At 49.1% G+C, this 69,820-nt stretch overlaps 6 protein-coding genes and 2 pseudogenes across 6 annotated transcripts in view; 6 read left to right on the plus strand and 2 right to left on the minus strand.

Annotated features, from left to right (window-relative positions):
- The first annotated feature begins 12,535 nt into the window (after positions 1–12,535).
- Positions 12,536–13,612, plus strand: LOC133282154 (olfactory receptor 14C36-like). The gene has a single exon (XM_061478229.1). It carries the CDS (start codon positions 12,556–12,558, stop codon positions 13,531–13,533), a length of 978 nt encoding a protein of 325 aa, XP_061334213.1. The 5' UTR covers positions 12,536–12,555; the 3' UTR covers positions 13,534–13,612.
- Positions 13,613–23,760: 10,148 nt separating this feature from the next.
- Positions 23,761–24,777, plus strand: LOC133282278 (olfactory receptor 14A16-like). The gene has a single exon (XM_061478317.1). It carries the CDS (start codon positions 23,761–23,763, stop codon positions 24,775–24,777), a length of 1,017 nt encoding a protein of 338 aa, XP_061334301.1.
- Positions 24,778–36,880: 12,103 nt separating this feature from the next.
- On the minus strand, positions 36,881–37,840 carry LOC133282279 (olfactory receptor 8U3-like). The gene has a single exon (XM_061478318.1). It carries the CDS (start codon positions 37,838–37,840, stop codon positions 36,881–36,883), a length of 960 nt encoding a protein of 319 aa, XP_061334302.1.
- Positions 37,841–41,448: 3,608 nt separating this feature from the next.
- LOC133282280 (olfactory receptor 5F1-like) lies at positions 41,449–42,420 on the plus strand. The gene has a single exon (XM_061478320.1). It carries the CDS (start codon positions 41,449–41,451, stop codon positions 42,418–42,420), a length of 972 nt encoding a protein of 323 aa, XP_061334304.1.
- A 4,317-nt stretch (positions 42,421–46,737) lies between these two features.
- LOC133282140 (olfactory receptor 5J3-like) lies at positions 46,738–47,679 on the plus strand (annotated as a pseudogene).
- Positions 47,680–53,801: 6,122 nt separating this feature from the next.
- Positions 53,802–54,404, plus strand: LOC133282281 (olfactory receptor 9G4-like). The gene has a single exon (XM_061478321.1). The coding sequence runs from the start codon at positions 53,802–53,804 to the stop codon at positions 54,402–54,404; it is 603 nt and encodes a 200-aa protein (XP_061334305.1).
- Positions 54,405–61,330: 6,926 nt separating this feature from the next.
- On the minus strand, positions 61,331–62,321 carry LOC133282282 (olfactory receptor 5J3-like; annotated as a pseudogene).
- A 6,939-nt stretch (positions 62,322–69,260) lies between these two features.
- Positions 69,261–69,820, plus strand: part of LOC133282283 (olfactory receptor 5AP2-like) — a 936-nt gene continuing 376 nt past the window's right edge. The window contains exon 1 of the mRNA XM_061478322.1: positions 69,261–69,820. This exon is cut by the window's right edge and continues 376 nt beyond it. Within this exon, the coding sequence (XP_061334306.1) occupies positions 69,261–69,820 (560 nt within the window).

Below are 69,820 nucleotides of genomic sequence, written 5' to 3' on the forward strand. Positions count from 1 at the left end.
GGGAGGCTCTGTCTCCAAACTAACTGATAAGGATGGTGTGAAATAACTCATTCATGTTTAGTGGGGCCACTAAAGCCTGTTATCTCACCACAGACTTACAACACAAACATTGCTCTTTAAAACTGCTTTAGAAGACTAGTGTGAAACAATTAACTCGTGTTTAGTGGGGCCACTACATTCCACAGACTTACAACATAAACACTGTTCTCTTTCCGCAACCTAAGTTAAGCTAAAAAGTACTTTACATTTTCCAGGCACCACCTTTCCTTATATCAAGATTCACACACACACCACCCCTTTCTTTTACCTTTACAAATTCTTTTGCTATGTGACTCCGTTTTGATCAAGAGATCTGAACCTTTTTAACTTGTTGTCTAGTCTTGGGTCTTTAGCGTGTTTTGTTTCTGTTATTGTAAACTCGTACAGCTATATCCACATAACCACACCTATGATTTGCAAAAGCCAATACATTTATGTGTTTATCGCACTATTTAATCCATAGGAAATCAGCTACACGTGACTTTAACAAACCAGTGGTAACTGGGGCCGAGGAATTATTGCGGTCAGGCTTCAATTCACTGGACTTAAAGTGTTTCTTTATCCAAAGTTCAGGACAAGTTTCCTTCCCTTTGGCTGCAGCAGCTTCATTCCAGATGCCCCAACAGCCCTTATTGAGTGAACATTCATTCCAAGAAAGAAGGTAGGTTCCCTTCTCGACCCTGTTCCATTTCTAACCCTACAACATGGAAGCACTTAAGGAAGCTTCCTCAGAGCAGCCAGGGCCATGGGCAAAGGGGAATAAACCATGTTAGGGCAGGCAAAAGCCCTTCAGGAAACAGGCCAAGTTGATTGTGGCAGACACAGTGTGGAGGTAGGGGAAAATGACATCAAGCCCCCCCGATTGTCCTTTTATACCTTTAGGATTCAGCGTTTCCTCCCTGCCACCATCTATCTCTGTGGATGCCAAGGACATCACAAATCACACCTCCAAACATGTTTTGGGATGGAGTAGAAGATTGGGACAGCGTCATTCCCAGTTTTCATAATGCTCAAAGGCATTTTCAATTCCTAAAGGCTATGGTTTTAGCAATGTCGATGTCAGTACAACCTGCTTTCCTGAGACAGTTATGAGGTGACAGCCCATAGCAGTCCTTAGGGTGAAGGAGTTTTGGACGGGATGTTGGTGAACAAGTCAAGGATCAGGTCTGAAGGAGGCTGGAAAATAGCCAATATCTGCATTTTAATGTCAAAAGAGAACTGATTTCCTCTTTTACTGCATGGGTGTGCTTCTGGGAACAGCGCAGGGAAGAGCACTGCTGAGATGATGATGAGGGAGGGAGCTGTGTGCCATTTAGCCATGAGACTGGTTGGGACCAATATGATCTGAGGACATGAGGAACACAGTTCTTTTTGATAATGGCCTTTATGTCCATTTAATGATGTCATTATTTTATCGAGACAGAGGAGGTGTATAGTGTTCAGTATTTTCTTCCGATGTATCTGCTATTATGGTTCTTACATCTGATAGTAAAGATCTCGCCTATCGAAAAGCAGCCTTCAAAACAGGTGGTCCGCTTGGGTTGCACAGGCACGCTCTACTTGCACTGTTGAACATGCATCCATAAACCCTGTTGTTCCCTATTCCAGGAGGGTTCCAGCTCTCCCAGTCATTACTCTTAATGCAACATAAAGTCCAGGAGCGCTTTCTCTCCAGAGCTGGGCAATCACAGCTATTTGGTAACACAGTGACAACAACTTACTGTGGTATTGACACGGTTGGTGAGGTTTTGGTGAAGTGCAGAACAGGAGATCAGTGAGGAGTTGAATATCCTTCCCCCTTGGGGGTTTGGGTTCTTTTTAGTACAACTTAGAATCATAGGATGGTTTGGGTTGGAAAGGACCTTAAACTCATCCAGTTCCAGCCCCTTGCCTTAGGCAGGGACACCTCACACTACACTGTGTCACCCAAGGCTCTGTCCACCCTGGCTTTGAACACTGCTGGGGATGGAGCATTCACAACTTCCCTGGGTAACCGATTCCTGTGGGTTCCTTCGACCTGCTGGTCACCCTTCCTCTTGATGTCCATGTCAGCGACAAAGCTGTTAAACAAGACCGGTCCCAACCCCAATCCCTGAGGAACACCACTCGTTACTGGTCTCCAAGTGGACATGGACCACAGCTTTTTTGCCTGCGGCCATCCAGCCAGCTCTTTATCCACCAAGTGGTCCACCTATCAAATTGATGTCTCTCCAGTTTAGAGACAGCAATAAGAGGAATAGAGGAGCAATAAGGAATTCCTGCTTCTCAACTTCAACCTTGTTGGCGAGGCCTTACCCACCACCCTCACAGAAAGAACTTCTTCCTATATCCCTGTTCCAGTTTGAACACATCAGCCCTTGTCCTATAGCTCTGGTCCCTGATGAAGGTCCCATCTCCAGCATCCTCATGGAACCTGGAAGGAATCCTTCTTGGGATGCTCCCAGCAGCTCCCTGTCACTTTGCAATGGCTGTGGATGCTGAGCACAGCTCTCTTCCGTCAGGAGATGCCAGCTGGTCCTCCCACCACATTCCCAAAGGGAGCACCTTTCCCTTGTGTCCTGGGTTCAGCAGTAGCAGTCATGTTTCTCCTTTGTGGTAGCTGGTGCAGTGCAGTGTTTGACTTCCAGCCTGGGAACAGTGTTGGTGAAGTCGATGTTTTCAGTTGTTGCTAAGTGATGTTTACCCTGACCAAAGACTTTGTGAGGCTCATGCTCTGCCAGGGAGGAGGGGAAGCCGTGAGGAAGCAGAGACAGGGCGCCTGACCCAGGCTAGCCAAGGAGGTATTCCATAACACAGCACGTCATGCCCGGGGTGGGGGGTAACTGGGAGTTACCCAGAAGGACACTGGCTTCCGGGTGGGACTCATTTCTTGGCCGGTGGTATCGTATTCTCTTCCCTTGTTATTTTCCCTTATCATTGTTGTCGTTGGTAGTATCGGTGGTGATTTGTGTTGTTCATTGGTTGCTGGACTGTTCTTGTCTCAACCCGTAGGAGTTGCACTCTTTCGATCCTCTTCGCCGCTCGTCCGGGAGCGGGGAAAGGGAGAGCCCTGGTGGGGGGGGGTGGCCCTCAATTGCTGTCAGCCCGGCACCACTCACTGGGAGTGAGTGAACAAGCTGTCTGGCTAGGGTTTAAACCATGACAGTTCCTTTCGGCGCCCAACGTGGGGCACGAGGGGTTGAGATAAGAACAGATCTGACTGGATTGATAGTCACTCGTCACAAGGCTGATTTATTGGCTCTCAAGGTTGTTCCTCTTGATCTCACAGTTTCAGTATATCATATCTTACTTCCATCCAGTATTTGCTGTGTTAGTGTTTTTCAAGTGTGGGGCTTGGGCTAAGGTTTTTGTCTCATTGTACTTTATGGTAATGACTTGTAATACAATAGAATCATTGATCATGAAACTGATCTGGCTTATGTTCCCAGTGTGGTCACCACCTTTATACTTTGGGAGGTATATGATGGAGGTGCTTAGCAATTACACATCTTTTTTCTCCTTCGCAGGTGCTCAAACTGTGAAGGAGACATCCTTTTACCCTCCCAGTCCTCCCCCCAGACCATTTACATTTGAGAGTTTTGAAGTTTTTGAATGGCCTTTTAATGCTGTTGAGACTTGTTTGCTGATGGTGATGGGAATCACCATGCTAGCACGCATACAGAGTGTGTTTTGCCCACTGCTGATATCAAGAGTTAAGCAGATTCAGGTTTGGGTCTTGTCTGGGGTCAAACGACGATGTAGGAGGACCGAGAGATTTTCCCTGAGGCTGGACAGCCATGAGTGGCAGGGTGTGTGGGATAGTATGGGCAAGTATCTAGGTCAGTGGGCCCCTCCAGTACTTTGGAATTTCACTACCGAACAACTGCAAAATCCAGAAGAATTAGTAAAACACTTAAATGAGGTGTGTGGTCATTCTGGCCATACCAGAGATGGACAAATCACGGCAACGTGCTGGGGCTTGGCCTATGCTTACAGGGCCTTGTTCAACACTATCACTATCCAGCACCTTCATAAGGAAATCCCAGTCGTCCAGGCATTCTAGAAGTCATCATGGACTGGCCAGAGGGCAAAGATTTCGGAAAGTCACCAGAGGAGGAGGTGGTGCGTGCTGAAGAAGCCCCACCATATAATAAACTGTCAGAAAGTGAAAAGCAGTATGCCTTGTTTACTGATGGCTCTTGCCGTATTGTGGGAAAGCATCGGAGATGGAAGGCAGCTGTATGGAGTCCTGGACGACAAGTTGCAGAAACTGCTGTAGGAGAGGGTGAATCGAGTCAATTTGCTGAGGTGAAAGCCATCCAAGATTGGGAAGTCCGATGTATACCTCAAGGGGATTTGATTTTAGGGGAAAACAGCCAGTGAACTCAATTGTATGCCGTTGCCTGCTGTGTAATGCTTTTATAGCCCATCAACTAGATGTCTCCAGGTCACCAGCGACTGGCCCTGACTTCCCTCCAGCCATCATCCCAACAGAGAATGAACTTTGAACATCATGGACCGAATGGACTCGGCAGCATTATAGGGATTGGTCCATGCACTAAGAAAATGATTTTTTCCTCTTGGTCTGTATGTATATGGATGCATATATGTGGGAGAGTGATGGTGTATTGAAAATGTGGGATCTGAGCACGACGTGAATGGTATGGAATAAGGGGTGGATAATGTCCTGGGTTCAGCAGTAGCAGTCATGTTTTTCCTTTGTGTTAACTGGTGCAGTGCTGTGTTTTGACTTCTAGTTTGAGAACAGTGTTGGTGAAACCGATGTTTTCGGTTGTTGCTAGGTGGTGTTTACCCTGACCAAGGACTCTGTGAGGCTCATGCTCTGCCAGGGAGGAGGGGAAGCTGTGAGGAAGCAGAGACGGGGCGCCTGACCCGGGCTAGCCGGGGAGGTATTCCATACCACAGCACGTCATGCCCGGGGTGGGGGGTAACTGGGAGTTACCCGGAAGGACAGGAGCTTCCGGGTGGAACTCGCTTTCTTGGCCGGTGGTATCGTATTCTCTTCCCTTGTTATTTTCTCTTATCATTGTTTTAGCTGATAGTAGCGGTGGTGATTTGTTGCTGGACTGTTCTTGTCTCAACCCGTAGGAGTTGCACTCTCTCGATCCTCCTCCCCGTTCCTCCGGGAGTGGGGAAGGGGAGAGCCCCGGTGCGGGGGGGGGGGGGGGGGGGGCGGGGGGAGATGGACACACTGGTTTAAACCACAACACCATACCACCACATGTCATTCCCAGGATGTAACTGAGCGTTACCTGGAAGGGCTAGGACTCCAGGTTAGAGGAGGTATTGGTCGGTGCTTGGTCAGGCTGCGGGGCGAGTTATCCGTCGGCTGGTGCTGAGGTGCTATATTCTCTTCCCTTGTTACTTCCTTTATCATTATTATTCTTGGTGTTAGCAGTAGTGATCTGTGTTATACCTTAGTTACTAAACTGTTCTTATCGCAACCCATGGGAGTTGCATTCTTTTAAATTCTTTTCTCTGTCCCTCTGGGAGTAGGGGGAGGGCAAGAACTGGGGGAGTCAGTGAACGAGCTGCCTGACTAGTTTTAAACCACGACACTTGCCTTGCCTAGCCTTGCCTGACTTGGTCTGGCCTGGCCTTGCTTTGACGTGCCTTCCTTCTATTGCCTTGCCTTGTAATGTCTTGCCTTGTATTGCCTTGCCTTGCATTGCCTGGACTTGCCTGGCCTTGCCTGGCTTGGCCTTGCCTGGCATTTCCTTGTTTGTCTTTGTCTTGCCTTGCCTGTCCTTTCCTTGCCTTGCCTGCCTGGCCTTGTCTTGCCTTGCCTTGCATTGCTGGCATTGCCTTGCCTTGTCTGGCCTTGCCTGGCCTTGCCTTGCCTTGCCTTGCCTTGCCTGGCCTGGCCTTGCTTTGCCTTGCCTGGCCTGGCCTTCCTTTGCCTTGCCTTGCATTTTCTTGCCTTGCCTGGCCTGGACTGGCCTAGCCTGGCCTTGCCTGCCCTTGACTGGCCTAGCCTGGCCTGGACTGGCTTTGACTGGCCTTGCCTTACTTTGCCTTGCCTTGCATTGCCTGGTCTTGCCTGGCCTGGACTGGCCTAGCCTGGCCTTGCCTGCCCTGGACTGGCCTAGCCTGGCCTTGCCTGCCCTTGACTGGCCTTGCCTTGCTTTGCCTTGCCTTGCATTGCCTGGCCTTGCCTGGCGTGGCCTGGCCTTGCCTGGCCTGGACTGGCCTAGCCTGGCCTTGCCTGGCCTTGCCTTGCTTTGCCTTGCCTTGCATTGCCTGGTCTTGCCTGCCTTGGACTGACCTAGCCTGGCCTTGCCTGCCGTGGACTGGCCTAGCCTGGCCTTACCTGGCCTTGCATGGCCTTGCCTTGTCTTTCCTTGCCTTGCATTGCCTGGTCTTGCCTTGCATTGACTTATCTTGCCTGGCCTTTCCTGGCATGGCTTGGCCTGGCCTTGCTTTGCCTTGCATTGAATTTCCGTACCTTTCATTGCCTTGACTGTCCTGGCCTTGCCCTTCTTGCCGTGGCCTTTCCTAGCCTTGCAGGGCTTTCCTTGCCTTGCTTTGCCTTGTCCTTCCTGGGCTGGCCTGGCCTTGACTTGCCTTGCTTTGTCTTGCCTTGCCTTACCTTGCCTTACCTTGCCTTACCATGCATGGCCTTGCCTGGCATTGCCTTGCCTTGCCTTGCCTTGCCTGGCATTACCTTGCCTTGCCTTGCCTTGCCTTGCCTTGCCTTGCATTGCCCTGCCTTGCATTGCCTTGCCTTCCCTTGCCTTGCTTTGCCTTGCCTTGCCTGCCCTTTCTTTTCCTTACCTTGCCTGGCCTTGCCTTGCCTTCCCTTGCCTTGCATTGCCTTGCCATGCCTAGCCTGGCATTGCCTGTCCTGGTCTGGCCTTGCCTGTCCTTGCCTTGCCTTCTCTGTTCTTGCCTTGCCTTGCCTGTCCTTGCCTTGCATTGCCTTGCCTTGCCTGCCCTTTCTTTTCCTTACCTTGCCTGGCCTTGCCTTGCCTTCCCTTGCCTTGCATTGCCTTGCCATGCCTAGCCTGGCATTGCCTGTCCTGGTCTGGCCTTGCCTGTCCTTGCCTTGCCTTCTCTGTTCTTGCCTTGCCTTGCCTGTCCTTGCCTTGCATTGCCTTGCCTTCCCTTGCCTTGCCTCGCATCGACTTGCATAGCCTCTCATTGCCTTGCCTAGCCTGGAATGGCCTTGCCTTTCCTTGCCCTGCCTCACCTTGCCTTGCATTGCCTCACCTTGCATTCCCCTGCCTTGCCCTGCCTTGCCATGCCTTTCTTTCCCTTGCCATGCCTTGCCTTGCCTTGCCCTGTCTTGCCTCGCCTCGCCATGCCTTGCCCTGTCTTGCCTCGCCTCGCCTTGCCTTGCATCTCCTTGCCATGCCTTGCCTTGCCTTTTCTTGCCTTCCCTTGAATTGACTTCCCTTGTCTTACCTTCCCTTGTCTTGCCATGCCTTGCTATGATTTTCCTTCCCTTGCCATTCCTTGTCTTGCATTGGCTTGCCTGGCCTTCACTTGCCTTGCCTTGCCTGGCCTTCCCTTGCCTTGCCTTCCCTTCTCTGCCATGCCTTTAATTCCCTTGCCATGCCATGCCTGGCCTTCCCTTGACTTGCCTTTCCTCGCCTTCCCTTGCCTTGCCATGTCTTACAATGACTTTCCTTCCCTTGCCATGCCATGCCTTGCCTTCACTTGCCTTGCCTCACCTCGCCTCGCCTGGCCTTAAATGGTCTTGCCTTGCTTTTCATTGCTTGACCTTGCCTTGCGTTGATTCGCCTCGCCTCGCCAGGTCTTTCCTACCCTTGCCTTCCCTGGCTTTGCCTCATCTCACTTTGCCTTCCCTTGCCTTGCCTTGCTTTCCCTTGCCTTGCTATGCCTTGCCGTGTCGTGCCATGCCTTGCCATGCCTTTCCTTCCTTTGCCTTGCCTTGCCTCGTCTTGCCTTGCTTTGCCTGGAATCGCCTCACACCGCCTCACCTTGCCTCGACTAGCCTCGCCCTGCCTATCCAGGAATGGCCTTTCCTTGCCTCGCCTTGCCTCACCTTGCTTCGCCTCACCTTGCCTCGCCTTGCCTTGCATTGCCTTGCCTTGCCTCACCTTGTGTTGCCTCGCCTTGCCATGCCTTTCCTTCCCTTGCCATGCCTTGCCTTTCCTTGCCTTGTCTTGCATTGCTTTGCCTCGTCTCGCCTCACATCGCCAGGTCTTTCTTTCCCTTGCCCTGCCTTGCCTTATCTTCCCTTGACTTCCCTTGCCTTGCCTTGCATTCCCTTGCTTTGTCTTGCCTTTCCTTGCCTTGCCATTCTTTGCAACGCGTTGCCTTCCCTGGTCTTGCTTTGCCCTGCCTTGCCTCGCCTCTAATCACCTCGCCTCACCTCTCATCGCCTCACCTCTCCTCACCTCATTTTGCCTCGCGAGGGTTTTCCTTCCTTTGCCTGGCCTTGCCTCACCTCGCCATTACTTTCCTTACATTGCCATTGCTTGCCTTGCCTTGCCTCTCCTCACCTCTCCTCGCCTTGCCTGGACTTCCCTTGCCTTGCCTCACCTCGCCATTACTTTCCTTTCTTTGCCTTGCCTTGCCTTGCCTTGCACTGCCTTGCCTTGCATTGCCTTGCCTTGCCTTGCCTCGCCTTGCCTCGCCTTACCTTGCCTTTTCTTGCCTTGCCTTGCCTTCCATTGCCATGCCTTGCCTTGACTTTTCTTTCCTTCCCTTCCCTTGCCTCGCCTCGCCTTACCTCTCCTCTCCTTTCCTGGACTTTAATGGCCTTGCCTTACCTTACCTTGCCTTGCCTTGCCTTACCTTGCCTTGCCTTACCTTACATTGCCTTGCCTCACCACGCCTTGCCTTGCCTTGCCTCCCCTCGCCTCACCATGCCTTTCCTTGCCTCCCCTCGCCTCACCATGCCTTTCCTTGCCTTGCCTTGCCTCGCCTCGCCTTGCCTCACCTCACCTCACTCTGTCTTTATTTCTGTTGCCTGCCTTGCCTCGCCTCACCTTGACTCACCATGAATTTCCTGCCCTTGCCTTGCCATGCCTTGCCTTGCATTGCCTCGCCTCGCGTTGCCTCGCCTTTCCTCACCTCGCCATGACTTCCCTTCCCTTGCCATGTTTTGCCTTGCCTTGCCTTCCAGTGCCTTGCATCGCATTGCCTTGCCATGCCATTCCTTCCTTTGCCACGTCTTGCCTTTCCTTGCCTTGACTTGTCTTGCCGTGTCTTCCCTTGCCTTGCCATGCCTTGCCTTGCCTTGCCTTGCCTTGCCTGGCCTTGCCTTGCCTTGCCTTGCCTGGCATGGCCTGGCCGGTCCTTCTCTTGCCTTGCCATGACTTGCCTGGCCTTTCCTGGCCTAGCCAGGCCTGGACATGCCTTGCCTTGCCTAGCATTGCCTTGCCTGGCCTTGCATTGCCTTGCCTGGCCTTGCATTGCCTTGCCTGGCCTGGCCTGTCATGGCCTTGCCTGGCCTTGCCTTGCCTTGCCTTGCCTTACCTTGAGTTGCCTTGCCTGGCCTTGTCTTGCCATTTCTTCCCTTGCCCTGTCTTGCCTTGCCACTTCTTGCCTTGCCTTGCCTTGCCTTCCCTAGCCTTGCATTGCCTTCCCTTGCTTTGCCTTCCTTTGTCTTGCATTGCCTTGCCTTGCCTGGCCTTGCTTGACACAGATCTCTTGCTGTGTCATGTGCACTTGCCAGTTACTGAGGAAAGTATCCATGGGCTGGGAAAGGAAACAGCACAGGAGGGAATTTTTAGCTAATTGTAGCTCTTCCTGGTAAATCCTGTAGGGCTCTAGCATCTTGTTCCATATTTTCCGTGGTCACTGGAATGGGTTTCACTATTAAAAAAAGTATTTCATTTTCTACTTCCCTGTGTTCCAGGAGAAACAGCAACAAGGGCCTCCCCTTGTGCCACAGCTTGTGACACTGTGCAAGACGTGACAAGAAAAACAGATGGGCTGGTACTTGTGGAGAAGCCTGTGGGCTGTAGAGCTTCATCAGGGACAAGGACAGGTTTCTGTGTAAGCACTGACTCAGTTCAGCCCAGCTGTGCTGTAGTGAAGAGCAGCACCCCTCGCTGCCCTGTGCGGAGTCGGGGCTGGGGTGCGTGCTCCCCACCCCTTCTCTCCTGCCTCCTTTGTCTGCAGTGAAACAGAAACCATGTTCTCTGAAGAAATTCTTTCTGGTGAGGGTGGTGAGACACTGGAACGTGTTTCCCAGAGAAATCCCCCATGCCTCTTGTGAAACTGTTTAGGATTGCTGAAAAAATCACTTCCACACATACCAGCAAAAGTGATTTTAATGTGAATTTCTAAAAGCAGGATTCCTCAGGATTTGGTGGCGAGGCCCCACTCCACCATCTACAAAAAGAGATTGTGTCAGACCTGGCAAGGATTTATCCAGGACTGGATTCAAGTGATTTATACAGCATTGAACTGAAATCATGTGTATAGAAACTGCAAACAGAAAGGAATAAGGGAGACCCTCTTGTTGAGTCACGAGGTTCAGATTGGATCTCTTTGCTTTCTAAGATCCCTCTCTGAGAGCAGTCTGCGTGCAGCTGGATTCCATCTTAGTCTCAGGCCTGGTATTCATCTAAAGGATCACAAATGCCAGCTAGCAGCAGTTTGCATTTGTAAACTCAATCACAGGATTTCTAACAGCACTTGATCACTGAAGCTAATATACACGCATCTGCAATTAAATATCCAACCTAACACAACCCGCTGAGATGGAGCTAGATGGCTGTGCACAGATCTAGATGCATCCCTATGCTAAAGCTGCCCTTGGTGCAGTGAAAAGTATATATGGACAGGTTTCTGCATCAACATAACTTGTCCAGCTGATTTCTATGCTCTAATGTATAGCAGAATGTTTAACAACAAACAGAATAGGATATAAATTAGAGAAATTAAGGTGGGATGTAAAATTCAACTTTAAAGCCCCAGTTGCTGTTGCTGACCATCCAAACAGGGTATCCTACCAGAGATGTTCTCATGCTCAGTGTGTGGACTTCCCAGAGATAGGTTAATGGTTGGATTCAATGTTCTCAAAGGGCCATTTTCAAATTAATTGATTGATTGTAGGAAACAAAGATTTTTAGCCTTAAATCTTTGTATCATCAGGCTGTTTCCCATGGTGTTTCCCTGGAGCCCCAGGGAGCCCTGGAAGGAGCCCAGTGGGGCAGAGGCAGAGCCACCTTGAGCTGGGCCTCTGCTGCTGAGCTGAGACCGAGGGGAGACCTGTGAGACACAGGGAGCTTAAAGGCACTTGGCAGTGGAGGATGCTGAGGAGGAGGAGGAGGAACCTTCTGAAGGAGAAACCTTCCCAGCCCTGTTTGTGGTAAGGCACTGGGTGCAGGGCAATGCAGCTGCAGTTTCTCTCTGTGTAGATAAGGAGGAGGATGTGCTGCAGAGCAGGGCTTCCCCCTGCACCATGCAGGGACAGGACAAGGCAGGTCCCTTGTCCCGGGGCTGGCTGCAGGGTGTGAATGTGGGTGTGCAGCCAGGGGTGCCCAGCACTGTCCTTGCAGCAGGGTCCCTGCAGCCCAAAGGCTGTGTGCAGGGGAAGGGACTCTGCTGCCTGCCAGGTTCAGCACTCGGCCTGCCCGGGAGCTCCCCATGGAGCTCAGGGGGAGCTGAGGGGAAGGGAACAGCCCCTGGCAGGGAAGGGAAGTGCTGGGTGGGTGACGCTGCTCCAATCTGCCGTCACTCTGAGCACTTCTTCAGAGGGTCCCTCTGAAAGACACTGAGGCATCATTTACCTGATAGGGAAGGATGCTGAGCTTTGATGTTTTTCCCTCTTGGTGGGCAGGTTGGGCAGTGGGAGCTGGGAATTTACTTCTCTGCTTTGAGGGAGGCACCGAGAGTCTTGCGAGGGTTTGTATGAGCTGCTCCTGAGCCCCTGCACAGGCAGGGGTGTGCAGGGCAGAGCTGAGCACACAGCCCATGGCATGGGCTCTGGGAGCACTGAGAGGGAGCAGAGGTGGGCACAGAGCAGCAGCTCCTGGCAGGGACAGCTCCAGGCAGCAGAGACATGGGCAGGGAGTGGGTTGAAAGTGCAGCCCAGCCCTGGGGAGGGTGCGTTCAGGCAGCTCTCTTGGGGTCTGGCACTGGAAGTGGCTGCTGGCCGTGCTCTGCTGCCCACAGCCCTTTGCTTCTCAGCGTGAGATCTCTGTGGTCTGCCCTTTGAAATCGGGCGCCCCTGGTCTCAGCTCAGGACAGATGTTTGTGGGAGTTCTTAAGATCAATTTGTGTGTGAAGGCACCTTACAGGCAGTGCAAGTTTGAGCACAGAGCAAGTGGGAGAGGACTGATGGACACTGCAGCTCTCTTGGTTCTGCAAAGAACTGAGACTTTTGGACTGATGCAATGCTCTTCTGATTGTACCTAGGAAGAAGCCTCAGCAGTGTAATGACATGACTGGCGACGACGCTGAACCTCTTCTCTCCTGCTAAAATGTGCTCAGTTGTGAATGTGTAAACTGAACTTCTGTATCTGACATCCCTCCTGTCCTGACCTGTCACTGCCTTTTTCTCCGCGGACACTGCCCCATGCCCAGAGGCAGCAGATGTCCAACAGCAGCTCCATCACCCACTTCCTCCTCCTGCCATTCGCACACACGCGGGAGCTGCAGCTCTGCCACTTCTGGCTCTTCCTGGGCATCTCCCTGGCTGCGCTCCTGGGCAACGGCCTCATCATCACCAGCACAGCCTGCGACCAGCGCCTCCACACCCCCATGTACTTCTTCCTCCTCAACCTCTCCCTGCTGGACCTGGGCTGCATCTCCACCACTGTCCCCAAATCCATGGCCAATTCCCTCTGGGACACCAGGGCCATCTCCTACACAGGCTGTGCTGCACAGCTCTTTTTCTTTGCCTTTTTCATTTCAGCAGAGTATTTTCTCCTCACTGTCATGTCCTACGACCGCTACGTGGCCATCTGCAAGCCCCTGCACTATGGGACCCTCCTGGGCAGCAGAGCTTGTGTCCACCTGGCAGCAGCTGCCTGGGGCAGTGGCTTTCTCAGTGCTCTGCTGCACACAGCCAATACATTTTCACTGCCCCTCTGCCGAGGCAATGCTGTGGAGCAGTTCTTCTGTGAAATCCCCCAGATCCTCAAGCTCTCCTGCTCACACTCCTACCTCAGGGAAGTCGGGCTTCTTGTGGTTGGTGTCCTGATTGCTGTTGGCTGTTTTGTTTTCATTGTGGGGTCCTATGTGCAGATCTTCAGGGCCGTGCTGAGGATGCCCTCTGAGCAGGGACGCCACAAAGCCTTTTCCACGTGCCTCCCTCACCTGGCTGTGCTTTCCCTGCTTCTCAGCACTGGCACATTTGCCGACCTGAAGCCCCCCTCCATCTCCTCCCCATCCCTGGATCTGGTGGTGTCAGTGCTGTACTCGGTGGTGCCTCCAGCAGTGAATCCCCTCATCTACAGCCTGAGGAACCAGGAGCTGAAGAATGCTGTGAGGAAGCTGGTGACCAGATGTGTTTCAGCAGGTATACGCTGCTTGCTTTACCCTGGAAAGGGTTTCCAGTGTGGGTCATGACAGGCCATGTCTGTCTTTCCTGCTTTACATTTGTTTTCCTATTTCAATCTGTGATGATGTTGTCTTCATAGAAACGTCAGTTTTCATCTCCTCCTAATTAAGTTACCACTCATGTTATGTGACCCACAGACTTTGTGTCACTCTGGTCTCTGACTGTATTTAAGGGAAATAAATGATCCTGCAGCAACTTCTTCTCTGTGATACGTCCTCACATGTCAGGAATGAAGGGGAATGAAAGCAGCTTTCTGGCTGCACCAGCTCTGGAATGGCTGCTCTGTGCCTGCAGCAGGAAGAGCTCTGGGGGAGCCCAAGGGCCTGGGGCTGTTGTGCTGGTGTGGGGAGATGGGATGGCATGGGGGGGGGTGCAGAGCTCTCAGGGTGTCCTGGGCAGGGGAGCAGGGAACACAGGGGGCCCTGCAGGGAGCTCCCCAGCAATGGCACAGGCTACGGCTGCCTGGCTGAGAACAGCCCAGGGGAAAGGTCTGGGTGGGCAGGAGCAGGACAGGAGGCAGCAAGGGAGGACAGCAGCATCGTGGGCCGTATGAGCAGGAGCACGGCTGGAGAACAAGGGAAGGGATGATCTGGAATCCTCCATCCAGGTTTCACATCCCCACTTCAGGAACATTATTGGCAAGCAGGAGTGGGTTCAGCAACGGGCCCTCAGGACAGGCAGGGATAGGAACACGGTGCCTGTGGGGAGAGGCTGGGGAAGCTGGGCTTGTCCATCCTGGAGAAGGGAAGGCTGATGGGGACCTGAGATCTTGGGAAGGGAATGCTGTTGGGGACTGGCTGCCTGTAGCGGCACGGAGGACATGGAGAATACAGAGCCAGGCTCCTTATCGTGGTGTCTGGTGGGAGGACAAAAGGCAGTGGGGGATAGTGACAGAGGAGAGGTTCAGTCAGGACAGAAGGAAACCTTGTTCCCATCGGCTCAGGCAAGTGCTGCATCAGGTTCCCCCACTCCCTGCCCATGTCTCTGCTGCCTGGAGCTGTCCCTGCCAGGAGCTGCTGCTCTGTGCCCAGCTCTGCTCCTTCTCAGTGCCCCCAGAGCCCATGCCAGGGGCTGTGTGCTGAGCTCTGCCCTGCACACCCCTCCCTGCAGCAGGGCTCTGCCCAGGGACATCTCTGCCTCTGCAGGAACCTCACACCTGGCACTCAATGGATCCATCAATGGTGAATGGAGAAACATGGTCACCCCCTGAGGAAAGCCTTGAGAGCTTCTTAGCTCTTCAGTTAGTTACTGGTGGCAATGAGCAGTGTGTAGGGAGGTGAGAGAGGGTGGAGGAAAGTCAGCAAGAAGCAAGGTGGTGGTTCAGGGCTTTAACAAATCCTTACAAGCAGGACGGAGCCCAGCAATGGAGAGCAGTTGGTGTCTGTAGGTGGAGGAGGAGTAGGTGTTCCTGGAGTGTGGCTGCAGGCTCTGGACAGACAAGAGGCTGAGAACTTTCCCTCATGGGAACATGCCTCAGTGTGGCACATGGGGAACCCACTGCTGGGGGTGCCTGAACGCTGCTCATCATGCCCCATGAGCCCACCTTCCTGTCTCCCTCTCCTGCACTACCCAAACTTGCCTGGAATGCAGGATCCATCCCTGAGCCTGGGGAATGCAGGAACCTCCTGCAGTGAGGAGTCGCTGCTGCAGGGGAAGTGCAAAGCTTCTGTGAGACACTTGTGAGTGCAGGCAGAGAGCGGGGTGTGCGCAGCAGAGAGGGTGCTACAGGCAGGAAGCTGTCCCAGATGAGGTGCCCTGTCCCCAGAGCATGGGGTACCTTGCACCCAAGGACACCACCTTTCCTTTTGGCTCTTGCCAAGAAGTTCTCAATCCAGACCATTGTGTTTTCCCACTGCTCTCCCATGGTGCTTAGTTCTCTAGACTGATGGCATCACCCATTCCTCTAGAAGCCTCCTTTAGATCAGCTCTTTGAGGGATGTTCAATGCATCTCTTGAATTGACACTATAGTAGCAGCCGACAACTACTTGAAATGTGGCTGCAGAGATGATGGAGGTTTTCTTGCTAGCAGGAAGAGAAGAAAACCTCTACAAAGTTGTCCTGGGTTCAGCAGTAGCAGTCATTTTTTCTCCTTCTTGGTAGCTACTGTAGTGCAGTGTTTTGACTTTCAGCTCAGGAACAGAGCTGATAACAAGGATGTTTTGGTTTGGCCAAGGACTTTGTGAGCCTCATGCTCTGCCAGGGAGGAGGGGAAGCCAGGAGGAAGCAGAGACAGGACACCTGACCCAAACTGACCAAAGAGGTATTCCATACCACAGCACGTCATGCCCAGGATGTAACTGGGAGTTAGCCGGAAGGGCTGGGAGACTGCAGGGTTGGAGGAGGTATCGGTCGGAGCTTGGTCGGGCTTGGGGGGCGAGTTATCGGTCGGCTGGTGCTGAGGTGTTGTATTCCCTTGTTATTTCCTTTATCATTATTATCATTGGTGGTAGCAGTAGTGATCTGTGTTATACCTTAGTTACTAAACTGTTCTTATCTCAACCCGTGGGAGTTGCATTCTTTTCGATTCTCCTCTCCGTCCCTCCGGGAGTAGGGGGAGGGAAAGAAGGGGGGGGTTGAGTGAACGAGTTACCTGACTGGGTTTAAACCACGACAGTTCTTTTTGGCGCCCAGCGTGGGGCACGAAGGGTTGAGATAACGACAGATTTGACTGGATTAATGGTCATTCGTCACAATGCTGATTTATTGGGTATCAGAGTTGTTCTTCTTGATCTCACAGCTTCAGACCGTTGTAACTTACGTAGAGCCGGTATTTGCTGTGATAGTGTTTATCAAGTGTGGGGCCTGGGCTAAGGTTCTTGTCTCACTGTGCTTTATGGCAATGGCTTGTAATACGGGCGGGCTCCAGCAGCAGGGCGGGACGGACGTGGCCGTGGACTTGTACCTGCCCGTCCGGCTGCTCTTCACCGTCCTGGCCCTCGCCCTACTCTCCATCTTCGTGAGGCTGCGGGGAACTGAGGGGGAGCGGTCCCGGGAGCCGGCGGCTGCTGAAGCGGCCCGGGAGAGCGGCCCCGGGGACCAAGCGGCGGCGGGAGCGGGACCAGAGGCCGCCAGGGGACGGCTGCCGGTGGAGGAGGCCGGGGCGGGCGAGGAGCAGAAGGAAGCGGCTGCCGAGCAGCGGGATAAGGTGGCGGAGGAGCCGAGCCCCGCGGAGGAGCCGAGCCCTGCGGAGGAGCCGAGCCCCGCGGAGGAGCCCAGCCCCGCGGCCGAGCCCAGCCCCGCGACGGCCGAGAGCATTCCCCGGCAGCCGCCCGCCGAGCCCCAGGAGGATGCAGGAGACCACGCAGCATTTCCCAGCAAGGCAGAGGAGGAAGAGCTGGACTCAGGAAAAGAGAAGCCGGTGGTGGGAGAGCCGGCAAGCACAGCAGCTACACCAGCCCCAGTGACAAGCACAGCAGCATCGTTTGAGAGTTCTGAAGTCTCTGAATGGCCTTTGGGTATCCCTGGGACCTGCCTGCTGATTGTGATGGGGATCAGCATGTTGGCAAACACACAGGCTGTGTTCTACCCACAACCATTTTGTCTGATCTCAAAAGTTAAGCAGAGTCAGGTTTGGGTCTTGTCTGGGGTTAGACAACAATATAGGGGGACCAAGAGATTTTCCCCAAGGCTGGACAGTCATGAGTGTCAGGGTGTGTGTGACAGTATGGGCAAGTATCTAGTCCACTGGGCCCCTCCAGTGCTTTGGAAGCGTCGGAGATGGAAGGCAGCTGTATGGAGTCCCTGGCAACAAGCTGCAGAAACTGCTTAAGGGGACAGTGAATTATTTTAAGCCTGGTGGGCCCATGGCACTTCAGGCCATCAGAGCAGAGATGCAACACAGAGATGGACTCATGATCGAGGGGTGGACTTAACAATGGACACTATTGCCCAGGTTATTCACGAGTGTGAACACTGCACACAGTCTCTCCTGCTCTGGAAGACTGTTACAAGAGATGGAGCCTGACATGGACCAGATGGACGCAGCAGCTTTATAGGGACTGGTCCATGCACTAAGATAAGAGTGCACCGAGATAAGAGTGATGGTATATTGAAAATGTGGGATCTGAGCATGACGTGAATGGTATGGAATAAGGGGTGGATAATGTCCTGGGTTCAGCAGTAGCAGTCATGTTTCTCCTCCTTGGTAGCTGGTGCAGTGCAGTGTTTTGACTTTCGGCTCGGGAACAGAGCTGATAGAGATGTTTTGGTTTGGCCAAGGACTTTGTGAGCCTCATGCTCTGCCAGGGAGGAGGGGAAGCCAGGAGGAAGCAGAGACAGGACACCTGACCCAAACTGACCAAAGAGGTATTCCATACCACAGCACGTCATGCCCAGGATGTAACTGGGAGTTAGCCGGAAGGGCTGGGAGACTGCAGGGTTGGAGGAGGTATCGGTCGGAGCTTGGTCGGGCTTGGGGCGCGAGTTATTGGTCAGCGTGTGGTGAGGTGTTGTATTCTGTTCCCTTGTTATTTCCTTTATCATTATTATCATTGGTGGTAGCAGTAGTGATTTGTGTTATACCTTATTTACTAAACTGTTCTTATCTCAACCTGTGGGAGTTGCATTCTTTTGATTCTCCTCTCCGTCCCTCCGAGAGCAGGGGGAGGGCAAGAAAGGGGGGGAAGTGAGCGAACGAATTACCTGACTGGGTTTAAACCACGACACCTTGCCATTCCTTGTCTTGCTTTGCCTTGCCTTGACTTGCCTTGTTTTGCCTTGCCTGGCCTTCCCTTGAATTGACTTCCCTTGCCTTCCCTTCCCTTGTCTTGCCATGCCTTACTATGATTTTCCTTCCCTTGCCATTCCTTGTCTTGCTTTGCCTTGCCTTGCCTTGCCTTGTTTTACCTTGCCTGGCCTTCCCTTGCCTTGCCTTCCCTTGCCTTGCCATGCCTTGCTGTGCCTTTGATTCCCTTGCCTTGCCATGCCTGGCCTTCCCTTGCCTTGCCTTGCCTGGCCTTCCCTTGCCTTGCATTTGATTCCCTTGCCATGCCATGCCTGGCCTTCCCTTGCCTTGCCTCTCCTGGCCTTCCCTTGCCTTGCCTTCCCTCGCCTTGCCATGTCTTGCAATGACTTTCCTTCCCTTCCCTTGCCATGCCATGCCTTGCCTTCCCTTGCCTTGCCTCGCCTCACCTCGCCTCGCCTGGCTTCGCCAGGACTTTCCTTCCATTGCCATGCCTTGCCTTGCCTTGCCTTGCCTTCACATTGCCTTGCCTCTCCTAGCCTAGCCATGCCTTTCCTTCCCTTGCTTTTTCTTGCCTTGCCTTGCCTTGCCAGGACTTGCCTCACCTTGCCTTGCCTTGCCTTGCCTCATCTCACCTCGCCTTGCCTGGCCTTAAATGGCCTTGCCTTGCTTTTCCTTGGTTGACTTTGCCTTGCGTTGCCTCGCCTCACCATTTCTTTCCTTCCATTGCCTTGCCTTGCTTTCCCTTCCCTTGCCTTGCCTTGCTTTCCCTTGCGTTGCCATGCCTTTCCTTCACTTGCCTTGCCTTGCTTTCCCTTCCATTGCCTTGCCTTGCTTTCCCTTGCGTTGCCATGCCTTTCCTTCACTTGCCTTGCCTTGCCTTGCTTTCCCTTGCCTTGCCTTGCTTTGCCTGGAATTGCCTCACATCGCCTCACCTTGCCTCGACTAGCCTCGCCCTGCCTGGCCTGGAATGGACTTTCCTTGCCTCGCCTCGCCTTGCTTCCCCTTGCCTTGCATTGCCTTGCCTTGCCTTGCCTCGCCTCACATTGCCAAGTCTTTCTTTCCCTTGCCATGCCTTGCCTTATCTTCCCTTGCCTTCCCTTGCCTTGCCTTGCATTCCCTTGCTTTGCCTTGCCTTTCCTTGCCATTCCTTGCCATGCCTTGCCTTGATTTGCCTTGCATTGATTTGCCTTGCCTTCCCTGGTCTTGCTTTGCCTTGCCTTGCCTCACCTCTCATTGCCTCACCTCTCCTCACGTCGTTTCGCCTCACGAGGATTTGCCTTGCCTTGCCTCAGCTCAACTCGCCTCTCCTTGCCTTGCCTGGCCTTTAATGGCCTTGCCTTGCCTTGCCTCTCCTTGCCTTGCCTCGCCGTTACTTTCCTTCCATTGCCATTCCTTGCCTTGCCTTGCATCTCCTTGCCTCTCCTTGCCTTTCCTGGCCTTGCCTTGCCTTGCCTTGCCTCACCTCACCATTACTTTCCCTTCTTTGCCTTGCACTGCCTTGCCTTGTCTTGACTTGCCTAGCCTCACCTTACCTTGCCTTTCCTTTCCTTGCCTTGCCTTCCCTTCCCTTGACTTGCCTTCCATTGCATGCCTTGCCTTGCCCTTCCCTTGCCTTGCCTCGCCTTACCTCTCCTCACCTTTCCTGGACTTTAACGGCCTTGCCTTGCCTTACCTTGCCTTGCTTTGCATTGCCTTGCCTCGCCTTGCCTCACCTCGTCTTTCCTTGCCTTCCCTCCACTCGCATCACCATGCCTTGCCTTCCCTTTCCTTTCCTTCCCTTCCCTTACCTTGCCTCTCCTCGCCTCACTATGTCTTTATTTCTGTTGCCCTGCCTTGCCTCGCCTCGCCTCACCTCGCCTCGCCAAAACTTTCCTTCCCTTGCCATGTTTTGCCTTGCCGTTGCCTTCCATTGCCTCGCATCGCCTTGCCTCGCCATGCTATTCCTTCCTTTGCCTTGCCTTGTCTTGCCGTGTCTTCCCTTGCCTTGCCATGTCTTGCCATGCCTTTCCTTCCCTTCCCTTGCCATGCCTTGCCTTGCCTGGCAAGGCCTGGCCTGGCCTGGCTTGTCCTTCCCTTGCCTTGCCTTGCCTGGCAAGGCCTGGCCTGGCCTGGTTTGTCCTTCCCTTGCCTTGCCTTGCCTTGCCTTGCCTGGCAAGGCCTGGCCTGGCCTGGTTTGTCCTTCCCTTGCCTTGCCTTGCCTTGCCTGGCCTTTCCTGGCCTAGCCTGGCCTGGACATGCCTTGCCTGTCCTTTCCTGGCCTAGCCTGGCCTTGCATTGCCTTTCCTTTCCTTGCATTTCCTTTCCTTGCCTGGCCTGGACATGCCTTGCCTTGCCTGGCATTGCCTTGCCTTGCCTTGCCTTGCCTTACCTTGAGTTGCCTTGCCTTGTCTTACCTTGAGTTGCCTTGCCTTGTCTTACCTTGCCATTTCTTGCCTTGCCTTGCCTTGCCTTCCCTAGCCTTGCATTGCCTTCCCTTGCTTTGCCTTCCTTTGTCTTGCATTGCCTTGCCTTGCCTGGCCTTGCTTGACACAGATCTCTTGCTGTGTCATGTGCACTTGCCAGTTACTGAGGAAAGTATCCATGGGCTGGGAAAGGAAACAGCGCAGGAGGGAATTTTTAGCTAATTGTAGCTCTTCCTGGTAAATCCTGTAGGGCTCTAGCATCTTGTTCCATATTTTCCGTGGTCACTGGAATGGGTTTCACTATTAAAAAAAGTATTTCATTTTCTACTTCCCTGTGTTCCAGGAGAAACAGCAACAAGGGCCTCCCCTTGTGCCACAGCTTGTGACACTGGGCAAGACGTGACAAGAAAAACAGATGGGCTGGTACTTGTGGAGAAGCCTGTGGGCTGTAGAGCTTCATCAGGGACAAGGACAGGTTTCTGTGTAAGCACTGACTCAGTTCAGCCCAGCTGTGCTGTAGTGAAGAGCAGCACCCCTCGCTGCCCTGTGCGGAGTCGGGGCTGGGGTGCGTGCTCCCCACCCCTTCTCTCCTGCCTCCTTTGTCTGCAGTGAAACAGAAACCATGTTCTCTGAAGAAATTCTTTCTGGTGAGGGTGGTGAGACACTGGAACGTGTTTCCCAGAGAAATCCCCCATGCCTCTTGTGAAACTGTTTAGGATTTAGGGAATGACTGATCAACCTGAAAGAGCTCCTGGTATGATCAGGGAGTATCCAACTTTCCTGATCTCTGTGTGCTGCTCCCACCTTTGCCAGGCAACCAGAGCTACTGGTGCAGCCAGGGAGCAGCCAGCATCCAACTCCTTGCACTGTGCAAAGGCTGGGGCCTAACAGGAACTCCTGGGGAAGCAGAGGGCTCCAGGAAATGGGGGGGAAGTGAGTCAGCACATTCCACCCTGTAACTAAAGTCAGTCCATCTTTCTCAGAGTGGTGTGCTCACCTCTTGCTGCTGTGCCAACAAACAGAGTAGCGCTGAATTCCAGTTATAAATTGAGGGCAATGTCTGGTTGCTTTACTCAATTGTTAAGAATTTCTTAAATGGGTTTAAGTACAATTATATATATGGACAGGTTTCTACATCAACATAACTTGTCCAGCTGATTTCTATGCTCTAATGTATAGCAGAATGTTTAACAACAAACAGAATAGGATATAAATTAGTGAAATCATGGTAGGATGTAAAATTCAACTTTAAAGCCCCAGTTGCTGTTGCTGACCATCCAACCAGGTTATCCCACCAGAGATGTGTGGAGGCAGTGTTCTCACAGGAGAATTGATACTTGGTACATAAACTCTGAATAATCCTGAAAGAAACAGCAAGGCCATGAGAGGCCTGAGGAAGCCTAAACAAGCAAGATAAGAAGAAGCTGGAATTCACTGAGTTAATGAGAACTGTGGACTGTTGGCAAGCTTTGGAGGTCAAGTTCTCACACCTGCGCTTAACCAATTATATGTTAGTCACTAAGGGTCTTCGAGACATGTGATTCACAAAGTGATTCTTTGATTGTAAGAAAAGAAGATTTTTATCCTTAAATCTTTGTATCATCAGAGAAATGGCACTGAGGAAGGCAGTGTGTCTCCCAGCTGAGGGAGAGAAGATCAGTGCTTGCTTCAGGCTGTTTCCCATGGTGTTTCCCTGGAGCCCCAGGGAGCCCTGCAAGGAGCCCAGTGGGGCAGAGGCAGAGCCACCTTGGGCTGGGCCTCTGCTGCTGAGCTGGGACCGAGGGGAGACCTGCGAGACACAGGGAGCTTAAAGGCACTTGGCAGTGGAGGATGCTGAGGAGAAGGAGGAGGAACCTTCTGAAGGAGAAACCTTCCCAGCCCTGTTTGTGGTAAGGCACTGGGTGCAGGGCAATGCAGCTGCAGTTTCTCTCTGTGTAGATAAGGAGGAGGATGTGCTGCAGAGCAGGGCTTCCCCTGCACCATGCAGGGACAGGACAAGGCAGGTCCCTTGTCCCGGGGCTGGCTGCAGGGTGTGAATGTGGGTGTGCAGCCAGGGGTGCCCAGTGCTGCCCTTGCAGCAGGGTCCCTGCAGCCCAAAGGCTGTGTGCAGGGGAAGGACTCTGCTGCCTGCCAGGGTCAGCACTCGGCCTGCTCGGGAGCTCCCCATGGAGCTCAGGGGGAGCTGAGGGGAAAGGAGAAACCCCTGGCAGGGAAGGGAAGTGCTGGGTGGGTGACGCTGCTCCAATCTGCCGTCACTCTGAGCACTTCTTCAGAGGGTCCCTCTGAAAGACACTGAGGCATCATTTACCTGATAGGGAAGGATGCTGAGCTTTGATGTTTTTCCGTCTTGGTGGGCAGGTTGGGCAGTGGGAGCTGGGAATTTTCTTCTCTGCTTTGGGGGAGGCATCAAGAGTCTTGAGAGGGCTTGTGTGAGCTGCTCCTGAGCCCCTGCACAGGCAGAGATGCCCCTGGGCAGAGTCCTGCTGCCGGGAGGGGTGTGCAGGGCAGAGCTGAGCACACAGCCCATGGCATGGGCTCTGGGAGCACTGAGAGGGAGCAGAGCTGGGCACAGAGCAGCAGCTCCTGGCAGGGACAGCTCCAGGCAGCAGAGATATGGATGGGCAGGGAGTGGGGGCAAAGTGCAGCCCAGCCCTGGGGAGGGTGCGTTCAGGCAGCTCTCTTGGGGTCTGGCACTGGAGGTGGCTGCTGGCCATGCTCTGCTGCCCACAGCCCTTTGCTTCTCAGCGTGAGAGCTCTGTGGACTGTCCTTTGAAACCGTTCTCCCCTGGTCTCAGCACAGGACAGATGTTTCTGGGAGTTCTTAAGATTAATTTGTGTGAAGGCATCTTACAGGCAGTGCAAGTTTGAGCACAGGGCAAGTGGGAGAGGACTGATGGACACTGCAGCTCTCTTGGTTCTGCAAAGAACTGAGACTTTTGGCCTGATGCAATGCTCTTCTGATTGTACCTAGGAAGAAGCCTCAGCAGTGTAATGACATGACTGGCGACGACGCTAAACCTCTCCTGTCCTGCTAGTATGTGCTCAGTTGTGAATGTGTAAACTGAACTTCTGTATCTGACATCCCTCCTGTCCTAACCTGTCACTGCCTTTTTCTCCTCTGACACTGCCCCATGCCCAGAGGCAGCAGATGTCCAACGCCAGCTCCATCACCCAGTTCCTGCTCCTGCCATTCGCACACACACGGGAGCTGCAGCTCTGCCACTTCTGGCTCTTCCTGGGCATCTCCCTGGCTGCGCTCCTGGGCAACGGCCTCATCATCACCAGCACAGCCTGTGACCAGCACCTCCACACCCCCATGTACTTCTTCCTCCTCAACCTCTCCCTGCTGGACCTGGGCTGCATCTCCACCACTGTCCCCAAATCCATGGCCAATTCCCTCTGGGACACCGGGGCCATCTCCTACACAGGTTGTGCTGCACAGCTCTTTTTCTTTCTCTTCTTCATCTCAGCAGAGTATTTTCTCCTCACTGTCATGTCCTACGACCGCTACGTGGCCATCTGCAAGCCCCTGTACTATGGGACCCTCCTGAGTAGCAGAGCTTGTGTCCGCCTGGCAGCAGCTGCCTGGGGCAGTGGCTTTCTCACTGCTCTTCTGCACACGGCCAATACATTTTCACTGCCCCTGTGCCGAGGCAATGCTGTGGAGCAGTTCTTCTGTGAAATCCCCCAGATCCTCAAGCTCTCCTGCTCACACTCCTACCTCAGGGAAGTTGGGCTTCTTGTGGTTGCTGTCCTGATTGTTATTGGCTGTTTTGTTTTCATTGTGGGGTCCTATGTGCAGATCTTCAGGGCCGTGCTGAGGATGCCCTCTGAGCAGGGACGCCACAAAGCCTTTTCCACGTGCCTCCCTCACCTGGCCGTGGTTTCCCTCTTTGTCAACACTGCTGTCTTTGCCTACCTGAAGCCCCCCTCCATCTCCTCCCCATCCCTGGACCTGGTGGTGTCAGTGCTGTACTCGGTGGTGCCTCCAGCAGTGAACCCCCTCATCTACAGCCTGAGGAACCGGGAGCTGAAGGATGCTGTGAGGAAGCTGGTGAATGGATGGGTTTCAGCAACCATATACTGCTTCCTTTACCCTGCAAAGGGCTTCCATATGAGAGGCCATGTCTTTCCTGCTTCAATTTGTGGTGATGTCTTCACGTAAATGTCAGTTTTCATCTCCTCCTGCTTAAGTAGCCACTCTTGTTGTCTGACACACAGGCTTTGTGTCAGTGGGGGTCTCTCATTGTATTTAAGGGAAATAAACCATCCTGCAGCAACTTCTTCTCTGTGATATGTCCTCACATGGCAGGAATGAAGGGGAATGAAAGCAGCTTTCTGACTGCTCCAGCTCTGGGATGGCTGCTCTGTGCCTGCAGCAGGAAGAGCTCTTGGGGAGCCCAAGACCCAGGGCTGTTGTGCTGGTGTGGGGAGATGGGAAGGCATGGGGGGGCTGCAGAGCTCTCAGGGTGTCCTGGGCAGGGGAGCAGGGGACACAGGGGTCCCTGCAGGGAACTCCCCTGCAATGGCACAGGCTGGGGCTGCCTGGCAGGGAGCAGCCCATGGGAAAGGTCTGCGTGGGCAGGAGCTGGACAGGAGGCAGCGTGTGCCCTGGCAGCAAGGGAGGACAGCAGCATCGTGGGCTGTATGAGCAGGAGCATGGCAGGAGAACAAGGGAAGGGATGATCTGGAATCCTCCATCCAGGTTTCACATTCCCAACTCAGGAACGCTATTGGCAAGCAGGAGTGGGTTTAGTAATGAGCCCTCAGGTCAGGAGATACTGGAGCACGGTGCCTGTGGGGAGAGGCTGGGGAAGCTGGGCTTGTCCATCCTGGAGAAGGGAAAGCTGATGGGGACCTGAGATCTTGGGAAGGGAAGGCTGTTGGGGACTGGCCTCCTGTAGCGGCAAGGAGGACATGGAGAATACAGAGCCAGGCTCCTCACCGTGGTGCCTGGTGGGAGGACAAAAGGCAGTGGGGGATAGTGACAGAGGAGAGGTTCAGTCAGGACAGAAGGAAACCTTGCTCCCATCGGCTCAGGCAAGTGCTGCATCAGGTCACCCAGAGAGGTTGTGCAGTCTCTGGCCTTGGGGATTTCCAACTCAGCCTGAATCAAGCCTTGAACCACTTGCTCTTACCCTCTTCATGATGGGTTGGACTTGAGACCTCCTGGGGTCCCTTCCAACATCTGTTCACTTCTGATCCTACAATGATGGGCTTAGGAAAGGTCACAAAGATGCTCTAAGGGCTGGAGAACGTCTCCAATGGAAGCGGACTGAGAGATGTGGGTGTTCAACCTGGAGAAGAGAAGGCTCCAGGGAGATATCTTAGCAATCTCTCCATATCTAAGCAGGGCCTACAAGAAATGTGGAGAGGGGTTTTTGCAAGGGCCTGCAGTGACAGAACAAGGGGGAATGGCTTTATGCTGAAAAAAGGAAGATTCAGCTTGGACATTCAGATGAAGTTGTTCCCTTTGAGAGTGGTGCAACACTGGCACAGGGTGCCCAGAGAAGCTGTGTCTGCCCCATCCCTGGCAGTGGTCAAGGCCAGGTTGGATGGAAGTCAGCTTTGCTCTGAAGCAGTGCTTTGTCCACCTCTGATGTTCACAAGGAATGACAGATGAAATCCAACTTCATTGTAAAGTTCACTACTTGTACTCATGACTTGAGTGAGTCTGGGCTGCACAAGAGAGGCTCAGCATGGCCTTAGAGTCATTTGGACTGTGCTATGTATTTACTGGCATAACACTTTTCGGTGGGGGACAGGGCTATAAAACATTCTTTGTATGACATAAAATCAGAACAATATTGAAACAGGGAGAAGTTCTCAGCTCCTTATAGCTTAGTGCAGAGCAAGGAGGGCTGCAGTGTCCATCAGTCCTTTCCCATTTGCCCTGTGCTTACAGCACTTGTATATGATGCCTTCACACACAAATTGATCTTAAGAACCCCCACAAACACCTGTCCTGTGCTGAAAGCAGGGGAGCACGGTTTCAAAGAGAAGATCATGGAGCTCTCATGGGGAGAAGCAAAGGGCTGTGTGCAACAGAGCACGGCCAGCAGCCACCTCCAGTGCCAGACCCCAAGTGAGCTGCCTGAACGCACCCTTCCCAGGGCTGGGCTGCACTTTCAACCCACTCCCTGCCCATCCATATCTCTGCTGCCTGGAGCCGTCCCTGCCAGGAGCTGCTGCTCTGTGCCCAGCTCTGCTCCTTCTTAGTGCTCCTGGAGCCCATGCCATGGGCTGTGTGCTCAGCTCTGCCCTGCACACCCCTCCTGGCAGCAGGGCTCTACCCAGGGGCATCTCTGCCTCTGCAGGAGCCTCACACCTGGCAATCAATGGATCCATCAATGGTGAATGGAGAAACATGGTCAGCCCCTGAGGAAAGCCTTGAGAGCTTCTTAGGTCTTCAGTTAGTTACTGGTGGCAATGATCAGTGTGTAGGGAGGTGAGAGAGATGGAGGGAAGTCAGAGAGGAGCAAGGTGGTGGTTCAGGGCTTTAGCAAATCCTTACAAGCAGGACGGAGCCCAGCGATGGGGAGCAGTTGGTGTCTGTAGGTGGAGGAGGAGTAGGTGTTCCTGGAGTGTGGCTGCAGGCCCTGGACAAACCAGAGGCTATCTGAGAACTTTCCCTCATGGAACATGCCTCAGTGTGGCACATGGGGAACCCACTGCTGGGGGTGCCTGAACGCTGCTCATCATGCCCCACGAGCCCACCTTCCTGTCTCCCTCTCCTGCACTACCCAAACTTGCCTGGAATGCAGCATCCATCCCTGAGACTGGGGATTGCAGGAACCTCCTGCAGTGAGGAGTCGCTGCTGCAGGGGAGGTGCAAAGCTTCTGTGAGACACTCGTGAGTGCGGGCAGAGAGCGGGGTGTGTGCAGCAGAGAGGGTGCTACAGGCAAGAAGGTGTCCCACATGAGGTGCCCTGTCCCCAGAGCATGGGGTACCTTGCACCCAAGGACACCACCTTTCCTTTTGGCTCTTGCCAAGAAGTTCTCAATCCAGGCCATTGGCTTTTCCCACTGCTCTCCCATGGTGCTTAGTTCTCTGTACTGATGGCATCACCCATTCCTCTAGAAGCCTCCTTTAGATCAGCTTGCAGAGGGATATTCAATGCATCTCTTGAATTGACACTGTAGTAGCAGCCTACAACTAGGTGAAATGTGGCTGCAGAGGTGATGGAGGTTTTCTTGCTAAGAGGAAGAGAAGGAAACCTCTGCAAAGTGCAGCCTGGAAGGTTCAGATTCAAAGTTAGGAAAGAGAAATGTCTCTCAAAAGGTGGACTTGTGGTGACTTGTGGTCACCCAGAGGGAGTCTGGCTCAGCCCATGGCTTTGTGTTTCAAGGAACAGACAGGGATGGGTGCAGAGATGGGACTGAAGGTACAGAAATGCCTGGTGAGAGCTAGGTGGGAAAGCAAGATGGGGGTCAACAGCCTGAAGGGGAAGAAGTGCGGGCATGGGCCAGTGAAGGACAGCCTGCAGCAGAGATGGCTGAGGATTCTGGCATGGCTGGAAGGCCCAAAAGAACAAAAGGCCTCTGTGCCCTGGGCTATGGCAGATGCCTCTTTCATCAAGACCTACCAGGAGAACTTTCATTCTCAGGATTTCAGGCTCTTCCCTAAGGGCTGCAGTCAGGGCTTGGCCTTCTCACCATCAGACACCTGCATTTTGCCTTTGTCTCCCTGTAATCACAGCCTCCAGTTTTTTGCTTTAAGGAGTCCCTGGGGAGGCTTTGCCAGTAACAGCCCTCAGTGGGGCCCATTAATGCTGAAGGCACTTGGGGCTTTGTTTCTGAGTTGGACTTCCTGAGAGGTTTCCTCAGCCCCTGAGGTTCATGGACTCAGCCCAAATACACCATGGGGCTCATTAAAACCTTTGCGTTTTGTCAAGTCTTTCAGGTTGCACAGCACATTGGAGGTTTCTGAGTGCAGGAAGATTGCAAAGAGCAGCTGATAAAAGTTCTTGTCAAGTGTTTGTTTTCATATGTTTAAGTTTAGAAATTTCTGTGCCTTCTGGAATGCCCGGCACAGGGATCACAAGAACCTGCCAGGGCCCGGCCGCCTTCCGCAATGCCTGGTGAGCTTCCGTGATCCTTGCCAGAGCCAGGCAGGTCCCCTTGTGCTCAGCTCCCAGAGACAGCACCAGCAGCTGCAGTGCCCAGGGGCTGCTCCTGCCCTGCCACCTTCTCAGCACCTCTGACACCAGCAGCTCCTGCACACAGAAGACTCCGGCTTCCACCCCAGCACCTCTTCAGGCAGAGCTGTGCTCCAAGCACATGAACAAGCCCAGTGCCTCCTCCTCACCCATCCATCCCCTGCTCCTACAGCTGTGATGGCACCAGCACAGCTCCTGACAGCTTCTCCTCCCTTCCCAGCACGCACCCACAATGTGTTTCAAGCCAACACTAAAACAGGATTGCAAAGTCAAAGAACATGGACCTGGATGTGCAGGGCAGCCCCAGGAGATGCAGCCTCCCGAGGGAGGGGTCTCCTCCACACTGGTTACTGCAGGGCTCTGGCAACTTAAAAAGCCCACGCTCACCGTGGGGGCCCCATCACAATGGGTGTCTCCACAGCTACCGCCACAGCTTTGTGATGGCTGGAGAGTATGGAACTGCCTGGGGACAGGTGAGCAGCCAACAGAGAGTTTGTGGGTGAGAGATAAAGGGAGAAAAGTGATGGGGGACATTACTCTCGGGATCTGTTACAGACCGCCTGATCAAGGAGAACGTGCGGATGAAGCACTCTATAGACAGATAGGAACAGCCTCACACTCACAGGCCCTTGTTCTCATGGGTGACTTCAACCACCCTGACATCTGTTGGAAGGAGGGTATGGCCCGGCACAAGCAATCCAGGAGGTTCCTCGATTGTGTAGAAGACAACTTCCTCCTGCAAGTAATAGAGGAGCTGACAAGGAGAGGTGCCATGCTTGACCTTGTGCTCACCAGCAGGGAAGGGCTCATTGGAAATGTGATGCTCCAGGGCAGCCTTGGATGCAGCGATCACGAGATGCTCGAATTTGAGATCCTCAGGACAGTGAGGAGAGCGTGCAGCAAGCTCACTGCCCTGGACTTCAAAAGAGCAGACTTTGGCCTCTTCAGGAACCTGCTTAGGAAGGTTCCATGGGATCCAGCCCTAGAGGGCAGGGGGGCCCAATACTCTTGGTTGATATTCAAGGATCACCTGCTACAAGCTCAGGAGTGCTGCATCCCAACTAGAAGGAAGTGCAGCAGGAGGGCCAGGAGACCTCCTTGGATGGATAAGGAGCTCCTGGGGAAAATTCAAATGAAAAAAGAGGCTTATAATAAGTGGAAGCAAGGACAGGTGGCATGGGAAGAGTACAGGGATGTTGTTTGGGAAGCTAGGGACCAGGTTAGGAAAGCTAAGGCCCAGTTAGAATTAAACCTAGCTAGAGGTATTAAAGATAACAGGAAGGGATTCTACAAGTATGTAGCAAATAAAAAACAGACTAGGGAGAAAGTAGGCCCCCTCAGGAAGCTCTTGGGAGAACTGGCTACACAGGATTTGGAGAAGGCTGAGGTTCTGAATGACTTCTTTGCCTTGGTCTTCACTGGCAAAGGCTCTGACCGCACCACCCAAGTCTTGGAAGGCAGATGCAGGGACTGTGAAAATGAAGAACTTACACCACTGTAGGAGAGGAACTGGTTCGAGACCATCTTAAAAATCTGAATGAGCGTTTGACACTGTCCCACACAACATCCTTGTCTCTAAATTGGAGAGACATCAATTTGATGGATGGACCACTCGGTGGATAAAGAACTGGCTGGATGGCTGCATGCAAAGAGTTGTGGTCAATGGCTCAATGTCCGGCTGGAGACCAGTAACGAGTGGGGTGCCTCAGGGATCGGTATTGGGACTGGTCTTGTTTAACATCTCTTTCGCTGACATGGACAGTGGGATTGAGTGCACCCTCAGCAAGTTTGCCGATGCCACCGAACTGTGTGGTTTGGTTGATACCCTGGAGGGAAGGAATGCCATCCAGAGGGACCTTGACACGCTTGTGAGGTGGGCTGATGCCAACCTCATGTAGTTTAAGCATGCCAAGTGCAAGGTCCTACACCTGGGTGGGAGCAATCCCAGGCACAGCTACAGGTTGGGCAGAGAAGAGATTCAGAGCAGCCCAAAGAGAAGGACTTGAGGGTGTTGGTTGATGGGAAAATGAACATAGGCTGGCAGTGTGCGCTTGCAGCCCAGAAAGCAACCATATCCCGGGCTGCATCAAAAGAAGCATGACCAGCAGGTGAAAGGAGGTGATCCTGCCCCTCTACTCTGCTCTTGTGAGACCTCACCTGGAATATTGTGTGCAGTTCTGGTGTCCTCAACATAAAAAGGACATGGAACTGTTGGAACAAGTCCAGAGGAGGCCACGAGGATGATCAGGGGACTGGAGCACCTCCCGTATGAAGACAGGCTGAGGAAGTTGGGGCTCTTCAGCCTGGAGAAGAGAAGGCTAGGTGGAGACCTCATAGCAGCCTTCCAGTGTCTGAAGGGGGCCTATAGGGATGCTGGAGAGGGACTCTTCATTAAGGACTGTAGTAACAGGACAAGGGGTAACGGGTAAAACTTCAACAGGGGAAGTTTAAGTTCGATATAAGAAGGAAATTCTTTCCTGTGAGGGTGGTGAGGCACTGGAATAGGTTGCCCAGGGAGGTTGTGAATGCTCCATCCCTGGCAGTGTTCAAGACCAGGTTGGACGAGGCCTTGGGTGATATGGTTTAGCATAAGGTGTCCCTGCCCACGGCAGGGGGGTTGGAACTAGATGATCTTAAGGTCCTTTCCAACCCTAATGATTCTATGATTCTATAAAACAAGCCAGGAGGTGAGAAAATCAGTTTTTTCTCAAGATAGAGATGATTCTGTGCAGTACAGTCATGCAGATCCACACATTGAGTCCAAGTCTGTTTGTGTCACATTATGTCTAATACCAGTTTTATACATTTTATTTGTATTCCTGTCACACATACGTATATTTACACACATACACACATAGTACGCATATTGGAGGGGAGGGACAAGGTCAAGAATCTTGCAAGAAAAGTGGATATTTATCAGTGACAAAAGTGAGAATTGAATAAAGCTGATTGGTGTTTCCTGTGAGGAAAAAGAGGCCTGGGATAATTCAAGGTAATCTGTTCCTACACGCTGATGGCTGAGAAGTTAAATGAAGTTTGAAGTTGCTGCTCCTCTTGGTGTCCTTCCTAGGAATATGCGATGGGGGTTCTATTTCTCATTAAATGCTCTCATTGACTGTTGTGCAGGAACTGTGAAAGAACTTACATAAAGTCATGAGGATTAGTGGAAAATCCCATTAGTTTAGGCGTTCTCATTTGATGTATTCATGTCCTGCATGATACAAGTCTTGCATGTTGCCAGTGGTTGAACAACCTCCTCCTGCACTTCAGCAGAGGGCACTTCACCTCCTTGATCCTCAGGGTGTAGATGAATGGGTTTAGCGTTGGGGTGACCACGGTGTAAAAGACGGATCATCTCAGTGCTGTGCGTGTCAGAGCACACGAGCTTTAGCACAGGAACATCGTCACAGAAGAAGTGGTCAATGTGGTTGGGACCACAGAAAGAACCTCCAACCACGCACCATGTGCAGATGATGGCACCGAGAAAGGCAAATAGGTAGGATGATGCTACCAGCTGCCAGCAGACGCCTCTGGAGATGAAGGTCACATAAAGCAGGGGGTGGCAGATAGCAATGTGCCGATCGTAGGCCATCATGGCCAGCAGGTGACACTCAATGGCAGCAAAGAATGCAAAGGTGAGGAACTGCATCATGCAGGCAGTGAAAGAAATGGTTTTGTCCTCTGATAACAGGTCTGCCAGCATCCTGGGGCAGATGACTGTAGAACAGCAGATGTCAGTGAAGGCAAAATGGGAGAGGAAGAAGTATATGGGGGTATGGAGGCTGGGAGACACCCGAACCAAGATGATAATGCCAAAGTTCCCCTCCAAAGCGACAACGTAAATCAGGAGAAACAAGACAAAAGGAGGGGTCTGCGCACATGGTCTGTCTGTAATTCCCAAGAAGACAAATTTAGTCTGCGTGTGATTTCCTCTCATGACCAGGTGTTACCTACCAAGGCAAAAGGAAGGAAAACATCAAAATCATTGCAAACAGAAATTCACTTTTGGACCATACTTAACTACAATCGATCACCAGTTTAACAGCCATGCTTTGGCATTTTGGTGTTTTGTATTGTATTTTGTAAACCCAAATTATATGATTTTGTTCTTCATTTGAGGTACTTAGAAAAAAACAGAGAGTGCGATGAAGCAAAAAATGCCATTTTTGTTCTTCTATGCTGAGAAACATAAACTATGGATTTATTCAAGCACCTGATTTTTCAGGTTTGAGTGAAGAATCAGATCTTTATTCACTTTCAGATTGGAGGCAGTTTGTGTCAGAAGACAGCTTAGAGGAAACTCATAGGAGCTCAAGTAAACCTTGAGCAAGAGAAAGTCACATTCCCATTGAAATTGTAGCTTACACATTAATGACCTCCAGATATTTTCCCTTGGCTTTTAATTCTAATGCCAGTCTTAAAATCGCATATATCGAAGTGTTATCTATAATTCAAAAAGGATAAAATTCACATCGCTAAAGTCATGATTTCTACCTTTCTGAGTTCCAGCATGCTGAAGCACCCTCAACCTATGGGCATTATGTTGCTTGCCTTAGAAAAGAGTTGGTGTTATAAGAGGCTGAATCCAAAGGCTGATTTGTTAGTGACCATATTCTGTTGACAACCTGAAATGCTGCATTTCTTTATGACAAAATAAGATTCATCCTCATTTAACTCTTGAGTAATTCAGTTCATCTTGCTTTAGCTGCCTATGTAAAAGAAAACAACCTGCATAAGCCAATGCTCCCTCTTATTATAAAGAAAACCCGCATTGGTAAGGCTGTTTTCCAATGCAGCTTTCCCAAAGGCAACCCAAGGACATGCAGAAGCAAGCCCACTGCCTCAATGCAGGTGAGACTCTGCTTTGTGTTGGTGTTACATCCTGTGACTTCCTTCTGCCACCGAGTAATGGGAGCCACAGGTTAGTCCCCAACGCAGCAGAGAACGCCTACGTGCCGGCATCAGCTCTGTTAAGCACCTGATGTGAAGAGAGGTGAGCTCCTGCCAGACTCCAAGAGCCCAGCTTGTGGTGCTGGGGCTGTAAATACAGTTGCATGTGCTCTGCTGGGAGGAAGCCTCCAGGGCTGCTCATGATTTACCAGAGGAAAACAAAACAAAGGGTGTGAAATCACCTCTGAAAGGCATTGTGGTGCTTGGGCATCTGAGAGACATGGCGTGGATGAGCCAAACCAGAGCACAGCTACACAGCAGCAGCAGTGATGAGCAGCTCATAGGATGCTTCTGACATACTTATGGACTATGCCAAACTTTCTGTCTGTCATTGGCAACAGAATGAAAATGGTTTAGAGCCATTTCTGATCTTGCACAGGATCCCCAAATGGGACAGGAAGCACAAGTGACTCCTTCTCTGGAGCTGCTGATGTTCCTCCTTGGACACTGGCAAGCCCAGTTTTCCATCCCCAGTGGGCTTATCCACTTGTAGAGCCTGGATGGCCAACAGCTGAGCTGATGCTTTGGGGCTTCCACTCTATTGAAGGATGAGAAATGGGTATTTGAGGCAAGGATGAATTGTCCCAGGGTGAACTAATAGGCCTTTATCCCCCTGAGCAGCCACAGCTGGGGCTCCGTCCCCACCCTCCACCCATTTGCCCACCATCTCTATTTTAACTCAGCCCAGGGAAGTTGGGTTATGTTTGAGTTTTTGTTTCCATTTTAGCAGGAGTTGTGCACATCTATGGAATCCTTTGATGGTGACCAAAGCTTGCTCATGTATCTTCCTAGCAATTGCTGGACCTCACCCTGTTCAGGGGATTGACTTGGCTTGATCTGACATTCTTTGGCTTAGTCCTGGACCTGTGTCTTCCGTATCATCACCAACCTGCCTGATGATTGGAGTCTTGGCTGAACTTGGCCCAGGTCTCTGTTCCTGTCCTACTTCTCTGGCTCAGGTACTGTGGGATGCTCGCTGTGCACCACGGTGTTCCTTTTTGGCTCTACTTAAAGAGATTAAAGAAAGACACTCCTGTGGCATTCCTCATGCTCCTGCAGAGCAGAACCCAGCACACTGCTCTCAACAGCTCGGCCAGGGCTCACTGTTCTGGCATTCCCTCTCTCTCTAGATTATGTACTTAAATGGGCAAATTTGGAGCTATTCTTCTGTGTTAGGGAAGTTGAGTAATCAAGTTCATATATTATTCTCTTGTCCTTGGTGCTTTCTCCTTTACCAAGTGTGATGTGAGACTTTTATGGAGAGGACCACTTTTATGTATGTGGTGTGGGAAGTTTGTGTCCACCCCCGGGAATCTCTGCATTTTGTAGATCATTTCTCTGCAAAGATTGAAGCAGAATCATGCAATGATTGTCTCGGTGTAAAATGTATTTCCAAAACCTCCAGCCTGTTTCTTGTGTTGCTGGAATTCAGAGTTCTGCCTCCCCTGTACATTAGACTTAGGTTCCTATTGCCAGTTCACTGAGTTGGATCCACCACACATAAGACTATGGCAAACCAGAGCTCTCTCAGGAGCATGGCATCAAGTGTCGGTAAACCTTTGAGCATTTCAGTTGTCTCTGCTTTGGAAAATTTGTTAAACCGAACAGGAAATAAGGACACCAGAGTGGGGTAATTCATCAAGCAGTGGTGAGCCCTACACATCACGCTTCTCATCTAGACTCCCTTTCCCACAAAAGCTTGAACCAGATGATCTTTTGAGGTCCAGCTTGGGCTTTCTGTGCCTCTATGATTTTATGTGTACAGTGTAAGCAAAGACATCCAACTAACTAGAAGGAGGAAAAGAAGTTATGGTGAAGGTTTTCAAGGAAGCTCTTTGATATTAAAAGTCTCTGACACCTTAAGTTCTTCAACATTTAATTGCATTTCTGCTGTCTCCATCAGTGGACACAGGTAGAAACCACTTTTCCCTGAGACCTCAGACAACATCTCCTCTCTTGCTGTGGTTTGGCAGAGCAAACAAAAGAGACTGTTCACCATCCATACACTTATCAAATACAAGTTAATTCCCACTCAACAGGTAAAGGAAAGCTGTTATCCCCCATCTGTGTGTTTTGGCTTTTCTCAGACCCAGACAGTTCTCAGTTACCAGGAATTCTGTGCTCAAGATTGCCTTTCATCTATGGAAACAAGCCGCAGGTTTCATTTGTCAGTAAAATACACCATTTGTGTTCCGTGGTGTACTTTATCATGAGCTGGGCATGGACATGGGATGTGGGTACTTATCTCCAGCTGGAATTCCATTTATCTCACCATTTAAGTATAGGGCACTTAAGATGAATTGAAGGACTCCCTGATGTGCCCAGAATGTCCTTAACACTGGGTGGTCTCAGAACAGTTCACTCTTTATTATATATTATATTAACATTAATGAAACATAGTAATTAATTATATTGACATTAGTTACAATGTATTAATTAAATCTACGATTTCTTCCTTTATAGAATCATAAAATAATTAGGGTTGGAAAGGACCTTAAGATCATCTAGTTCCAACCCCCCTGCCGTGGGCAGGGACACCTTACACTAAATCAGATCACCCAAGACCTCATCTCTTGTGAAGCTGCAGCCTGGGGAGGGATTCCTCTTCATATTCAAAGGTGCAGCTTGAGACCTTGATTCCCACCAGCTTCTTCTCTTTGAAAGGCACAAACAAATGCAATGAATCTTTTGTAACCTTTTCTCTGACTCTTTTTCAGCAAGCAAATGTAAAACTACACTTCCTCTTCCCTCCCACCCCAGCAGCTTTAATAAAGAGCTCACAGGTAAGAGTGAGGAATTTTATTAGAGCTGAAGGACAAGGTCAAAAATCTTGCAAAAAAAAAAAAAAAAGATATTATCAGTGACAAAAGTTATAACCAAGTAAAGCTGATTGGTATTTCCTGTGAGAAGAGGCCTGGAATAATTGAGGGTAAATTCTTCCTAGAGGAGGATAACAGCAAAATGTAATGAAGTTTGAGGTTGCTGTTCCTCTTGGGTTCCTTCCAATGCAGATGTGATTTGGGGGAGTCTCTTTCTCATCCAATACTGTCATTGGCTTTTGTGTAGGGACAGTGTAAGAACCTACATAAAGTCATGAGGATTAGTGGGAAATCCCATTGTTTCAGTGCCCCATAAGCTTTCTCACTTGACATGAAATCTTCATGTCCTGGATAATACAACTCTTCTGTGTTGCCAGTGGTTGAAGAACCTTCTCCTGCACTTGATCAGAGCCTCCTTCACCTCCTTATTCCTCAGGCTGTAGATAAATGGGTTAAGCATGGGGTTGACCACAGCATAGAGGATGGAAGCCACCTTATCCAGGCTCCTGTGGCTAGATGGAGGTTGTAGGTACATGAAGAATGCTGACCCATATAACAAGGCAACAGCCATCAAATGGGAGGTGCAGGTATGGAAGGCTCTGGCCCTGCTCTGTGCTGAGCACACCCTCAGCACGTTGCGGATGATAGAGATGTAGGAGAGCAAAATGATAACGCTCGTACCCACTACGTTGATGGTGACGAAGGCAAAGATGACCATCTCACTGCTGTGTGTGTCAGAGCACACGAGCTTTAGCACAGGAACAACGTCACAGAAGAAGTGGTCAATGCGGTTGGGACCACAGAAGGAACCTCCAAACGTGCACCATGTGCAGATGATGGCACTGAGGAAGGCAAATGCGTAGGATGATGCTACCAGCTGCCAGCAGACGCGTCTGGAGATGATGGTCACGTAAAGCAGGGGCTGGCAGATAGCAACGTGCCGATCGTAGGCCATCGTGGCCAGCAGGTGACACTCAATAACAGCAAAGTGTGTAAAGCTTTGAGACTGCATCATGCAGCCGGTAAAAGAAATGGTTTTGTCCTCTGATAACAGGTCTGCCAGCATCCTGGGGGAGATGACTGTGGAATAGCAGATGTCAGTGAAGGCAAAATGGGAGAGGAAGAAGTACATGGGGGTCTGGAGGCTGGAAGACACCCGAACCAAGATGATAATGCCGAAGTTCCCCACCAAAATGACAATGTAATTCAGCAGAAACAACACGAACAGAGGGATCTGAGCACCCGGGCTGTCTGTAATTCCTGAAAGGATGAATTTAATCTGGGTTTGATTTCCTCCCATGATCTGGTGTTACCTGCTGAGGCAAAAGGAAGAGAAACATTTTTTTAAAAACGGAGATTCATTTTTGGACCATGTTTAACTACAGTCAATCACCACTGTAAGTGCCACATTTTGGTTGAATTCATATACTGTACTATATTTTTAACCCAAAATCGTACGGTTTTTGGTTTTCAGTTAGTGTATTTATAAGAGAACAGGAAGCACACTGAAGTAACAAATGGCATTTTTGGTTTTCTATGCTCTAACACTTAAAACGATGGATTTATTTAGGCACTTTTGGACCATATTTTAATCCAAACAATGACCAGTTTAACTGCCACATTACTGTATATACTACTATATTAACTAACCCAAATTATATATATTTTATGTTATTCAACTGAGGTATCTTGAAAAGAACATGGACTGCATTCAAGGCACAAATGCTATTTTCAGTGCTAGGACTCTTAAAACTATGAATTTATTCAAGCACATGTGTTTTCAGATTAAAGAAAAGAATCAGATCTTTCTTCACTTTCACTTTTCAGTATTCAGAGTTAATTTGGTCAGAAGACACCTGAAAACCTCATAGTAGCGCATGTGATCCGGGGGAAAGAAAGTCCCAGTCCTAGTGAAATCCATCTTACACATGAATAAACTGCACACATTTTCCCTTGGCTTTTAGTTATCATTCCAGTCACCAAATCACATTTATTAAACTATTTGAGATTATTCGTAACAGATAAAATTCACATGATTTATACCTTTCTGAGCTCCAGCACACTGAAGCATCCTAAACCTATGAGCATTAAGCTGCTTGCATTGAAAAGGAGTTGATGTTACAATGTACTTATTTGTTAGTGACTATATTCTGCTGACAATCTGCAATGTTGCATTTCTTTATAACAAAATAAGATTCATCCTCATTTAACTCTTGAATAAATTGGTGCATGTTTCTTTTGCTGCATATGTGAAAGAAAACAACCTGCATTCACCATTGCTCCCTCTAATTATAAAGAAAAAACACACTGGTAAGGTTGATTTCTGATGTAGCTTTCCCAAAGAGGACATGAGGACATGAAGAAGAAATACCACTGCTTCAATGAAGGTGAGGCTCTGCTTTGTGTTGGCATTACCTCCTGTGACTTCCTTCTGCCACCGAGTGATGGGAGCCACGGGTTAATCCCCAAAGCAGCAGAGAACATCTGTGTGCCAGCATCAGCTCTGTTAAGCACCTGATGTGAGGAGAGGTGAGCTCCTGCCAGACTCCAAGAGCCCAGCTTGTGGTGCTGGGGCTGTAAATACAGTTGCATGTGCTCTCCTGGGAGGAAGCCTCCAGGGCTGCTCATGCTTTACCAGAGGAAAACAAAGAAAAGGAAAAGCAAAGGGTGTGAAATCACATCTGAAAGGCATTGTGGTGCTTGGGCATCTGAGACATGATGTGGATGAGTCATTCCTGAGCGCAGCTACACAGCAGCAGTGATCAGCAGCTCATAGGATGCTTCTGACATACCTGTGGACCATACAAAGTTTTCAGTTTGACCTTGTCAACAGAATGAGAATGGGTTTAGAGACATTTCAGATCTTGCAGAGGGTCCCTAAATGCAACGTGAAGTACAAGTGACTCCATCTATGGAGCTGCTGCTGCCCCTCTGCACACTTGAGTGCCCAATTTTCCATCCTCTGTGGGATTATCCACATGTAGTGCCTGAATGTCCAACACCTGAGCTGGTGCTTTAGGGCTTCCACTGTATTCAAGGGTGAGAAATGGGCATTTGAGGCAGTGATGAATTGTCCCAGGGTGAGCTAATAGGCCTTTATCCCCCTGAGCAGACTCAGCTGGGGCTCCACTCCCACCCTCGGCCCATTTGCCCCCATCTCTGTTTAAGCTCAGCCCAAGGTGGTTGGACTATATTTGAGTTTTTGTTTCCATTTTAGCAGGAGTTGTGCACATCTATGGAATACTTTGAGGGTGATCTGAGGTTTCTTATGGACTTTCCTAGCAATTGCTGGACCTAAACCTGACCAGGGGATTGACTTGACCTGTGTTGGCTTGGTTTTGGACCTGCCTCATAGTCCCTAACTTGCTTGATGCTCTGGAATCTTGGCTGAACTTGGCCTAGGTCTCTGTTCCTGCTCTGTTTCTCTTGCTCAGGTACCGTGGGATGGTCCCTGCACACAGTGGTGTTCTCCTTTGGTTCAATTTTGATAGATTGAAGAGACAAACCCCCTATGGCACTCCCCATGTTCCTGCAGAGTAGAACACATTACCCTCTGTCCCCAACAGCCCAGCCGCTGCTCACTGCTCTGGCAGTCCCTCTCCATCCAGACCATATCCCTGCATGGGCACAAGAGGAGATAGTCTATTCAGTGAGGGAATTAGAGTGATCAATTGAACTTTACACTCGAGTGTTATTCTCCAGTCATTAGTATCACCTCCATTTTCCAAATATAATTGTAGAATAATGTTTTTGAGTAGGTGAGTAACACTGTGGTTTGGTAATGGGTTCCCAGTCTTAGTAAAAGCTCATAAAGCTGTCCAGCTTGAGGGTTTCTGTAGTTACAAGGTGCTGAGATGTCATCACTAAGAGATGCTCTTTGTCAATAACCTCACAGCAATTTCTGATTTCAGTGCATTCTGGCTCCCAGAAGACAGCCCATCTCAGGGGTTGAGGCAGTAATAGCTCCAGATGCCTGACTTGTGAAGTCCCTTAGGCAACTTTCCAATTATATTTAAAGGGGGGAGAAAACAAGACTGGTATGGGGTGATGTGCCCAATGGGACTGCTGGCAGCTTATGTCAACCATCTAAGCTGGAAAGCAATAAATAGTGAAGACAGGAGCCTCTGGGAGACACAGCCATACATGGACAGGCAACACCATGTAGAACTAAACAGGGAAGGAATGGAGACTTGGAGGATTTCATGGAATGGTGAAGCACAGCATCATAGAATCACAAATTTTCTTCTCTGAAGCTCTGGTATATAAAGCAAGCTGGGAGGTGGAAAAATACTATCAAGACAGAGATGTTTCTGTGTAATAGTCATGCAAATGGGCAAGGAAGATCTGCTTAGAGGCAATGCCGAAGGAATGTAGCAGTGATTGTCACAGGAGCTTAAATTGCCTTTTCTCTTTGCAAACATCTCCTTGCTTAGTGGTAATGGTTATACAGGGACAAATATAAACATGTACATAAGAAATGCCTAATATCTTATGTATTTACCCCCTCTCCTGACACAATCCTTTTTGGGGATGTATTTTATCCTATTTAAGAGATCAGCATAGACAATTTCAATAGGATATGCTCTATTTGTCTGCATTGTGGCCTTTCTAGTTCCCCTAAGCAATGATAAGGTGTAGGTTCTGTCTTTGAATGATTTCCTTGGAGAAAGGAATAAGAGGTAGGCACATACCAGTAGTCAATAGCAGTGACTCCCTGCATGGGCAGGTGGTTGTGGACCACCTAAGCATCCTGCCAAGGTGCCTGGCTGTGTTTCATTAGAGAATGTCTTCATTATCTACAGAGTACAGGCTTAAACCCCACTAATAGTTCAGCAAGGGATTAAGCCATCATAACCAAGCCACAGAAACCACCCTGCTGCCTGGGAACTGGGAGCCTCTTGGACACTGATGGCCTGGGAAAACTGGACTACGGTGACAGAGTTTGTTTTCAAGGGGTTCACAGATTGCCTCGACTTCCAGGTTACACTCTTTGTGCTTTTCCTGCTCATTTATGTCACCACCGTGATAGGAAACCTTGGCATCGTTGCTGCAGTCTGGCTCGATTCCCAGCTTCAGAGCCCCATGTACTTCTTCCTCAGCCACTTGTCCTTCTTGGACCTGTGCTACTCCTCCGTGGTGACACCCAAAATGCTGCTGAACCTCTTGTCTGAAAGGAAGACTATTTCTTTTGCTGGCTGCTTCCTGCAGCTCTATTTTTATGCTGCTTTTGCAATCACAGAGTGCTACCTCCTGGCTGGGATGGCGTATGACAGCTATGTTGCCATCTGCAACCCCTTGCGTTACCCCATCCTCATGTCCAAGAAGGTCTGTGTTTCCCTCTTAGCTGGGTCCTATGCAGTTGGGCTTTTTAATTCAGCCGTCTTCACAGGCTTTGCATTGAGGGTGTCTTTCTGTGGCCCCAATGTCATTGACCACTTCTTCTGCGATGGGCCACCACTCTCAAAGTTGGCTTGCTCTGATACTTCCCTCAACCAAGTGTTGCTGTTTGCTTTTGGGGACTTCAGTGAGGTCACCACAATATCAGTCATCCTCATCTCCTATGGCCACATCCTCTTCGCCGTCATGAGGACAGGCTCTGTGCTGGGCAAAGCTTTTGGTACCTGTGCATCCCACCTAGTGGCTGTCACCATCTTCTATGGGACCCTTATCTTCATGTACCTACGGCCCAGCTCCAGCTACAACGTGGGCAGGGACAAAATAGTTTCTGTCTTTTACACCACGGTGACCCCAATGTTGAACCCTTTCATCTACAGTCTGAGGAACAAGGAGACAAAGAGTGCTCTGAAGAGAACAGTGGGGAGAACGATTATTTCCCTGCCAAAGTCGCCATTTGGATGGGAGTGGGGTTGGTGTTTTTGAGTCTTTTTGAGGTTGGAGAGAAGCTGTGATAATACTTCTGTATATTATTGTCCATTTTGTAGACCAGCTTTATCGATGTGGGAGTAATTTGCTATACATTTGCCTCTTGATAGTGTATTTCATAACAGGAGAAACACATACTCACTGAAGAGCCACCAAAGGTTGATTTGTGATGAAACATGCTAAAGTGTCCAACTTGTTCCTGAATATTTGAAGGCAAGAATGTGTTGGGTTTTCCTATGTACCTGCCATTGCTTAAGCAACCCCAAATCGCTTCTTTCTTGAAGGGAAATATGATGACAAGGCTCGGTCCTGTTAAAATAACCCATTTATGAGATTTCTGCTGAGGACTTGGACTAGTTTCTCAGCTGTCTTTTCAAGAGCCCACTTGTGGTCTCTTACAGCTGGGACATCATTCACCAGTATGGTGGACACTCTACCAAGTGCTGTACCTCTTCCAGCCATGCGATGTGATCTATGGACTTAAGGTGAATTTCAGTGCTTCCAGGTAATCCCCGTGACAGATGGGAGCATGCAGGAGAACACACAGAGCAGACCAAGGAGGCTTGGAGGAGAGAGGAGGAAGAAAAGTTCCCTAAAGCTGCAGGAAACAGGGAAGCTGGAGAGGAGCTTCTCGGAATTTTCTTCCCTGATCAACGACCCATCAAAGAATGTTCAAAGGTATTTGAAGATTTCCCTGCTGCGCTTTAATCCTTCAAAGTGCTTTTTATAGTGAAGAAATACTTCAAATGACTTTGTTAATATGCAGAGCAAAGGATTGTACAGTGATGGTTCCTAAATGTGCTGTTGAGTGGAATTGTTTAGTACATATATTCAAACTTAATGTACATTAAAGCCATGCTGCATTAGTTGCAATAAAACACATTTTTACTGTTATTCTCTTTTTTTTTTTTTCTCTAAGCATGTAGTTCTCTGTATCCACAAGAGCATTAGTTGTGGGATTTAACTGGCCAAAAGTGAAGTTTAATAAGTAGATATTATATCTGATCTCAGTCTCCCTCCTTAGAAGGAACTCAAATGGCTCAAGTGAATGATGGTGCATAAAGATATAATAAAGATATATAAAGGTATCAGCTGCATATAGAATGTATATCATGATTCTGATATATTTAACTTCAGGACATCTGAATTTCAGGTGGATAAGGCCCACCCAGCCTATGGGTCATGGTACTTCCTTAGGTTAGATTTCAGTTCTACGTAACTTCAATGTATTTTTTATTTGAAACTCCCCCTTTCCATTACCACCATCATTATAAGAGGAAAATTATTAGGCTCAAAACATCCTTAGACACAACAGAGCTGATACAAGATGAGGAATTTAGTGATAAACACTTTGAAGGTTTATACCTAATAACCTAAAGACTGTCTATCTGCTTTCTACAAGTTGTTTTTCCTCCTTGTCATGCTGTTGTAAGAAGCAAAATAAGTTTATTCCAGCAATAACTGGAATATGTGTTTTTATTCACCTTTTCAGGGAAGGGGAGGGTGTTTTGAGCTGTACCTGAAGGATTGGTGATACAGTGGGAACAAACAGGAATCACTGGTGAAAGTGTTGGCACAGAAACTCCTCAAATATAAACCTTGCTGTTAAAATATTGCCATTTGTAGAAGCTAAACCCAACCAGGGGTCAACACAGCTGTCTGCATTGCTCTTCTCCATCCATATTTGGGTTTGTTGGTGCAGGTTGTTGCTGGTTGTGCTGGTGACATTGATGGTTTCCTCCAGAAGCTCATGGGTTCCAGTGAGTCCTGCAGCATTTCTCAGCCATTCCTTTGGCCAACTGAATGGCACCACTGGAGTTCACAGACTTGAAGATAACCTGGGACACCTATAGCTCATGTGTTGGTCTGTATGTCACGCTGATGGGGAGCAAGGTGAGCCCAAACCCATCTCATTTGTCCATCTCTCAGCCAGTCCTCTAGGCTCTCAGTGATACAAATCAGTAGCTCAGTGACAGTCTCCCCAGGAAAGTGGTGGATTCCCTAACATTGGACAGTAGCCTTTCAGGCTCATTTAGTGATTGAAGGTTTGGGTCAGCCTTCATCTTCTATAATACCACCTGTCTTCTCCAGGCATCCATTCAGAGGTAATTACCTAAGCGGCTTGCAGCAAGTGTTTAAGATAATTGACATAGACTGCCCTTTGGCTGCACCTTCTCACCTGCCCCTTGATTCTTCAAAAGGACTTGTGAAGAACACTTTGTGCTTGTTTGGATCTCTGCTTTTCCTGTCCCTGGAGGCTGCTGAATGTTGTAACAGGTTAGAGATCTTTGTGACAACAATTAGAAGAGATTTTCCATCAGCCTGTGTGCACAGCTAAGCCTTTATTAGCAGTTTAGGCTGTTGTGACTCATGGGTTCTCATTCAGGGGCCAGCAATATATAACCAAGGTTCACATGTCTTAGAGCCCTGAATTGTAGCCAAAACTGTGACAAATACTTGTTCCCCAAGTGTTTGTGTCTGTTGCCTGCAAAGACCTGCAGGGAGAGATATAAAAGTAACACATTGGTGCAAGTGAAGAACTTCACCTGGTGATGAAAATAGGCTGGAAGGTCTTGGAGGTTCAGGAGAGACATTCTTGTGTGGAAGCTAGGAGGATGCCTTCAAGAGAGAATCCCCTTGATTTGCTGTGCAGATATCCAGTGTCATCTAATGTGGAAGAGAATTTACAGCTGTAAGAGGTGACCCCCTTCCACAGGTATGTGAGACCATACAATGAAAGGTCCATGTTAGCCCTGCTCTGGTAGAAATCACTGCAGCAACTGGGGAGGCTGCTCAGAATTGTGCCAGGTAAAGATTTGCTCCTCTGTGTTGGTTTTAAAGAGATGAAATATTCCTGCTGGGATGTACTTATAGAATCCCAGCCTGCTTTGGGTTGGAAGGGAGTTTAAAGCTCATCCAGCTCCAACCCCTGCCACAGGCAGGGACACCTTCCACTAGAACAGCTTCCTCCAATCCCCTGTGTCCAACCTGCCCTTGAACACTGCCAGGGATGGGGCAGCCACAGCTTCTCTGGGCACCCTGTGCCAGTGCCTCAGCACCTTCCCAGGGAAGAGCTTCTGCCTAAGAGCTCATCTCAGTCTCCCCTCTGGCAGGTTCAAGCCATTCTCCTTGGCCTGTCCCTACAGGCCCCTGTCCAAAGCCCTTCTCCATCTTTCCTGTGGCCCATTTAGCCACTGCTGCTTATCATGGTGCTTATGGTATGTTTAAGGAACCTTGCAAAATAAGAGACGAGCAAACTCACAAGGACAGATGAACCTAACCACTGGCCCTGAAATAGTGATACTCACTTTAAAATGTAAAGAATATTTCTACAAAGAAATATTCTGTTGATGGAGAATGGATCTTCGCTGAGTCTTCCGGTCCTGACACTCATCTGGTGGGGTAAGATTTTAATTCTCATCTTTAATCCTGTAAAGATTTAGTTGTTTTATTCTGAACCTTCATGTTATCAGGGACAGAAACCTGTAATTCACACTTTTTTTTCATGAGGGTGAGCAGCTTAACTTAGTGCCTAACTTAGACAACCGGAGTTGAGTGAGTTTGGCTTAGCAGAGCTCAATGGTCTCATCATGGTGTTGATTCCTCCTAATCGTATATTCTCTTAATAGTACTAAGGGAATAACATCTTCAGACCCAAATTTTGCTCATGGTCTCCTGGCATCACCTCCCCAAGGTTTCCAAGACTGTAATATTAAACTCTTCATGTCCTGAATGAGTTTTAGGGTCATGCAGCACCCCTTCCCTTCTCCTTCCTTAATTCCCAGCAAGTTAAAGGCTCTTTTTCCTTCATCTCAATGACTTTTCCAAAACCACCCAAGGAAAGCTACAGTGCTTTTAGTCTTATATGAGTTATAGCCAGAAGCTGCTTCCAAAATCAGTGCTGTCTTCAGAGAAACTTGATCACAGGAGATCAAGGGCAGAGCTGATGGCTTGGTCTGTGTCACATCAATCCCTCTCTGCTGCTGTAGCCATTGGTCTCATCACCTCATTTTGTAGGTACCAAATGGGATTGAGTGATACAAATGAATCTGCTCAGAGGTGTTTGGGGAAGCTGGGATGCTCTCACTTCAGAAGGGGCCTCCTCTTTCCTTGGGCTGTGTAAGAGGGCAAGCTTGGATCAGATGGCCAGAGCAGTCCATTCCACTGTAGCTCCCTGGAAATGGATAGTGGGGATGCCATCGGTGCACAGGGTGCTAATTGTCAAGTTATCCCATTCCAGTTCAAATAAAGGCATGGTTTCCACTGTCCTGTATTTTCAAGACTTTTTTCCTTCCTTGCCAGATACAAAAGCCCTGAATGGCAGAGCAGAATCACACCTCAGTAGCAGAGTTCATCCTCAAGGGTCTCAGTGACCAAGCAGAGACGAAGGCAGCCCTTTTTGTGCTGTTGCTGCTCATCTACACCATCACCCTTCTGGACAATGCAGGGATAATTGTAGCCATCCGAGGTCACCCACAGCTCCACACATCCATGTAGTTCTTCCTGGGCAGCCTCTCCATTGTTGACATCTGCTTCTCCTCCGTGGTAGCCCCCAGGACTTTGGTCAACTTTCTATTGGAGAAGAAGACCATTTCCTTTGCTGGCTGTATGGGTCAAGCTTTCTTCTACATCGTCTTTGTGACAACTGAGTGTTTCGTGCTGGCTGTCATGGCCTATGACCGGTACATGGCCTTCTGCAACCCCCTGCTCTACTCCTCTGTTATGACTCGGAGGTTATGTGTGGGACTGGTGGTTGGGTGCTATATTGGGGGTGTCCTGAACTCCATCATTCAGATGACCTTCATCATCAGGCTGCCCTTCTGCAGCTCCAATGTCATCAACCACTTCTTCTGTGATGTTCCTCCTCTCCTGGCTCTGTCCTGTGCCAGCACGTACATCAATGAGATGATCCTCTTCTCCTTGGCTGGCGTCATTGAGCTCAGCACCATCTCTGCCATTCTGGTCTCCTACCTCTTCATCTTCTTTGCCATCCTGTGGGTCCGTAATGCTGAGAGCAGGAAAAAAGCCTTTTCCACCTGCATGTCCCACCTGATTGTGGTGACCATGTTGTATGGAACAACCATCTTCATGTATTTACGCCCTAGCTCTAGTTACTCCCTGAACACTGACAAAGTGGTCTCTGTTTTCTACACAGTGGTGATCCCCATGCTCAATCCCCTCATCTAGAGCTTGAGGAACAAAGAGATGAAGGATGCTCTGTGGAGAACTGCAGAAAGAATCACAGTCAGGCTTTGAAAACCCTGATCCAGGGATGTGGGTAACATGAGGCTTTGTTCCAGAGGCTGTGGAGCCTCCACCCATGGACATGTTCAGAAGCTGCCTGAATGAGGCCAGGAGCAACCTGATGTGACCATGACTAGTCACTGATGTGACTATGACCAGCAGGACATAGTTATGGCTCAGAAAGGACATCTAGGAGGTCTCTGTTCCTATGACTTGCAAATTATACACATAAACACGTATGTATGTGTGTATATATATCAAAACACAATATTAAATGCATCCTAACCTATATATTTATATATAACACAATATATTCTTGTGTTAAATGTCAACACCAACACACACGATACTGATTTTTCTTGCCTCAGTTTAGTTGGGGTCTCAGTGATTTATGGACTGGGTAGGGGAGGCAGCTCCTATGAAAAGCTTTTCCCAGGACGGATGGAAATCCAAGATCTAAATGGATGAACTGATGTTTTAATGCAGTTGTGGAGCAATGGGATATCGTGCATGAGTCAAGTGAGTGAAATGCAAATTCTTCATCGGGTTTGTGTTTGGAACCAGGCTGCTGAGTTAAATCACAGTCAAATTGGGCTTTGCCGCCTCTTTTCAGGCAGCTGTAGAACTTCACCCTTTCAGTTTTCCTCAAGTTCCGCCTTTCTCAACGCCTTTAAGACAAGCTCTAAGGAGTTTTCTAATTTATACCCACAGTAGTTTGTTAAAAACAAAGGCAAGAATGTTATCAGTAGAGCTTGCTGCAGGAGAGTTGCGCTTTGGTTTGAGGCAATGGGGATTAAAGAAACCCAAAGCAAACATGGAAACACACCAACACCCTGAAACAACAGGGAAATCAAAGGTAATGAAGAAACCCAACCCAAAGTCCTTATTTCCTATTCAAGAAGTCGTTCCTGGCACAAATTGGAGCCCGCCCCCCCAAAAAAACCTGGTTGCTATAAAATCGCAATGCCACCAGGGAAAACAGTCACCACAGGGTTTCCCCACACACCCAAAACTTCCCTATTTCTTTAGCAGCTCATCACTCAAAGGTGAGAGATGTCCCTGATCCAACTGTGTTAACAAGCTCCTCTGGGAATGGATTTGGAGCTGATGGGTTTTTAGGAAGGAGAAGGCTTGGCTGAGTCCTGGATGGAGATTTTCCACCTGTGGTCACTTGAGCTGAGGCATCTCCAGTGGGAAAAACACTCTTTAATCCAGGGGAAAATAACCCAAACAGGGATGTGACCCTGGCCAGCACTAAGATCTTTATTCTTTTTTTAAACTTTTTTCTTTATTTATACTTTATTCTTTATCCTTTACATTTTATTTCTTATTATATATATATTTATTATATATATTATATATATATTCTTATTCTTTACTCTTATTCTTTGTTCTTACTGTTTACTAAAGTTACCAGCCTGACGCTGACTCTTACTATTGCCAGCAGGACATGACAGTATCCACATATGCCTGCTCTTTAGATGCCCATTTCCCCTTCAAAGCTGTATTCATCTACTTCTGAACAAAATCCATTCCTTTTCCTCTGTGATTTTTGTTACTTCTTGATACCATTACTCTCTGTGGTCACCTCCAAGAGGTGCAAAATGGTCACAGGTGTCCCTCTAGGTATCAGAAGGCCAAAGATTTGAAATAACTGTCTAGGAACTCATGGATCAGGATTTCTTATACAACACCACCATCTATTGGACGTTGCTGGGAATATCCACTCCTTTTTATTTTAGATAAAATCTTTTTTCTTACGTGCTGGGAGTGCTTTTTTCTTACGTGCTTGTCTTACAAGCCAAGTGGCTTGTTCTTGCCCAGGAAACTGAGAAATTATAGATAAATAAACTAAGGCCATCATGTTGCCTCTACAGTTGGCTGATCCTATGTAGACAGTTTATTTCCTGACCCTGTTAAGGCAATGTCAGATAGTTTAACAGCTTCAAAGTCCCCTCACATTTAGAAATGATGCTTTAAACCCCACTTTTCCTAGTGCAGTTCTTGGCTGAGGCTTCAGGTTTTATGAAATGTAGATTATTGTAGAATCATAGAGTGGTTTGGGTTGGAAAGGACCTTGGTTCCAACCCCCTGCCATGGTCAGGGACGCCGCACACTAGACCATGTCATCCAAGACCCTGTGTCCAACCTGACCTAGAACATTGCCAGGCATGGGGCAGCCACAGCTTCTCTGGGCACCCTGTGCCAGCGCCTCAGCACCCTCACAGGGAACAGCTTCTGCTTTACATCCAACCTGAACTCCCCCTGTTTCAGTTTGAACCCATCACTCCTTGTCTTGTCACTCCAGTCCCTGATGAAGAGTCCCTCTCCAGCATCCTTGTAGCCCCCTTCAGACACTGGAAGCTGCTCTGAGGTCTCCACACAGCTTCTTTTCTCCATTCTGCACAGCCCCAATGTTCTCAGCCTGGCTCCATACAGGAGCTGCTTCAGCCCCTGATCATCCTCATGGCCTCCTCTGCACTTTATCCATGTCCTTCTGTTGCTGAGGATATCAAAATCACTCTGCCTTTTAAATGGTTTTTCTCTTAAATATTCTGTGCTATCCATACACAATTTGAAGTGCTAATTCATGGTGTTTTAAATGATTCCTTTCTCCATCAGTTGTTTCCTACAGATTCACAGATCCCTCTCCGAAAGTATCCCCATTGCACATCTTTACTCCTGACAAAGCCATTCCAGATTTTATAATGAAAGCAAACAAAAAAAAACATCAGATCTCAAATCAGGTAAGGTCTCAACCTTTATCCCATGGAGGTGAAGGATTTAATTCCTTGTTGTTGATATACGTAAATCACACCCATCAGCACCTAAATAATCCCTGGGGAGCAGCTGGGCTTATTTAGGTGCTCTCTGGTGCTGAATTGAATGGGTGAGGATGCCTATACAGTAACCAAGTTCCTGGGCTACTGGTAGATCCATCCTGGTAACCTGCATGGGGTAGGAAACCCACCTTTTGTTACAGAACATTAAGTGCTAGGCAGGAATAACCAGGGTCATTCCCTACTAGGGCTTTTGGGGAGTAAAGAGGTGACTTCTGTCCTTTCCTGGAAGGCCCTGCAGCCCCCCCTCTCATCTTTGGGAGCACAGTAATGGAAGCATTTCTGATTGAAAAGTAAAGGCAGCTGCTTCAAAATGAAAAGGAAGTTGTGCTTTTATATTTTCATTCTAAGTAGCAGCATAAACTGAGATAAAGGAGAGCTGTATTTTCCCTACACTGAGGGTTGAACACATCTAAGAGTGCTTCCCAAGAGGTAATCTTGTTTTTGAATACGAATATGAGACAGTACATACTGGTATGTACTAAAAAAACTACCTTTGGGGATGTTTGAAGGCTGGATAAAACTCTTAAAGGCAACGATTTGGGGCTGATATTGTTCAAATAAGACCTTCCGGTGCCATTAATTTTAAAACCTGTTGGGTGTATCCTGACCTGGCTCTTGGGAGCCCTTTGGGCTGACCCTTGCCTGGTCTGACAGCTCCCTGGTGCTTAATGTGTAATCCCCTGACTTGTTTCACCCCTGGCTCTGTGAATACCACAAAGGACAAGGCTCTGGAAGGACGGGTAGATGCTGCATGGGGGAAGACAGAGCAGCATTACCCTTCTAGCTGGAGCCTGGAGAAGCTGGGAGTATTAAAACCCATTTCAAGTGGATCTGAGAGCAAAGAGGAAGAAATCCCTGATATGAAAACCCTGCTTTGTCCTGTGGCATCCACAGGATCCACAGGCCTTGTAGCAAACCTTACCTCCTCTGCTTTATTTCAGGGCAGCAGAAACCATCCCCTTGAGGAACCAGAGGGATGCTGGTGCTGTGAGCATGGGGCTCTTTTGCTTCCTATTTTAAACGATCCTTTTCTTTACTCATTTGATAGTTTGTGCTGTATGACTCTCGAAAGAACAGCTAACCAGTGCATTATAACTTTATATATCTGGCACCTTCCCCTTGTGCCTGTACTGAAATCTTGAGGATGACATCCACCATGATGGCTTTGGACTGCGTGAGGGGAGACTGAGATGAGCTCTTAGGCAGAAGCTCTTCCCTGTGAGGGTGCTGAGGTGCTGGCACAGGGTGCCCCGAGAAGCTGTGGCTGCCCCATCCCTGGCAGTGTTCAAGGCCAGGTTGGACACAGGGGCTTGGAGCAAGCTGCTCTAGTGGAAGGGGTCCCTGCCCGTGGCAGGGGTTGGTGCTGGATGAGCCTTAAGTTCCCTTCCAAAACAAACCTCTCTGGGATTCTATGGTTCTATGAGAACAAGCTCACTGCTACCTAACCAGGAGGTTGTGCTGCAAGGTTTTTCTTTGCTGTAGGATCTCAACAGCAGTCGGTTGTTCCCTTATCCATGTCAAGAGTTACATCTTGGATAACACTAGCAACAGTCTGCTAGTTACCAAATCGGAGTAGGAAAGCCACAAATGGAACTCCTTTCCCCAGGAATACAGAGATAAATATTCAGTTAACTCTTCAGCAGAGTGTGGACCCACAACCTGCATGAATAATATCTAAATGAAGTGAGCAAGGTATGGGTTTTCAGATTAATTTATCTCCATTCCAGTGAGTGTGCGCAAGCTGCAGGGAGATGTGATTGCTGGGGGAAGCTGTCGTGTATAGCACAAGCTGCAGCCTTAGAAACATCCCAGGTTTCATATCTGCACCTTGGATCACTTCAGACCAAGCACTTGGTTTGTCAAGCAAGAAAAAGCGAGGGTGAGCCTTTGTTAATTGTGAGCTTCAGGTCAATTGTCCCCTGGCAGGAGATGTGTGTGTCTGGGCAGGTGGATGCTGCCTCAGGGGGAGGATTGAGCCCCAGACCCAAACAGTTTGATTTTCATTACTTGGGTCACATCTTCCAGCTCCATGGTGATGTTTCAGGAGCTGCTTTGCCTCCGGCATCTCTATGTGAGCAGTGAAAAGCAGCTCTAAATCCCAATTAATAACACCAGGAGACCACCCGCGTTGCTCACAGGACATCTGAAATGAGGAGTCTGGCTCTGGAGGGGGAGCTCACCCCTTCAGCAAAAGGTCATCAAATAATGATGACTTAAGCATGGCTCTGCTTGTCAGATACCAGCCACGCGCACTCCTGCTTTGCTCCCTGGTGTAACTCTGTCAAGTGATGATTAATGTTAGGCCGGAAAAATCAATGGAGATTTATTCTGCCTGTTGTAAGCTGTGATATTTGGAGCTGCTGATTTCTCCCTGGGAGAACTTATCTTTGGTCAAACCCGAATGTATCTTTTGTCTCCAAGTTAGCATAGTGTCTAAAGCAAAGTAGGGTGAGAAATCCTGGTTCTGCACTATCCTACCCTAAGGAAAGCCACATTTGCTCTCAAAGAGCTCCTCCTGGGTCACAGAGAACAGCTATTTATTCCTCATGTACTCACACTAGACTGGCAGCACCCAAAAGATGAGAAATAATTCCCTTTTCCCAGCAGTTACTCAGGAATTCAAGGACTTCCATGTGTCAATGGCTTGATTGGAACTATGAGGAACCCTGCAGTTTATTCATTCTGGTGTTGCCCTCCCTCCTTTGCCTTAAAGTATCTACTTGCTTCTAAGTGTGTTTGTGATGGTTGTGGTGTTTAGCCTTGGGAACTTGGTGTTTTCCTCTCTCAAAGAGAATTTACCTTATATTGACTTGTATGTATGTAAGTGGTGTAACTGATTGATAGACAAAACCTGACATTCTTAACATTATTGAGGGATTTGGGCCTATTCAGCATTTCAATTTGAAGACATAAATCAGGCAAACTGCTTATAGGTTCACTATGGTTGAAGATAATTATACGTCCCCCTCTGAGCTTATTCTCCTGGGCTTCACAAAACAGGGAAGACCTGTGGGTGATGTGCTTTGTCTTATTCCTTGCCATCTATGTGGTTACCTTCATAGGAAACCTGGGAGTAATTGCATTAATCAGAATGGATTCCTGCCTACACACCCCCATGTACTTCTTCCTAAGCCACTTCTCTCTCCTGGATGTCTGCTGCTCCTCTACCATCATCCCTCAAGCCTTGCTCCATGTTCTATGGAGCAGAAGGTGATTTCCTTCATTAGATGTGCCACTCAGCTCTTCTGCTTAGCAACCTGTGCCACCACAGAGTGCTATGTGCTGGCTGCTATGGCTTACGATCACTACGTGGCCATTTGTAACCCCCTTCTCTACTCCATGGTCATGTCCCAAAGGCTTTGCATTGGGATGTTGGCTGGTGCCTACTTAGCTGGCGTGATCAGCTCTACCATACACACGGTTTCCATATCTCATCTGCTGTTCTGTCGGTCCAAGACGATCAATCACTTCTTCTGTGATGGACCACCACTGCTAGCCCTCTCCTGCTCTGACACCCCTGCCATCGAGGTGATGGCTGCTGCCGTGGTGGGGTTCAAGGTACTGAGCACCACGGTCTTCATCCTCATCTCCTACTTGTCGGTCCTTTCCATTGTCATGCGGATGCAGTCTGTGGTTGGTCAACGCAAAGCTTTCTCCACCTGTGCCTCTCACTTCATCTCCATTGCTTTCTACTACGGCAGCTTCCTCTTCATGTACCTGCACCCCATCTCCAGCAAGTCCTCAAAGCATGATGAGGTGGTCTCCATGACGCACTCTGTGGCTGTCCCCATACTGAATCCACTCATCTACAGCCTAAGAAATGCAGATATGAAGAATGCCATGAGGAAAGCAAAAAGTAGAGTCCTCTGCTCTTTGTCCACTCATGGTTCCTAGTCAGCTGAAAGGAGAGGGCTACCCTGCCCTGGTGAGGAGAACAAGCAGGCTGGATATTGCACCTTCAAGGATGGCTGGATATTACACGTTGAAGAGGATGGTTGGATATAGCACCTTCAAGGATGGGTGGATATAGCACCTTCCCAAAGAAGGAACTAAACATACTTGGAATCATGACAGCTGGAAAACACGCTTCTCCTTAAACCAAGGCTACATTCTGTGCTGGCATGGACAGGACTTTCTCTGGCTGCAGCCTGAGACCTGACAGTGACTGTGTACTGGAAAGAAAGTTGTTGTCCAAAGTCATTGTTACTTAAATATTACTTGAAGTTAATATATTTTATTATTTAAACGTTATTAGACATAGCAATAAACTTTATTTCAGGCTTCAGAGTGCAAAAGGGAGAAGGTAGCTGGCGTCTTTGCCCTGCTGGCATCAAACCAGCAGATATCTAAGCTCATGTTTTATATTAGCAAATGATTTCTGGTGTTATTTCTGGTTTTAAGGAAATATTAACTGATATTTCCAGGTATTTCAACTCCAGCCCACAAGGTTTGGTCACGTGAAATGACAGAGGGGATTTTGAGATGAGCTCTTAGGCAAAAGCTCTTCCCTGGGAGGGTGCTGAGGCACTGGCAAAGGGTGCCCAGAGAAGCTGTGGCTGCCCCATCCCTGGCAGTGTTCAAGGCCAGGTTGGACACAGGGGCTTGGAGCAAGCTTCCCTAGTACAAGGTGTCCCTGCCCGTGGCAGGGGTTGGAACTGGAGGGCCTTTAAGGTCCCTTCCAACACAAACCAGGCTGCAATTCTAAGAAATAAAGCTGTCAGTCTCTTGAAGTCAAAGCCCTTGTGGGAAATGGGGACAAGTCATATCTGAGCCTCTGCTCTGCTGTGATTTTAAGTAGGGTTGTAAAAAACCTGAGTGCTGTTAGGAGGGAGGATTTGGGGTCCTCCTCCCCCCTGAAAAGCCAAGGTTCTGCTGGCCTGGGTCCCCTGACAAAGCTGATGGAGCAAGTGCAGTACCCACCTGTCTGCATATGGGACTTCAAGCTGCATTACTCACCCTGCACAAGTGCACCCAGGCATTCTTAGTGGCCTTTTTTGCCTTCATGTTGTTCCTTTAAATGATCTTTGAATTATATATTTTTCTTCTTTCCAGAAATTGATTGAGAGTTATTTCTCTCTCTGTTATATTGATTTTCCCACTTCATAAGCCTTTGCTTTAGCCCAGTACCCAATGGGGAAGAAAGACATTCAAAACCACTCAGAAATCCTTTTCTGCCTTCCTCCAGTCCATCTCCTGGACTGTCAGTCTGTTGCTTTCTAGCAGAAAACAAGGTTTGCATTGAAAACATTTAAAGCGACCTGTTTGCCCCATCCTTTGTGTTTTCTAAATGTCTGGGACAAGGTTATCAGTTAATTTTTTTACCAAGGGTTTTATAATATCTCTTCATGTAGGAGAAGCATTCAGGACACACCAGCACTCAGGATTCTTCAGATGAAGGCTGGGAAATCTGACTTCATCCTGCTATATCCTCAAAGCATCCACGTTTTGAGCCAATGCTTTTGACCAAAGTGTTGTACAATCACTAGTCAAGTGTATGGAAATAAAGCTGTCTTTTGGAAACTAATCCCCATGAGCACCTCAAACCATCCACACAGAGGATGCTTTGTTGTGTTTTCAGCTCCCTTCAATGCAATATTAGATGATCTCTGTGGAAGTAAAGGGAAACACTGAAAGGAAGAGGTATGTGATAGATGGGGAAAGACAGAGCAAACTGTCCTGGGCCTGCCTTCCTGGGTAGGTCTCTGCAGGAGAACTGGTCTTGGAGGTGTTAATGCAGCCAGAAGGAGTTTGGGGAGAGAGGAATTGAGAGGTTGTTTTGCTGATCAAGTCAAACTAATTATCCGAGGGAGGAGGATCCTTGGGAGAACAGTTTGCACAACACAAGCCTCTGAGGTAATGCCTCCTGTGAGATAAAACCCCTCCACCAGCCAGCCTGGAGCATCCTGCTCCCAAGCATCTCTCCTTCAACCCATCGCATGGTCTCCAGGAGGAGCTGCAGGCACTGCATCCACCACCACCTTCCTCTTTAACCAAGCAGGTACAAAAGGGTTTGATGGGTGGTGGGTCCAGTTTGACCCTGGTCATGCTGCCTCTCCCATGCTTTGATGACATGTTGAATTTCACTCTTCTTCAGGGACTGTAGCGATAGGGCAAGGGGTGATGGGTTTAAACTGAAACAGGAAAAATTAGGTTTGAAATAAGGAAGAAGTGCTTTACTGTGAGGGTGCTGAGGTGCTGGCACAGGGTGCCCAGAGAAGCTGAGGCTGCCCCATCCCTGGCAGTGTTCAAGGCCAGGTTGGACACGGGGGCTTGGATCAAGCTGCTCTAGTGGAAGGGGTCCCTGCCCGTGGGAGGGTTTGGATCTGGGTGAGCTTTAAGGTCCCATCAACCCAAACCATCCCATAATAACCCATGGTGTGAATAAAAGTGTCCTAGTATGCCTAGTAGGTTTGCTTCAAAAACACCAGCACTCCTGACCCCATCTACAACAGATTTAGCGATATTTTAGCATGAGAATATCCAAGCTAAAGCCTTAAAATTTTCCTTTATATTTGGTGTATTTTGTATTTTAAACCCTCTAGGTGGATATTTGGGTTGGTCATAGGAAGCTCACTGCAATCACAGGAGAGCTCTGCTGGAGCCAAGTCCACTGCTTTCCCTTAACCTTATTCAGGGTGAGGGTCCCTCAAAAGCAGATAAACTTAGAACCAAAAGCAAATTTCAAGTACATGGCTTTGTGTTGTGATGAAAACAATGCAGCACAAGTGATGAATCTACAGAAGAGCACTGATCCACTCTGAAAAATACAAAAAGGAGAAAAAAAAATCCTTAAAATTCCCAGAAATCAGTGAAGAAAATACAAAATCTTTTCTGTTTTCCACATTCTGAGATGTATTTATTAGATTTTATTGTATTACACTTTGATAGACATGATGTTTCCCTGTGTATCATTAGTGCAGTGTATATCAATCATGGTAGAATTATTCTCTTTGAATTTCAGGCTCTGTAATGAGCTCCTTCGCTTCTCTGACTTCAGATCTTGGGCTGCACACAGAAATACACCGTTACAAATACACCATTTTCCATTGCATTTACTTTATGGATTATATTCCAACTAAACTTCCACATTATTTCTTTTGTAGTTATGTATTTCACTGATTCCTTTCAATCCAAATCCATCAACTTGTTGAAATGACAGATACAGGAAACCTCACTGTTTTCTCCAGCTTCATCCTCTTGGGTTTCTCTGATGCCCCAGAGCTACAAAACACCATCTTCACAGTCTTCTTATCCCTCTATGTTTTCATGGTGCTGGGGAACCTGACGATGATCCTGCTGATCAACACTGACCCCCACCTCCACATCCCCATGTACTTCTTCCTGAGCCACTTATCTTGCATGGATGTTTGCCTTTCCTCTGCTATCATCCCAAAAGCTCTGGAGACCTTCCTGCTGGGGAGAAGCCACATCTCCTTTTGGGGTTGCTTTGCTCAGATGTATGTTTTCATGGCTCTGGCTGCCTGTGAGTGCTTCCTGCTTGGGGTAATGGCTTACGACCGATACACGGCTGTGTGCAAGGCCCTGCTCTACACCACTACCATGACCAGGGCGCGTTGCTATGGCATGATGGTGCTGGTGTACAGCATCGGGTTCCTCACCTCCCTGGTGCACATCACGCTGGCGGGGAGGTTGTCCTTCTGTCAGGCCAGGAGCATCAACCACTTCTTCTGTGAGCTGCCCACCCTCCTGGGATCAGGCAAAGCTGGTGTCGCTGTGTTACTCCATCCTCACCCCAACCCTTAACCCCCTCATCTACAGCCTGAGGAACAAGGAGGTAAAGGGGGCTCTGAGGAAGCTGTGGGAGCGAAAGCTGCTGCCACATCTATGCAGGGTTTGAAAGCACATTTGGAGCCCTTCAGTACTGTGGAGGTAAGGAAGGAATATGTGGAATATGTGATTATGGAATTGAGCATTACTGGCCATTATTGGTCATTATAGCTCACTACTGGTCATTATTACAGCAAGTTCAGGGTACGGAGAACCAGCACAACGAATGGTTCTCTTCAAACAGCTTCAGATTGTTTTAAGCGAGGCCTGAGCCTTCAGTAATCCGTCCAAATAAGTATCAGGTATTTAATAACAGGCCTGAGAGAGCACCATGTGTTTTGTGTCTAAATTGTGCTAAATGAAAGTAGAGCCCAGAAAAAGGAGGCTCAGGCTTGAGGTAAGGTACTGACCACTGTCTCCATTGCCTACTTGATAAGCATTTCCTCAATGATGAACTGGTGGAAGGTCAAGAGGATTTGATACAGCTCTGGTGTCCCCAACACAAGGAGGACATGGAGCTGCTAGAGCAAGTCCAGAGATGCAACAAGGATGCTCAGGAGCTGGAGCACCTCCCATATGGGGCCAAGCTGAGAACATTGGGGCTGTGCAGCCTGGAGAAGAGAAGCTGCTTAGAGTCCACAGAGCAGCTTCCAGTGTTTGAAGGCTCAGCCTTGAGGTAAGGCAGTGACCACTGTCTCCATTTCCTGGTTGATAACTGTTCATCCCAAACAAGCTTGAAGTCCTGAGGGAAGGACCAAAGGTTCAATACAGCTCTGGTATCCCCTGCAGTTCTGATACAGTTTTGGTGTCCATAGAATCCTAGAATCATAAAATAGTTAGGGTTGGAATGGACCTTAAGATCATCCAGTTCCAACCCCCTGCCATGGGCAGGGACACCTTACGCTAAATCATATCACCCAAGGCTTTGTCCAACCTGGCCTTGAACACTGCAAGGGATGGAGCATTCACAGCTTCCTTGGGCAACCCATTCCAGTGCCTCACTACCCTCACAGTGAAGAACTTCTTCCTTAGATCCAATCTAAACTTCCCCTGTTACAGTTTTAAAACGTTACCCCTTGTCCTATCACTACAGTCCCCAATGAAGAGTCCCTCCCCAGCATACCTATAGGCCCCCTTCAGATACTGGAAGGCTGCTATGAGGTCTCCACGCAGCCTTCTCTTCTCCAGGTTTAACAGCCACAACTTTCTCAGCCTGTCTTCATACAGGAGGTCCTCCAGCCTCTGAACATCCTCCTGGCCTCATCTGGACTTGTTCCAACAGTTCCATGTCATTTTTATGTTGAGGACACCAGAACTGCACACAATGCTCCAGGTCAAGTCTCACAAGAGCCCATCCCTGGCGGTTTTCCAGGCCAGGATGGACACAGGGGCTTGGAGCAAACTGCTCTAGTGGAAGGGGTCCCTGCCCATGGCAGGGGTTGGAAGTTGAGAGCTGTTAGGTCCTTTCCAACATAAACCAGTCTGGGATTCTGTGATACCTGATATGAGCATCCAATACATTTATCCCATGTAAGTGAGCTGGAGCAGTGCTAAGGACTTGTGATAGGCACACATAGGTTAGCATGTGGCCAGAAGTATGTCCCAACTAAAATCTTCCTGGGATGTGTGGTCCTTAGATGTTTTCCTTTCTGTATGCTCAGTACCAGGTCTGTGCTTTGTGGATTTGACCATGTCACATCCCCTTCTGTATGTCATCACATTATTGAGGGGGAAGATGCTCTAAATGAAACAGTAGATGGAGGATTTTTAACATTTAATCCAAACACACCATTTCTGTTTAATGAACTGTACAATTGCTGGAAGAACATGTACTTGTATAATGACAAAATGAATAAATTTGTGGTATAAATAAGTACCTTTGGAAACCGTGGTCATCATGCATCATGCAAACAGCACAAACAGCTCTTAATGAGAGGCAAGACCCTCTGGTGTCCAAGCTAGGGACAAGGCAAGCTCTAATGGAAACTAAGTGTTATAAACATCTCTCCCTCCTTGTCTGTGTCTGTCTCCAGGTCTCTATTTGCTACATAAAGAGCTTATTGCTAAAGGTCTCTAACAGGTTGCAGTTGGTTATTTCTGCTTTGCAGAGCATGAAGTTCTGCAGCATTCCTCAGTGGTACCTTCTCAGTTAACAGGTTGTGTTGGGGAAGAGTTGGGTGGGAGGAAATATCACTTACAGCAGCCCCACAACAAGAAAATAGGGGAAAAAAAACATACTTCTCCCTAAAGTCATTACATTCAATCACACTAAAATCCTTGGCAATAGGGGAAAATCCTACTCTCAGCTGCTACTTCTCCTAAACCAGATATGAGATGAAGCCCACAGCGAGGAGGTTAGAAATAGGTGGCCTTTAAGCTCCCTCCAACCCACACAGTTCTGAGACCTCTTTGGCTGAGCTGGATGTTTCCAGTGGTAGGAAGGAAGGTGCAGGATGACAGACACAGCTCTGCTGCCTCCAGCCTGGGATGTTCTGGTCACACAGAGATTTCGCATCTTCCCAATGCTCAATCACAGCAGGTACCATGCTCATCCTCTGGCAGCTCAGTGGCTCTGCTTCTCCTCCCATTTCCTTACTTTGCACTGCACATCCTTCTGGAAGCAAATGGGATTTTATGCATTTCCTTGCATTAGCCCAAAGTAAAGTGATGTATTTTGGATGTACCTCCTCAAAACCCTTCATCCCTCCTTGAACTTACCTCTGGATGAATCACTGCTTGAATCAGTGCAACTTCTAAAGTTAAACTGAAGAGGGAAATTCCTCATGGGCTTATTTTTGCCACCTCCTATGATATCACATCTTTCCCCCCCAAAAAAAAAACAAAACCCAAGAGATGACAAGGGAATATTTATCAGAGACCTATATTGAGGGGATGCTTAACATCACCGAGTCTCTGCAGAGTTTAAAGCATGGTTAGGATGTGCTGTACCTGCTCCTGTAAACACATTAAGTTCCTTCCTCCTCCAGACAGCTGACACAAACAAGTTAAAAAGGGAATGAGGAGGAGTTCTATCAACTGATTGGGACGGGGTTGGTCAATGAGCAGCTCGCAATGAGGTTATTTGCTGTTGCTTTTCTAAGGGCATCTTTAACATCCTTGTTCCTCAAGCTGTAGATCAGAGGGTTGAGCATAGGGACAAGGAGGGTGTAAAACACAGCGGTGACTTTCTCTTTCTCCAGGGAGTACTTGGAAGCTGATTGCATGTGGCTGAGCCCAGCAGGGACATAGAACAAGGTAACGGTCCGGAGGTGGGAGGCACGAGTAGAGAAGGCTTTGTGCCTTCCTTCAGCAGACCTAATCCTCAGGATGGACAAGAGGATGTATACATAGAAGGTGATGATGAGGACCAGCACAGACATGGAAATGCTCCCATGAAGAATTACAAGCAAAAGCTCATTGAGGTGGCTGTTGGAGCAAGAGAGCTTCAGCAAAGGGTTAGTGTCACAGAAGTAATGGTTGATGGTGTTTGGACCGCAGAAAGGCAACAGCAGCAAGCAACAGGTTTGGATTAGGGAGTTCAAAATCCCCCCCCCCCCCCATGTATGATGCAGCCACCAGCTGAACACAGACCCCGTGGGGCATGGAAACCGTGTAGAGCAGTGGGTTGCAGATGGCTACATAGCAGTCATAAGCCATCACAGCCAGCAAGAACACCTCTGTGGTCACAAACATGAGGAAGAAGAAATGCTGCAGGAAGCAGGCAGGGTAAGAGATGGTTTTGTTTTCCACCAAGAAGGCAAGAAGCAGCTTTGGAGCAAAGACAGAGGAGTAGCAAAGATCGACAATAGAGAGATTGCAGAGGAAGAAGTACATGGGAGTGTGCAGCCGGGGGCTTGTCTTGATCACTGCCATCAGCCCAAGGTTGCCCGTGAGAGTGATGAGATAAATCATGAAGAAGATTACAAAGAGAGGAGTCTGCAGCTTGGGCTCGCTTGTCAGGCCGAGGAGGATGAAGTGGGTCACTGCGGTGTGGTTGCCTTCAGCCCTGTTACTGTATTGCATGGCAGCATCCCTGCGGGAAGGAGGAAAGATGGAGTGAAATAGGGAAGAGCAATGCCGTGTGGCTTGCATGTACTCTGTTAGGCTGGACATTAAAACAATAAAGATTTGATAGTTGAGGCAACATCTAACTGTGGTTCTTGGTGAATCTTCACAGGCAGAGAAACACATCCAAAAGCCCTTCAGAAATCTCTTAATCATGAGGCTAAATCAGACCTTTTCTTTTAAAAACCCAAACCCAATCTTTGAAAACTGGAGAAGAGGTGAAGAACTTGCCAACTTGTCATCACATTTCATTAGGGAGGCAGAAAAAGGGACTGTGCATTCCATTTGCTCCATGAGAAAGACTGAAAACATCTGAGTGTGATGCCCCAGGAGCCCTGAATCCATCACCCCAGCTCTGATACAGCATTGCTGGATCCCCAGCTGCCCACAACAACTCATTGAGTGAGATACTCGAGTCTCAGGAGGTTTCCCTGGCAGCGTGGGGCAGAAAGTCCTGTCCTAGACAGCAAAAATAGGCTGAGCTGGCACATTGCTGTCGGTAGAATCGTAGAACAGTTAAGGTTGGAAAGTACCTTAAGATCATCCAGTTCCAACCCCCCTGCCATGGGCAGAGACACCTCACACTAAACCACCTCACCCAAGGCTCTGTCCAACCTGGCCTTGAGCACTGCCAGGGATGGAGCATTCACAACCTCCCTGGGCAACCCATTCCAGTGCCTCACCACCCTAACAGTAAAGAACTTCTTCCTTAGATCCAACCTAAACTTCCCCTATTTAAATTTTAACCCATTCCCCTTTGTCCTATCACTACTAGCAGTTTTGGTCAGGTTCCAGCACAGAGAGAACTATTCCCCTCAATGTGGCAGATGAGTCTAACAGAGAGTCAGTGCACTTAACTTCTGTTATCTCCTCCAGCTCAGGTATTAAAAGGCTTTAAACTAGATGTGTTGGGGGAGGGGAGCATCATTCCATTCCAACACACCCAGTCAGTTGCCAGAACCTATAATAAATGCTGGGAGCAATGTAGAGATATCCCAGCCGCTCCAGCCTATGAGCCGGCTTCATTTGGAGCTCGGCTCAGATGCCTCTATACAAACACCCGTAGCATGGGGAACAAACAAGAGGAATTAGAGATGCGGTCACGTCTACAGGGGTATGATATAATAGGCATCACAGAAACATGGTGGGATGGCTCCTATGACTGCAGTGTTGGAATGGAAGGTTACAGGCTCTTTAGGAAGGACAGGCCTGGCAGGCGGGGAGGGGGGGTTGCCCTTTATGTTAGGGATAGGCTGGAGAGTATGGAACTCTGTCTGGGGACAGGTGAGCAGTCCACAGAGAGTTTGTGGGTCAGGGTTAAAGGGAATACAGCTATGGGAGACATTACTGTGGGCATCTGTTACAGACCTCAGGAAGCTCTCGGGAGAACTGGCTACACAGGATTTGGAGAAGGCTGAGGTTCTGAATGACTTCTTTGCCTCGGTCTTCACTGGCAAAGGCTCTGACCACACCACCCAAGTCTTGGAAGGCAGATGCAGGGACTGTGAGAATGAAGACCTTGCGCCCACTGTAGGAGAGGAACTGGTTCAAGACCATCTTAAAAATCTGAACGTGCACAAGTCTATGGGTCCTGATGAGATCCACCCACGGGTCCTGAAGGAGCTGGAGAATGAAGTTGCGAAGCCACTGGCCACCATATTTGAGAAATCATGGCAGTCAGGTGAAGTTCCCATGACTGGAAAAAGGGAAATATAACCCCCATTTTCAAGAAGGGGTAAATGGATGACCCGGGGAATTACAGACCAGTCAGTCTCACCTCTGAGCCTGGCAACATCTTGGAGCAGGTTCTCCTGGAAGGCATGCTAAGGCACATGAAAATCAACAAGGTGCTTGGTGACATCCAGCATGGCTTCACTAAGGGGAAATCCTGCCTGACCAATGTGGTGGCCTTCTATGATGGGGCTACAGAACTGATGGACAGGAGTAGAGCAGTTGAAGTCATCTACCTGGACTTGTGCAAAGCATTCAACACTGTCCCACAGGACATCCTTGTCTCTAAATTGGAGCGACATCGATTTGATGGATGGAGCACTCGGTGGATAAAGAACTGGCTGGATGGCCACATGCAAAGCGTTGTGGTCAATGGCTCAATATCCGGCTGGAGACCAGTAACGAGTGGGGTCCCTCAGAGATCAGTGTTAGGACTGGTCTTGTTTAACATCTTCGTCGCTGACATGGACAGTGGGATTGAGTGCGCCCTCAGCAAGTTTGCCGATGACACCAAGCTGTGTGGTTCGGTTGATACCCTGGAGGGAAGGAATGCCATCCAGAGGGACCTCGATACGCTTGTGAGGTGGGCTGATGACAACCCCATGAGGTTTAACCATACCAAGTGCAAGGTCTTACACTTGGGTGGGAGCAATCCCAGGCACAGCTACAGGTTGGGCAGAGAAGAGATTCAAAGCAGCCCTGTGGAGAAGGACTTGGGGGTGCTGGTCAATAAGAAAATGAACATGAGCTGGCAGTGTCCCAGAAACCAACCGTATGCTGGCCTGCATTAAAAGGAGCGTGACCAGCAGGTCGAAGGAGGTGATCCTGCCCCTCTACTCTGCTCCTGTGAGACCTCACCTGGAGCATTGTGTGCAGTTCTGGTGTCCTCAACATAAAAAGGACATGGAACTGTTGGAACAAGTCCAGAGAAGGGCCACAAGGATGATCAGGGGCTGGAGCACCTCCCATATGAAGACAGGCTGAGGAAATTGGAGCTGTTCAGCCTGGGGAAGAGAAGGCTGTGTGGAGACCTCATAGCAGCCTTCCAGTATCTGAAGGGGGCCTATAGGTATGCTGGGGAGGGACTCTTCATTAGGGACTGTAGTGACAGGACAAGGGGTAATGGGTTAAAACTGAAACAGGAGAAGTTTAGGTTGGATCTAAGGAGGAAATTCTTTCCTGTGAGGGTGGTGAGGCACTGGAATGGGTTGCCCAGGGAGGTTGTGAATGCTCCATCCCTGGCAGTGGTCAAGGCCAGGTTGGACGAGGCCTTGGGTGATATGATTCAGCATTAGGTGTCCGTGTCCACAGCAGGGGGGTTGGAACTAGATGATCTTAAGGTCCTTTCCAACCCTAACGATTCTATGATTCTATGATTTTATGATTCTATTATTTCCATGGTTTTCCCCACTCAAGGTCAGGAAGGCATTGGCAGGCTGCTCCTCACAACTCTGAGACTAAGAAATGAACTGGACATCATGTTCTGTAGGTAATAGAATACTTCTGGCTTTATTTGAGGGGATTTCTTAGAATCCCAGACTGGTTTGGCTTGGAAGAGAGCTTAAAGCTCCTCCAGCTCCAGCACCTTCCACTGGAGCAGCTTGCTCCAAGCCCCTGTGTCCAACCTGCCCTTGAACACTGCCAAGGATGGGGCAGCCACAACTTCTCTGGGCACCCTATGCCAGCACCTCAGCACCCTCCCAGGGAAGAGCTTCTGCTTAAGAGCTCATCTCAGTCTCCCCTCTGACAGATTAAAGCCTTCATGGGGATTATGGGGAACCTCCTTCTACAGCCAAACATGAAAGGAAAGTGCATGTCACACGGATTCCCACCAGAGATCATCCGGATCCCTGGCAGTGCACACTGGGAGCAAACCCCCCCAGTCTGGGCATCATTTTGGCTTCCAATTCTTTCCAGAGCCACATGCTCCCCTTTCCCTCTCTCTCCAGCAGTAAAACCATTCACAGGAGCAGCAGGACATGGTGCGATGTTGCAGATGAGCATCCTCCATCCTCCTCCTGCTGTCAGCTCTGCCACACTCACCTCCTCATCTCCCTGCTCAATACCAGCCCTGCAGCCACAGCAGGAGATGGATGGGGCCGAGCCTGCTCCACAGGGCATGGGATATGTGTATGGATGTGTATGGATGTGTATGGATGTGGTGGACATAGGGGGGTGTGCACGGATATGGTCCCTCCTTGCTTTGCATCAGTCCTGGTCCCAAATGCTCTCACTGCTCACACTGCCCTCGTGGCCACCCTGCAGGACATGGGAGGCAGAGGCTCTCCTCTCCGCTATGATGGACATAAGAAGGATTTAAGCACTGATCCCAAAGAATTGAAAGCTGAGTCCCAGTTTGGATCCAGCTGCATGCAGAGCAGGGACGGATTTCAGCCCTTGCCCTGTGCCTCCATCACCAGGGCACCAGCAGGGGCAGAAGCCATCAGCATCCCTATGAGAATGTCTCCCATTTCCTGCAGAGTGCCAGCATCCTTCATCCTGCCCCATGGTGAGCAGTGAGGTGCTGGAGTTTGCAGTTTGAAAGAATGCAGGTTTTAAGTCTTAATGCAGGTTTTAAACTATCACCTGGAGATGCTGACAGTTTTGGAAGATATTTTTGACAGGCTAGCAAGGAGCCAGGTAATAATGGTAAGTGTAGATCAGAAAAGACCAAGACATAGGGGAAAAAAATAGCCACTAAGGGCAATAAAAGAGTGTAGATAAATCAGATTGTCTGTGGTCTTGTTGCACAAACAAGTCGCAGGAAGAAAGCAAGACTTGGAAATGATTCCAAACCAAGCCTGCAAGCCTAAGGAAGAGGCTGGGGAAACCAAAGTGCTTGGTAAAAGTGAAGCTCTGATGTCCTCTGTCACAAAACCAGCAGATAAACATCATCCCAAAGATACTTCCAAACCAAAGTGTTGCCAGCCTACTGAAGACTGAAAGTCTAATGTTATACTTGGTAAAGGAAAAGGCACTAAGGAAAAGATAACAACACTTGAATGTAAGGATCAATTTGTTACTCTACTTTTCATCACTGAAAAACTACCTCCTAATTTGCTCATGTAGGGACATGTTCTGGATGGAAAATGACTGTCAGAGCAGTGAGCACTGGCTGGGCTGTCAGGTGCAGAGGGTGATGGGTTCTACTCTGCAGGAGCCTGGGGTCTGCCACAGGGGTTTGTCTCCTTTATCTGTCTAAACAGAACCAAAGGAGAACACCCTGGTGCAGGGACCATCTCACAGTACCTGAGCAAGAGAAGCAGGGCAGGAACAGAGACATGGACCAAGTTCAACCACAGCTCCAAAGCATCAGGAAAGCTGGTGATGAGGAGGCAGATTCAAGACCAAGCCAAGTCAGGTCGAGTCAATCCCTTGTTCAGGATCAGGTGAAAAAATTGCTAGAAAGATAGATGAGAAATCCTAGGTGACCACCAAAAGATTGCATAGGTGTGCTGAACTCCTACTGAACTGGAAACCAGAACTCCTCTAGTAAAGCTCAGTCTGCCTGTTCTGAGCTTAAATAGAGATGGGGAACAACAGGAAGAGGGTGGGGATGGAGCCCAGCTGAGGCTGGTGAGGGGGATAAAGGCCTATTAGTTCAGCCTGGGACAATTCCTCCCTGCCTCAAAATGCCTGTTTTTCATCTTTGAATACTGTGGAAGTCCAGAGGCACCAGCTCAGCTGTTGGACATCCAGGCACTACATGTGGGTAACCCCATTTGGGCTGGAAAACTGGGTTCACCCTCCACAGAAGAGCATCAGCAGCTCCAGAGATGGAGTCGCTTGTTCTTCATGTCCCTTTTGAGAACTGTATGCAAGATCTGGAATGTCTCTAAACCCATTTTCATTGTGTCAGTATGTTCAGACCAAAACATTTGCATGGTCCACAAGTGTGTAGGAAGCATCCTCTGAGCTGCCTGTAACTGCTGCTGTGCAGCTGTGCTCAGGCACGGCTCATACACTCCACATCTCTCAGATTCCCAAGCACCACAATGCATTTCAGAGGTGATTTCACACCCTTTGCTTTTCCTTCTTTTTGTTTTTCTCTGCAAAACATGAGCAACCCTGGAGGCTTCCTCCCAGGAGAGCACATGCAACTGTATTTACAGCCTAAGCACCACAAGCTGGGCTCTTGGTGTCTGGCAGGAGCTCACCTCTCTTCACATCAGGTGCTTAACAGAGCTGATGCTGGCACATAGATGTTCTCTGCTGCGTTGGGGATAAATCCTTGGCTCCCATCACTTGGTGACAGAGGGAAGGCACAGGAGGTAACACCAACAGAAAGCAGAGCCTCGCCTGCACTGAGGAGGTGGGCTTGTGTCTGCATGTTCTTGCATCCTCTTTGGTAAAGCTGTGTCAGAAAACAGCCTTACCAATGTGGGTTTTCTTTATAAGAAGAGGGAGTAATGTCTGATGCAGGTTGTGTTTCCTTTGCATAGGCAGCTAGAGCAGATGCACTAATTTGTTCAAGTGTTAAATGAGGAGGAATCTTACTTTGTTATAAAGAAATAAAATTTTCAGATTGCCAACAGAATATAATCACTAACAAATCAGAATTTGGAATCAGCGCGTTTTAAATATCAACTCTGCTTTTAAGGAAGCAAATTAATGCCCATGGGTTTAGGATGATTTATTGTCCATTTAACCAATGTTAATGTTATCTGTTGTTAATGATCTCAAATAGTTTGATAAATGCGATTTGGTGACATGAATGATAATTAGAAGTCAAGGCAATATACCTAGAGGACATTAATGTGTAAAATGGGATTTCACTGGGACTGGGACTCTCCAGGTTTACATTCACTGCTATGAGGTCCCTGTGAGGTGTCTTCCAGCACAAATTGCTGCCAAACCGAAAGTGAATAAAGATCTGATTCTTTCAGCATACCTGAAAACACACGTGTTTGAATAAATCCATAGTTTTAGGTATCCCAGCAACAAGTGCCATTTGTTGCTTCTACGGGCTCCCTGTCCTATTGAAAGTACCACAAGTGAAAAACATATATATATAATGTGGGATAGAAAATACAGTAAACTATATTAATTCCACCAAAACGTCAAAGTTAAACTAGTGACTGACTGTAGTTAGATCCACTCCTGAATATCTCTGTTTAATCAGTATGATGTTCTAATTCCTTTTGTCTCAGCAGGTAACACCTGGTCATGGGAGGAAATCACACACAGACTGAATTCATCCTGTTGGGAATTACAGACAACCCATATGCACAGACCCCACTTTTTGTCTTGTTTCTATTGATTTACATTGTCACTTTGGTGGGGAACATTGCGATCACCATCTTGGTTCGGGTGTCTCCCAGCCTCCACACCCCCATGTACTTCTTCCTCACCCATTTTGCCTTCACTGACATCTGCTATTCCACAGTCATCTCCCCCAGGATGCTGGCAGACCTGTTATCAGAGGACAAAACCATTTCTTTCACTGGGTGCATGATGCAGTTCCTCACCTTTGCTGACTTTGCTACTATTGAGAGTCACCTCCTGGCCATGATGGCCTATGATCGGCACGTTGCTATCTGCCAGCCCCTGCTTTATGTGACCATCATCTCCAGCCGCATCTGCTGGCAACTGACAGCATCATCCTACCTATTCGCCTTCCTCAGTGCCATCATCTACACATGGTGCCTGTTTGGAGGTTCCTTCTGCGGTCCTAACCGCATCGACCACTTTTTTTGCGACGTAGTCACTGTGCTAAAGCTCGTGTG

This window comes from Pezoporus flaviventris, unplaced genomic scaffold (assembly GCF_033815535.1).
Source record: "Pezoporus flaviventris isolate CSIRO_AGI_PZ_B2104156 unplaced genomic scaffold, CSIRO_AGI_Pfla_v1 ptg000116l, whole genome shotgun sequence".
In the NCBI taxonomy this organism is placed as follows: Eukaryota; Metazoa; Chordata; class Aves; order Psittaciformes; family Psittacidae; genus Pezoporus; species Pezoporus flaviventris.

Coding starts and splice junctions, on each gene's coding strand:
- LOC133282154 (XM_061478229.1), top strand. CDS start 12,556: ATGTCCAACAGCAGCTCCATCACCCACTTCCTCCTCCTGCCATTCGCA.
- LOC133282278 (XM_061478317.1), top strand. CDS start 23,761: ATGTCCAACGCCAGCTCCATCACCCAGTTCCTGCTCCTGCCATTCGCA.
- LOC133282279 (XM_061478318.1), bottom strand. CDS start 37,840: ATGGGAGGAAATCAAACCCAGATTAAATTCATCCTTTCAGGAATTACA.
- LOC133282280 (XM_061478320.1), top strand. CDS start 41,449: ATGGCCTGGGAAAACTGGACTACGGTGACAGAGTTTGTTTTCAAGGGG.
- LOC133282281 (XM_061478321.1), top strand. CDS start 53,802: ATGGCTTACGATCACTACGTGGCCATTTGTAACCCCCTTCTCTACTCC.